Source organism: Dipodomys ordii, unplaced genomic scaffold (assembly GCF_000151885.1).
Source record: "Dipodomys ordii isolate 6190 unplaced genomic scaffold, Dord_2.0 Scaffold32, whole genome shotgun sequence".
Taxonomy (NCBI): Eukaryota; Metazoa; Chordata; class Mammalia; order Rodentia; family Heteromyidae; genus Dipodomys; species Dipodomys ordii.
Window position 1 is genome coordinate 610,397 of NW_012267248.1, and position 72,089 is coordinate 682,485.

At 40.3% G+C, this 72,089-nt stretch overlaps 1 protein-coding gene across 2 annotated transcripts; it reads left to right on the plus strand.

The window, feature by feature from the left end:
• Nucleotides 1–22,780: 22,780 nt before the first annotated feature.
• Nucleotides 22,781–41,152, plus strand: Irf4 (interferon regulatory factor 4). 2 transcript variants are annotated; one of them, XM_013016710.1, is made up of 9 exons: nt 22,781–22,828; nt 24,102–24,376; nt 25,481–25,667; nt 26,468–26,553; nt 27,207–27,351; nt 29,545–29,652; nt 32,776–33,129; nt 37,033–37,145; nt 39,414–41,152. In XM_013016710.1, exons 2-9 carry the CDS (start codon nt 24,161–24,163, stop codon nt 39,555–39,557), a joined length of 1,353 nt encoding a protein of 450 aa, XP_012872164.1. In that variant the 5' UTR covers nt 22,781–22,828; nt 24,102–24,160; the 3' UTR covers nt 39,558–41,152. The 2 variants fall into 2 exon arrangements, with proteins under 2 accessions (XP_012872164.1, XP_012872165.1); XM_013016711.1 differs by lacking the exon at nt 29,545–29,652.
• Nucleotides 41,153–72,089: the final 30,937 nt, after the last annotated feature.

The following is a 72,089-nucleotide window of genomic DNA, read 5'->3' on the forward strand; positions in this document are numbered from 1 at the left end:
ATTGATGCTACTGATGGAAAGCTATAGCTTGAATAGTTAATTTGGGAATTTAAAAGGTGGTAGGTGAGGCTAGATGAATCAGGGAAAATGAGGCATGGGAAATAGGAGCAAGGAATTCAGAGATAAGCACTGTATTAATAAACAGTTTGATAAAAAAGCATGTAGACTTTGGAGGAGAGGTTTAAGCCTTACACTCACTTGATAAGCTATAATATTTAGTAAAAAGAGAAAAAAATAATAAAAAAGGGAAAGAGCAGTTCTGTTTCTCAGACCATGCCAAATTGTCCAAATAATGGTGCACTCTGGGAACTGGGTAAGGATATCTTAAAGAAAGATGGTAGAGCTGGGCACCTGTGGCTCACGTCTGTCTATAATCCTAGCTACTCAGGAGGCTGAGATCTGAGAATCATGGTTCAAAGCCAGCCCAGGCAGGAAAGTCTGTGAGATTCTTATCTCCAATAAACTACCAGAAAACCGTAAGTGGTGCTGTGTCTTAGGTGGTAGAGCACTCGCCTTGAGCTGAAGAGCTGAGGGACAGTGCCCAGGCCCAGAGTTCAAGCCCCATGACAGAATAAAAGGAAGGAGGGAGGGAGGGAGGGAGGGAGGGAAAGAGGGAGGGAAAGAGGGAGGGAAAGAGGGAAAGAGGGAAGAAAATCAATCAATCATTCAATTAATCAATCCTGGCTTGGGAGTAGGGGGCTAGGGATGCAGGGGGGCATGGCAGAGAGAGATCTCTTAGGAAAACTGACTCCTCTGGGCCCAAAAAGTTTGTACAAAGGAAAACCTTTATCTCAATGATGGACACTGACTTGAGGGCAACATTCATCAGAACTCAACTCATCCTTTGTTTAAAGGGATGCTCAGACATCTAATTGGTAATAACACAAATGAATAACCTACCCTTGAAATCTCTTGGCCCAATTGATAAAATGGTATAATGGTAAAAATGATGCAGAGCTTCACCTTAAATACCTGGGATGTGCCAAGCACTGATATCTATTTTTGTTTAACTTTGCTTTACTGATAAACTTTCTTTGACCCTATCATAATGTGTCCTAAAATTCTGTTTTAGAGATAATATCATGAAATTGGTACCCCAAGCCAGGTGAGGCCTCCTCCCTTTTGGAGATCTCCACCCTGGAGCATCACCAGTTCTGGTAACAGGGGGATGATTTCTCATGAGATCCATGCTGCATGTTTAGATTTAGAAAGTAGCTAACAAGGAGCCTAATAGGTAAGTGAAGGTCCAGTTCTGCCATATTCCAACTTTTCTGTGCTTTATAAAATTGTCTTTTATTCCATGTCATTGCTAGTAATTCATTTTGGGGTTATCTTTTTAAAACCAAAAGTGCACTTAAGGGGGACACTGTGGGCTGTGGCAGCCAGAAGGAGAGGCTTCACAGCCCTCTCTAACTTGAGAGCCCCTCCTACCTTTGAGACACACCTGATACCTCGTAGACACCTATGAAGGGGTCACTGTCATTCTCTAGGTTAAGCATACTCTTATGTGAAAATAAGTGTAGGCTAGGCACTAGTGGCTCATACTTGTAATTCTAGCTACTCAGAAAGCTGAGACCTGAGGGTCTTGGTTTGAAGCCAGCTTAGGCAGGAAAGCCTGTGAAACTCTTATCTCCAATTAAGCATCAAAAAAAGCTGGAGGTGGAGATATGGTTCAAGTGGTAGAGCTCTGACCCTGAGCATAAAAGCCCAAAGACAGTGCCCACGCTCTAAATTCAAGCCCCAGGACCACTCCCTCCTCAAAAAAAACCACAAGTGTAAATAGATGTGCTGACAGATTCTTGTGAAACTTTTCTCATGCTCTTCTTGCTAAAATACAAGATCTGAGAGTCAGGAACTGCCATTACTCTACCCTAGAACAATGCTAGGTGATAGGTGTAGCTGCTTAGCACTTGATTATTGATAAATGCCTTTATTTGGCTGAAGGTATTTGGGCTGAATCAATTGAATTTCAATTAACCATAAATTGACATGCTTGCAGGTACCATATGGGGTTATGGCATTGTCTGGCTACAAGTTTAAACTTATCTACAAGCCAGAACCTCCTGTAGGAGGACATCAGGCCAGCTGCCAGACCTGGGGCACGCCGCATCTGATGGAACAACTTTTCTGTAAATTCACAGTAGGTTATGAGGGCCTGGGATCCCATCTTCAGAGATGCAAAGAGATCACTTGAAAAGACCTCTGATGACAGCTTCCCCAGAAAGAGTTGATTCCAGAGATATAAAAGTGACATAATTGACAGAAGCAGCAGGAAGACCAGCAGTAGCACTACTAATGGTTGTGACAAAATAACAGTTATGGCTGGGGAATACTGGGAGCAGTGGGAGCAGTGGCAGTATTAGCATTTGCAGGAGATGCAGTAGGAACAGTGGCAGTCGGTGGCAGTAGGAGCAGTGATGATAGTTAATAATAGGAACAGAGCAATTGTGGCAGAAGGAGCAATAGAAACTGCAAGTAGGTGCAGTAAGAGTGGTGGCAGTGGGAAGAGTAATAATGATGGCAACAGGCACAGTGACGGCTTGACACCTTTTGTAGAACACCTTCTATACATCCTACAGTGCAGTAGGCATGTTGCTTTTAATCCTAAAGTCAGCCCTGCTGAAATCTCTTAAGGACTAAATTCCCCTTACATGCTCCTTCATTTGTCCTAATCCATTGCAGGAGGGCCTGCTAGGCCCCCCTCAGGCACATGGTCTATCAGTGCAGCTTTCTTTCAGTTCCTCAAAGGTGCTGCACCCTCTCCTCTTTGAACTTTCTACCCCAAGGCCATGAGTGTCCCTCCACAACCCCATACCCAGCCACCTTCAAATTCTCTCAAGTGGAGCTTACTTAATACTATATCTCCTCTACCTGTGTGAAGATCCAGTGGGGATGAGTTTTCTCATTGAAAGTCAAAATCTATCAGAAGGGCTCAGAGCTCCAGAAGGAATTCTCAAGGGTAAGAACTACAGCAAACTGAGCAAAAAAGAAAAAAGAAAAGAGAAAAAAGGAAGAAAGAAAGAGAGAGAGAGAGAAGGAAGAAAGGAAGGAAGGAAGAAAAATCTTTCTTAGCATTTGCATGCCTAACTGAGATTTCATCCCTAGCAAAGCCAAGTAACAAAACAATACAAATAATAACATACAAAGCCAGTGAGAGAAAGGAAAGAATTTATTTGTCTTGCTGGCTACTCACTGGTAGTGAGTGAAGGAGCTGCAATAGAATTGTGTTTAACAGGGCTGGGAAGGTGGCTCAGTGGTAGAGTGCTTGCCTTGCATGCATGAGGCCCTGGGTTCGATTCCTCAGCACCACATAAGCAAAAAGAAAAAAAGCCGGAAGTGGCGCTGTGGCTCAAGTGGTAGAGCACTAGCCTTGAACTGAAGAGCTGAGGGACAGTGCCCAAGCCCAGAGTTCAGGCCCCACGACCGCATCCCCCTCCCCCCCCCAAAAAAAAGAATTAGAATTGTGTTTAACAGATGAAGAAAGGAGCCTGAAGGATTAATTGGTTGCCCGAGGAAGTAGACCTGATGGTGGGCAGTGCTGAGGCTGGAGCTCAGTAGTGCTTATCTTTAACCGCTGCCTTTTCACTCCAAACTTCCAAAGGTAAGCCAAAATCTCATTTGCCTTCCTAATTCTTGTGTCCCACAATAGCCATGAGCCAGGACAGATAGTTAACAATTTTGTAAGATTCTGAAACTTCTACTTTTCTTGTAAAGTATAAAGGAATATTGTTTAAAGCTAATTATAACAGAGTGTATAAATCTTTGTGAATCCTAGCAGTGAATCTCCTCTTTTTAACTACTCAATAATGTTAAGTATGGCCATTGCTCAGGCCAATCTACATCATTCAGACTTTAGCTTTGAAGATTTACCAGTGACAAAAATAACTAAACACTTTTTTTTCAAGTACGTTAGATTAGTGGAGAAGCAACTCTAGTGCTTTTCATACTGCCATTCAGAATAAACCCTCTTCCAAATGATCATGTCCTTGACAGCTCTGAAAAGCAGTTCAACACCTAGTCTCAATTGTTTGCATATAAATTTGGCAAATGCATGCCAATGAATTCTTTAAGATTTCTGTCAGAATTGCATTTTAAAAGCCAAACTTAATGATGAAACTTTTACTAAGATGCCTCATAGGATGTCCCATTTGTTTCCTGGCTGCTTGTAAAAACATTTAGCGCTGTGTGCAGTGACTTATGCTCTTCTGAAATCTAGTTCCTCAAGACTTATTTTTAGAAAAATGAGGACAGAGGTTTCATTCCTGGTTTCAAGCTCCCCTGGCTGGCAAAGCTGGAATTGCTGCAAAGCTGCCAATTCTTTGGCTATTTTCTAGAACTCTTCCTGATTAGTGACACAGGACTCAACCACTCTGCTCATTCTACTGAGAGCATCTCTGAGCTCCTACACTGGCCTCATGGTATTTTGGGTACTTTTGGTAGTAGAGCTGTGGCTCAAGGGGTAGAATGCTAGCCTTGAGCAAAAAAGAGTCTTCTTCCATACATAGCATCCAGACTCTGAGATTAGGCCCAGGACCAGCACACAAAAAAATCTTATTTTGAAAATTATCAGGACTTTCTTTTTCATTATGTCTGTCAGGTAGCTAACAGAGCACTATTTAAGTCAGGTGAAAATAAGGAAAAAGAAAATATGATAATACCTGAACATGGAACTTATTAGGGGGAAATAAGATGTGACAAGGTTAACATGCAAACCAAACATTAAGAAGCAGTCTTCTTAATGAGAAAATAAGACCCTAGTACACCATTAGGGTGAACACAAATCAGTCCAGCCATTATAGAAAACAGTGTGGATGGAAACATCAGAAAAAATGAAAAACTACTGTATGATCCAGTCTCTGTCATTGGGCAGACATCCAAGGAAATGAAATACACATGCTAAACAACTATCTCAACTCCCTTGTTCATTTCAGCATTATTCACAATATATAGTCAAGATGTACCCATCAATGGATGAGTTGATGAAGAAAATACCCTTTAAATAGAATAGAATAATACCCACTCGCCCAAAGAAAGAAATACTGCAATTTGTGGTTGGATTTGTGTGTGTTTGTGTGTGTGTGTGTGAGAGAGAGAGAGACAGAGAGACAGAGACAGAGACACAGAGAGACAGACACAGAGAAATAGAGAGACAGAAAGATACAGAGAGACAGACAGTGTACATACTGGTGTCTGAACTCAGGGCCTCACATGTTCCCTCAGCTTTTTCTCTCATGAATAAACACTCTGTCATTTAAACCTCCACTTTATGTTAAAAGAAATTAACCAAGCAGAGAAAAGTAAATGCTGCATGATCTACTTATAAACAGTCAAACTTATGGTGGTTATCCGAGATGAAGGAGCAAGGAGCTGTGAAGATACAGGTTAAAGCATACAAAGTTTCAGTTAGATAGGGGAAATAGGCTGCTGGTCCTATTGCACAGTATAGTAAATACAGTTCGTATTTCACAAATCATCTGTTTAAAGCATGCCCACAAGAGAGTGAAACCTTGTCATCTGCAACCAAATGGGTGATCACTAAGGACACTGTGAGGTGAAAGCAGTCACTCATAGAAAGACAAGTACTACACAATTTCATACATATATGAAATCCAAAAGCATTCAGCTAGAAACTGAGCAGAGATAGGGCTCAAAGTTATTAGGAAGTTTGGATACAAAATTTCAATAAATTCATGAAATCTATTGTATAACACAGTGACTAGTTAATAGCTATGTATTTTATGTTTGACAAATGCTAAAGAAAATGTTCTCCATCTATAAATACATATATATTTGAGGTATTATGTGTGCTAATCAGCTTGATTTTGCCATTCTACACCATACATGCTAATGTTTGGAATGTCCTCAAAAGGCCCAGGTGTCAAAAACTTGGCACTGCTGGGAGTTGATGCGATTTCTTTCAGAGGATGTTAGGTAATAGTGGGTGAATATTTGAAGGAGTTATTAGGACTCTAGTATCTACTTTATGTCTCCTTCCTTTTCTCATAGTGAGCCAGACCGCTTCTGCTGTGTGCTTCTGCTGTACTGTGACTATGGGCTGAAGCTTCTGAAACTATGAGACTAATCTTTTCCTCTTTTTGTTTAGTTTGGTCTTGGTTTGGTGCTGGTATTGGGGCTTGAACTTAGGGCCTGGATTCGCTCTCTTAACTCTTTTGCTCAAGAATAGCACTCTATCACTTGAGCCATACATCCACTTCTGGATTTTTGATAGTTACAGACTTCCCTGGCAGAGCTGGTTTTGAACCATAGTCCTCAGATCTCAGCCTCCTGAGTAGCTAGGATTAGAGGAATGAGTCATCAGTACCTTTTAGATTGGATCAAATATTTGGTCATAACAAAGTTGACTTAATACCATGAACATTGGTAATTTCTTGTGCTCATTTTTTGGGGGGGGTCCAGTCATGGGGCCTGAACTCTGGGCCTGGGCACTGTCCCTCAGCTCTTCAGCTCAAGGCTAGAGCTCTACCACTTGAGCCACAGTGCCACTTCCGGCTTTTTTCTTTTTGCTTATGTGGTACTGAGGAATCAAACCCAGGGCCTCAGGCATGCAAGGCAAGCGCTCTACCACTGAGCCACCTTCCCAGCCCTCACATTGGTAATTTCTTATTTGTTGATTTAAATAAATATACAAGAAAGACTATCTGACTAAAGTAACTAGCATATTATGCTGTTTGTAGATATTATCTTACAGAAAACAATTTCAGGTTAGTTTAAAAGTATATTTTTCAAGCATCCATAGAAACTACATGTACTATAAACTATAACCCTGAGACAGTCTATGAATGATGTATGGGTCAGACAAGACCTATCCAGAAAGAGGAAGCTGTGGTTCTCAGGACTGAGATGGAGACAAGACACCTCTTGCTGCTGAAGAGAACACTAGAGTCTTCAGACAAAAGGATCTGGGGAAGAGACAAAAATGAGGTTTGGGTGTAGAGGTTAAAAGGGCCACTGGGACCAAGGTTACAAGGGCATTGTCATGAAGATAAAGAACAATAAATATTGGTTCTCATCATTGGGGTTGATTCAACTGCATGGGGAAGCCTAGAGATTCTGAGAAGAAGGAAGAGAGTTCAGTTACATGTTCAACGGACTGTGAACACTCTGACTGTGGGTTTAGTGCATCCTCAAAGACCACATTAGAGGGATGTCACGAGGGTCTGGCCACTTCTATCAGCAGAGGTGCTGGGAGGCCCAGAGGTTCAGAAAATGAATGAGGTCATTGGGTTTTTGCCAGGAGAATGTCACTGGTAATTTTGGTAAAAGCAGTTCCTCTAAGGTAAAGACCAGAGAAAATGTATTGAAGACAAAAACCAAGTCCTAACATAGCCTTGTATTCGCCCCCCCCCAAACCTCACCCAAATTGACAGCTTTGAATCTGACAATGGTATTTGTGTTGTCCTGCTGGCAGCTTTGTCAAAGCTAGATTTTAAGTAATTCAGCCAAAGGCATTAATGTGAACATAGAAGTGACCAACATCAAAGACATGCTTAAGGAAGTCATTCTACAACTGAAAGAAAGGGAAGCAGGGGCTGGCATAGATGGAGTAGTTGAGTGTAAGCAAAAGTCAGGAGGGATTCATTGTCCTTGAATTTTATATAAATTAGTATGATTTGTGAATCCTCCTGGGCATTAATTTTTTCTTCTTAAGAAAGTATTTGATGTTGGTATAATTTGGGGAGGGGAAGGGAAAAAAACAAATTGTTTAAATAGGGATACAGGTGGACCCATTGGAACAATGAGATGTACAAGACGATATGTGGAAAAACGAACTTTACAACTTTGGCGCAGGGAGAGGAGTGGGGGCCAAGGGGGTAAGGGGGGGGATGGGAAAGGATGGTAAGGGGAAACAAAGGAGGAGGCAACAATGCTTGATAAGAAATGTCCTCATTACCTTGCTCATGTAATTGTAAACCCCTCTGTATGGTATTTTCACAATAATAAAAAAAAGAAAATACCTTTATAAGTTTGATAACAAGGCATTTTTTATCCCCCATGAGTGCTAACCTCAAGAAAAAATGGAGAGAAGAACCATTTATATATGCTGTGTGACCCCACCACACATGTTGGTAACACAGGGGGATCCCCTAACTCTTGCACCTTTGTCCCAGAGCTAAGATCATATCATGCATGAAAGTTTGCATCTGTGCTGTTCCTTTAGCCTCTGAGCATAGGCATTTTCCACCATTAATGAAAATTCTCATGAATATAATTACCCGACTATGAAGATGTACCCAGCATTTAGGTGTTCCCTCCATGAGTACTTAAATTACCATTTGTGACAAAGGGGATCTAACTAAAGGGCTGCAGTGCTCTACCACTTGAGCCATACCACAGCTCTTTGAGGGTTTTTTTCGAGATAGGTTCTCGTACTTTTATTCTACCCAACCTCAGACAGAGTTCCTTCTACCTCAATTCACCAGATTTTTTCACTACACTCCACCCAGCTTGTTTTTTTAAATATATATTTTTATTATTAAGATACTGTACAAAGGGGTTACAGTTACATGAGTAAGATAATGAGTATATTTCTTATCGAGCATTGTTACTCCCTCCTTTGTTTTTCCCCTACCATCCCTTTCCTCTCCACCTCCCCAACTTTTCCCCTTCCCACCGCTTCCCCCCACCCCCAAAGCTGTAACGTTCATTTTCAACATAGTGTCTTGTACATCTCCTTTTTACAATGGATCAACCTGTATCCTTATGTCAGCATTTTGTTATTTTCTTTCCCCTCCCCAAGTTAGAAAAATGTACATACCAACAATGCTCTATAGGTAATATACTCATTACCTTACTCATATAACTAACTGTAACCCTTCTGTACAGTATTTTTTACAATAAAAACATATTTTAAAAAAGAAAAATGTATATACAAGATGCAGGGCACCAGAATCAAACACAATGAAAACAGGGGTTATACCATGGGGTATACAAAAAATACAAAAAAATCACACAGTACATTATAAGTACATTAAAAACAACAGCAAGAAAGATAAAACCTCTTGTGTCCCTATCTTGGGGTTCATTTCGCTTAACATCATCTTATATGGTCATATGTACATATCTTTTGACCTTTTCTGCTTGTCCTAGACATATACTAGTTATTGCAAATAAGGGAAACCATGGGACCTATGTTTCTTTGAGCCTGGCTTACTTCACTTAATATAATTTTTTCCAAGTCTTTCCATTCCTAACAAATGGAGTGGTGTCATTCTTTCTGATGGAGGCATAGAATTCCATTGTATATATACCACATTTTCTTGATCCATTCATCTACTGAGGGGCATTTGGGTTGATTCCATCCATAACTTAGCTATGGTGAATAATGCTGCAATAAACATAGTTGTGCTGGTAGCTTTAGTATGGCCTTGTTTGTGATTGTTTGGGCAAATGCCCCAAAGTGGGATTGCTGCCACCCAGCTTGTTTTTGTTGTAGAGTTTCTATAACTTTTGCCCCAACTGTCCTCAAAAAGTAATCTTTCTACCTCAGTCTCTCAAGTAGTTGGGATTACAGGCATGCACTACCACCCCAAATATGTACATCTGGGAGTTTCCACTTGTTCTTTGGAAGAGATCTGTTCAGTTCAGCCATGTGATTGCTGTTGCTATTGTTGTTGTTTACCACTGCCAGGGGTTGAACTCAGGACCTTATGCTTTCTCATCTTGCTTGCTTGAGCCATATCTCCAGTTTACCATGTGAATCATGCCTCTAGCTCAGCCTTTTTTGGTTATTTGGGAAATAGAATCTCTCAGACTTTTCTGCTTAAGCTGTCTTCTAACAGTGGTCTTATAGCTAGGATTACAGACATAAATCATGGGTACTTGGTTTATGCTCTCATTTACATGGATATGGATTTGTTTTCTCTTTTAATGACATTTTTCCAAATCATATGTTGACTCTACAGTCAACACTACCATTCTATTGTTGACAATGTTAGAAAAATAATGGAAGTAACTGTTAATGACAACCAGGATATTCCATAATGATCATGTCAGGTTCATTTCTAAGGAGGTTTGTAGTAGCTCCACTGTCTTTCTAAAGTGATTGCCTTCCTAAAGTGACTGGCTTCCTAGGGAAGTCAGTCCCCAGTACCATGTCCTTTTCAAGTGCAAGCCTAGTCCCTGATTGTTTCCCCTATCTTGGTACAGCTTTACTCTTGCTCTTGCTAGACAATCCAGGTCGGTGCAGCATTTCCTTCCTGCAGGCAGGTGCCTGCTTCAGGCTTCTAAAGAAAGTTACCTTGTTCCCACCCAGGATAACTCCAAAGCTAAACTGAATAGACCTACTAGGAGAGAAACGATCAGTGTCTATAGTCAGAAGAGACCTGGTTCCCTCTGATCTTCCCTTGGCCCCAATCTGACAAGTAAGGGAAATAGAGGAGCCTGATGCTCACCACAATATTTACTATTTGGGAGACTTCATGCTGTGTTCCCTTGGCATTAATGCACAGGTGTCTCCATGTCCAGCCTAAATCCACCTACTTATCCTACTTGGGAAGTGAACTTTGCTTTTGATAAAACAATTTGCCCAATATGTATCTGGCCCTGAGCCTATATTGCCCTTCAGACTTCCAACCTCATTCCTAAACCTTACTCCTTGGTTATGGTTTTTGCAGCCTTTGGAGTTGACACCACAATGCCTGGGACTCAGCATTCTTGAAGTGCTGCCAACCCATGCCATGCCCTACATGATCTTTGGGACTGCCTCCCACACTCGGCAGGTTCTGTCTTCCCACATCTTGCATCTCTATTCAGTCTAGAATTTTACAAAGCTCTCTTCCTAAACCTCAGCTTGAGTTGTGTCACTTCTAACTGCAAGGCTTTTGTATGTGTCCTGTGTTCTCTTCAAAGTGTGTGGTCCTCAGATGCCTTGAATCAAACCCATCCCTATGGAAGTACATACTCTAAGGTCTACTGGCTGAATCCTAATCTCTGGGTTGGGACACAATGTCTTGCCCAACAACTACAAGTTCCTTAGTTGATCTAGATACTCTGTACTCTGCATGGTCTTCCCTGAAGAATTTCAGACCTTCTTCCAGCTCCTTATTTAGACTCATCCCCTCCTCCACCACAGACTGCTTGTTCTTCTACTAACATTCCCCCATCATACTTCAAGACTTTGGGCCATGCTAGTCTCAACCTAGAAAGATTATTTTCCTTCTTCTGCTGCAGTGAAGTCCTGTGACTTCAAGGTTCAATCCAAAGGTCATGTTCTTAGTGCTTTCTTTAGTTCTTTCAATTGTCACTTCCCTTTTCCATCTTGTCATTATTTTCATTTTACTTGACACTTCCCTGTTAGATGATACCTCTTGAGGATGAGTTGGGTATGTGTAGCACCAGGTTGGGTAATTGCTAGCACTCTCTTTGTAACATCTTCTAGTCATGGCCATTCCTTCCTATCTCATTCTGTGCTTCTCAAAATGTACAAAGTTATTCAGGAGTCCATAGCTCACGCTTATAATCTCAGCTACTTGGGTGAGAGTCAGAGGATGGTGGTTCAGAGCCTAGTCAAAAAAATTCATGAGATTCTATCTCCAAAATAGCCAGCAAAAAGGATTAGAGTCATGGCTCAAAGGAAAAAGTGCCATCTGAGCAAGCAAACCAACTGAACAAGCACAAGAATATATAGTAATGAGTCTATAGCAGAATGTCATATTGTCCTACTGAAAGAATGTAAGAGCCCTCACAAGTCTAGGAACTACCACATTACAAGGACTTGGGTGAAATACACAGAAATACTCACTGGAATGGAGAAAGGACAGCGCCTGGCTCCATGAAAAGAGGATGAGTAAGCCAGGCACTGATGGTTTAGCTGGTGGCTCATGCCTGTAATCCTTAGCTACTCAGGAAGCTGAGATTTGAGGATAGAGGTTCAGAGCCAGCACAGGCAGGAAAGTCCCAATTACTCAGAAAATGCCACAAGTGGAGCTGTGGCTCCAGTGGTAGAGTGCTAGCCTTGAACACAAAGAAGCTCAGGAACAGTGTCCAGACCCTGAGTTCAAGCCCTGGGACCAGCACCAAACAAACACAAGGAGGAAGAGTATAGTGAATGAGCAAGATGAACTGTGTCCCCAAAAGTGGGTACCTTTATGTCCTTGTTAGGAGGGCTGCTCACAGCTTGAAAAGTTGAGTTTTATTGTGGTGTGCTGGGACTTCTTGTTCCACTAGGTGAATAGAAAGCCAATAGAAATACTCTTAGCCAGAATGAGGCATTTGAGGGCAATTCTGAAGTTACCAGCTACCAAACAGCCTCAGGCTCCTGGGTTCTGAGAATGCAGCTCCAGGGAGACCTCAGCCAGGCTGATTGGCCTCATCCCAAAAGATTGAGGGAATACTCATGCTGAGGACAGTATGTCATCATCACTGATGTCTACTCATAACAATTCAATATTTCAACAGTAGACTTTGTTCTGAAAATTACTCAGTAGGCTTATGCTATAGGACCTGTAAATATCCACTCATTGACTAGATGTTTATAACAAGTATCCTGGAATTTCACTTCATGATAGAATTTAAACTTGGTTTTCAAAAGGATTAAAAAACATTAGAGGACTTGGGAGTTTCTTATAAAGATTGAGGTAACCTTTTATTTAAACAGTATTTTAAAAAACCAGGAGGACCCAGGTATCATAGCTAATACCAGCTACTCCACAGGCAAAGGTCAGGAGATTCAATGTTCTAAGCCAGCCCAGGCAAAAATTAGCAAGGTCACATCTCAGTAAAACAAATCTGGGTGTAGTAGCACACACTGTGATCCCAGTTAAGGAACAAGGTAATGATAGAAGATGCCATAAGTAAGATCAAAGTAAAAGCCAGGAGAATTCAAGCTTGCCAACACATGAGAGCATAAAACATATTAAAAAGTTCATAAATTGGTAAAACAACATTAAAACTTCTTCAAAATTCTATGCAGTTCATTCTTACTAAACAATTCTTACTGAACAATTCATTTATGAAACTGTATCCTCAGAGGCTACAGTGACACTGATTATATAAGATAAAGCAAAGTCTATCTGTCAAAAAAGCTAAATAAAAATGTTCATAACCCCTTTGAGGGGTTCATTTTGAGATGTTACCTTCTGTATAAAGTTGTTTCTTTTATATTTGGTGAGTGCTATGTAATAAAAACAGAATGGATTTGGTGCACTGAAATGAATGACTGAGCCCATGTGTTTGATAGTGATTTTGAAGAATTGAAGGAAAAAGCATAACAGTTGGAAAGGAAAGAGAATTTCTGGAGGAATCTTTATAACAGGAATTTCAGTTTGAGCTGAAGAAGTGACACAGTAATTACTGAGGAATGCCAGTGCCATAGTGCCTCAGCAAACAGAGCTGGAATCAACATTTCCCAGGTCAATAAGGGATTGTCTCACAACACAAAGTGATTTTGCAGGGATTGGGGGAGAAGGACAGAAAACGTACTTAGAAGTTCAACAAGGTAGAGGGGGCCATCCTACTGAAAGACTTATGACATTTTTGAGCTGCACTGGGCTCTAAATACCCTTTGCTGCTGTTATATGAACCTGCCTAATATACCTTATGAAAAATAACTTATAATACTATATGCCTTTGAGCATGCCAAAATGTTATGGTAGTATCCAAACTGTCCCTGGAAATTGACTTCAACATGATAGGTATCCATACCCACAGGTCCATGAGTTCCATTGCTGTCTATACCGTTTCCAGAAATGGCTCCATATATACAAATCTTGCTGGGAAACTCCTTAGTGTCCTCCATGAACCCTCTCTAGGCAGCTGAAGTAGTTATTCCAGAACACAGAGTGGCCCTGAAAACCAGACCCTGGTCACTGGGTCTGCTTGTCATTACCTGGCATTTTCCTCTATACTTCCCTGCCTAGAGAAGTTTAGCTCTCTGATCAAAATTCTGCAAAATGGCATTTCTTGGGTGATATTTTTAACAAAACTCTCATTGGCCTCATGCTTGGTTCTGCCCTTGTCTCACATATGACCTCACATGAGTCTGCCACTCATTTTGTATCTGCCCAGAAAGCACTGACTGAAAAGATCATGGTTTAAAGAGACAAGTGCACAATGTGCATGTGAATTAAAACATCACATGGTACTTTATAATACTGTCATTTTTATGTCTATATGTGTCAGCTAAAAAAGATAAATTTGAAAAAAATTAAATCCTCTAAATATGGGAAATAACTTTCAGTCTGTTCCAATAATACATAAGCAACCACTTCTTTGGAGTGCTAAAAAAAAAAAGTATTTGCCTCTCTGCATCAGCAGGGCCAAAGACAATTCAAGAATACTATTTCCTTCCTGTGCATTCATGAAGATCAGGGATTTCATTTTTTAATATGCCTTTTTTCCTTTCACCAATTTCCTTTTCTGTCCCTTGCTATGCAGGACTCTGCATTAATAAATTGTACTTTCATGCTAGCTAAAGAAGAAGAGAAAAACCAAGCATGCAGTGAAGACACTGGACACAAAAGACATTTCCTATACAAGCCCTGTGCATTTGCTAGAAGGGGCTTCCCAGTTGGCCTTTGGGAAGGAAGGATTTCTTCCCTCTGGTTCTGGGACCACTGGAGTCCCCATGGCCCTTCCAAAGAACTCTCCCTCATGTTCAGAAATGATGCAGAAACTTTACTCCTGTGAGTCACCATGTGTTCACCCAATATTTGCCTCCTCCATCCTCTTGACTCCCTGTGGACCAACAACCAGGTCAATTACAAGAAAACTTTTCTGGGGATGCTGTGCATGCTAAGGAGTAAGGGGCTGTGTCCCAGAGGAACCACAATAGATATAATCCCCGGTGTGGGATAGTTTGACTTACTATTTTTTATAATTCTGGATAGCAGAGTAAACCCAGCTCTAGAAGACCCACAATCATAAGGAGAGACAATTTTACAGTATGTGCTATACTGTTAAGTGAAAGTGTTTTGTGGCTTACATGTATCTTTGTATTTGAATTTGTTTTATTTTCAATTTGTGATGAGTTTATCCAAATGTAATTCCATTAAAGCCAAGGAGACTCTATCCATACCTAGGAAGTACCAACAGGATCCCAGAGAGCCCTACTAAGGCTAGGTGCTGAGGATAATGGCAGGGAGACCAGACTCAGGGGACAGGATCACTATGTGGTCACTCTCTTTTTATACAGCACTACATACCTAGGTGCAGGTCTGTAGATTCTGGAAACAACACGTTTTTATGGCTCTCAGAAATGTGAGAAAGCAATAGTCCCACACTAACAAGGGCAGAAGTGGGACAGACCAGTTTGTGCTGGGGGAAGAGATTGCATGCAGCACATAATTACAATAATCAAAAACAGTGGAATCTGTAACTTAGTGAGCCAGTGGAGAAATGCTGCATGGCTCCAATTAGTGTAATTGCCAGTGACCAGGGAACTGGGGTACTGATAAGTTCTCATCTCTATAAATTTGGGCTCTGGTGGTTAGATATACATATTTCAGGAGATGTAGAGTCCAGGAGACACAGAGAGGCTGCATTGGGCTCAAAGCTGAGGCAAGCATCTGGGATGCTCTTTAGGTGAGAGCTGTCAGGGAGAAGGTGCTATCAAAATCCTGGTCACTAGGAGATGTAAGGCTGTTGTACAATAATACAACGAGACCATGTGACCCACTTGAACACTCTTTGGACTGCCCTTGTCAGAGATGATAGAAAATGATAAGTGGGAGAACAGTCTAGGAGAAGATTGGTGACCAGTTCAAGCCTCTTGTGGATGAAAGTTAAGGTCTTGCCACTGGTCTCAGAGACAGATGCTTCTATACTAGTTCATTTTCCATTGTAACTAAAAAATGCCTGATGCTCTTTCAAAAAAATCAGTGTTATAAAATGCTGAAACAAGGATATAGGCTGACCCATTGTAACAATGAGATATACAAGACATTATGTTAAAAACGAACTCTACAACTTTGGGGTTGGGGAAAGGGAGGAGTTGGGAAGGTGGGGAGGAAAAGGATGGCTGGGGAAAAACAAAGGAAGGGGTAACAATGCTCCAGAGGAAATGTACTTATTACATTACTCATGTAACTGTAACTCCTCTGTACAGTATCTTTACAATAAAAACAAAAACAAAAAAATGCCTGATGATAGCTACTTCATAAAAAAAGAGGTTTATTTAGTATATAGTTTGAAAGATTCAAGGATATGGCAAAAGCTCTAGTGAGGACCTCATGGCAGATGGCTTTGCAATGGCAGGGTACCTAAAAGAGGGATAGATCCCATAACAAGAAAAGAAGACAGAAACCAAATTATGCAGAATGACTCTTGCTTTTTTTTCAATCATCCCAGGGAGAAGACTCTATGAGAATTATCTCCAGTTAACCCCCCAAAAGCCTTAAGTGGAGATGTGGCACAAGTGGTAGAGTGTCAGTATTGAGTGAAAAAGCCAAGTGAGAATGTAAGGCCTTGAGTTCAAGTCCCAATATTGGCACAATAAAACAAAAAAAGAAATAGAGGATTACCCAGCTCTCAGTCCTGGAGGCTGGCACTGACATCTGATGAGGTGCTTCATGATGTTCCACAGCATATCCAGGGCACAACACCATGAGATACAGTGAGAAGCTAGCTCAGGACTACCTTCTTGTTTTGGGAATGCCCCAATGCCATCAAGAGGGTCCTAAACTTATAACTTTATATAATTCTAATTACCACAAATAGGCTCCACCTCCAAATACATTTTAATTGAGACATAAAGTTCAAATCACTTCCTAATAATACAGGCTGAGCTTCCCTAATTCAAGTCTCCAAAACTCTTGGTGCTGATATGATGCAACAAATACTTGCTATCGTGCACAAAATCATTTAAAATATTGCTTTCTGTCTATGTGTATATGATATGAAATGTATATGTATATGATATGAAATAAATGTCCTTGTTTATATTTAGGGTTAAGCACTAGCTGCAAGATAACTCAATATACACATATATAAATATATGTACATATATTGTGTGTAGATACATATATGTAGATATGTCTGTCTGTCTATCTATCTATCTATCTATCTATCTATCTATCTATCTTCTTGGTGATACCATTTCCCAATCTTTGAGCCTCACCACACTTGTCCACACAGCCTAATACATCTTCTCACTCCTTCTCCTGTGTATTTTGCCTATTTGCTCTGTCTAGTAGCTCATTGTCTCTCATGAGTCCCCTGTGAACTCTTGGTCATTGCCCTCCTTCCTGTCATATGTATAACATGGCCAAACAACATTTTCTCTACTATGGTTCCTACCTATAGAGGGAAATTTGAGGCATTGTTATGTGATCCACTGCCCAGCTCAAACTTGAAGAGCTAGCACATAAATCTTCCTGAATCCTTTCTCTGTGCCAAGTAATCAGCAATGCTTTCTACTGATGCTCTTTGGTCAGCCTGGATTCTTAGAGTAGTGATGACTGGTCATGAATATTTTATATGAGCAAGGAGAAACTTCCCCCATCCCACCTTACCTCCCAAATTTCATATAACTTCTCCTGAAAGGTACACTGACCATGCCAAATGTCCCCGTCTCCGGAGTAACACATGTGACAAGTAATGGTACACAGTTTTGTTCTTTTAGCTGAAAGAACAGTTGATGAGGTTAGACTAAGATAGCATTGCTACAAATGAGTGAAATGAAACAATGGTATTTACATTTCACCTATTGCTTTAGTTTTCACAAAATTGTCCAAGTGACTGTAAACCATTTGTCTTTGTGTTGCCTTGGGGAAGGGAGTTGGCAGTATCAAGTGGTTCTTTGTATAAAGCTAAGTCACTACTTACATAGTAAGGGTAACATGTCAAAGAGAAAGGAGTGGTACAAGGAAAGAATGCTGGCAATAAGAGGAGGCAAAAAGGGAAAACTAGTTGTTTATAAACACAGGGAAAGTAGATGATGTTGCCCTAGAGTCTTTGACTTTATGATTTCTTATTACATAAGGGATTAAAAAGACAAGTCCCATTTCCTAGCAGCCTGAACATGGATTTTACTCTGCCTAGGGAAAAGTAGTACACATTAACTCTGTACAAAGGTGATCACATGCTGCTTCTCAATAGCCTGTGTTCTCGAATTTTAATGCTAGAGTTCTGAAAATTCTTTCATCAGAGAAAGAGCATTTTGTAAATTAAATTAGAAAAGTGGATATAGCTTTACATGAATAAAATCCTATTCAAATTACCAAAGATGTATCCCTTCGTAAAAATGTGAGTGAGATAAGCCAAGAGCAAAGAGGCAAATGGCACATGGTATCCCTTATAAGTGGATGTTAAATCCAAAACTTAAGGTGATACAACAAAGTAAACAAGACTTGAGAAACAAAGGACCTCTAGTCATCTGGTCGAATCATTACTAAATGACCCCATGCTGCTCACCACATATATGGTATATATGTGCACATCTGAAGGAAACTAGGAGGAGGACACAGAAACAGAGGGAAACATACAATAGCGGGACCCATCAGCTACACATGGACATTGATTAAAATGAACTAAGCAATTCAATTGCAGTGATGGGAAGGAGGGAATGAGTTGGAAAGAAGAACAGCTGATACTAAGCAAAAGGAAAGAAATGTACATATCACTCCACATGGAAGAAATAATTGTATTGCCAAAGCTCATAGAACTCATAAACTTTATAGACCATGACAGAGACAATTTGCCCCAATGAAGGTTAGAATGTGTTTGTGACTTTAAGTATCACTATCCCACAATACTGTGAAAATTTATGTAATCACTTAATCCCAATAAAAAAAATTGCAAAAAAAATGTTCAATTCTTTTAGACTGTGTGGGTGGTAAAATTTTGTAGTTCATATATAATTTCCTTTCCAGAATGTTCCATTCTAACTTCTCTCTTATAAAAGTAGCAGATGAAGTTAGATATTTTTTATTTGATTGATTATGCAAGGGTAAGAATATTGATTTCCTCCAATTTCCTCAAGGTGAATTTAGGTCTTTGTAGAATGAAATGAAGAACAATGGTCAGGCCAGTGGCTTTGAAAGAAATGCAGCTTTTCTGACTCTAAACTTATCATAAACATAAATGGCCAATGGGACGCTACTAATGGTCATGAGTTAGAGGAGGAAGAAAAAAATTAGGGGTAGGTCACAGGCCTGATGGCTACCTACTGCCAACTTCATTTCACAGGCCAAGAGAAGTTCTGACCCCAGGTTAAACAGTGAATATCAGGATTGAAATGAAAGTACTACCTCCTAAAGGGTAGCCTTCACTCAGGCTGATTTGCAAACATTAACTCTCTGGACAGCCAGGCAGCCAAACAGTACATGGGGGGGGGGAAGAGCTGTGTTCTTGGGCAAAAGACCATTCTGGCTCTCTTTCCTCATCCTTACAACTATAGATTGACTACTGGCTGCCTGCTCACAGGGCAGATATAACTGGAGAATCAGATGAAATAGTGTTGAAGTAGGATATAAATGCTAATAACCTTGAGTAGTTGGACATTTATAATGTGCCAGGCATTGTGCTAAACATCACTTTATTAACACAGCACCACTAGAAGGCAGACATACTATCACTCTAAATGAACATGTAAAGCTGTAGAGTTAGTTCATCAAAGCTCTCATTAGTGTGAAACAGGGCTGGCTGACCCCCTCAAACTCAAGCTTATAATCCCTAATGTCATCATGGTCAATGTTAATAGCATTGCATATACATAATAGCCAAAAGGCAGTAAAGGAGATTTACCCCACAAGAACAGCATCAAAACAAAAGAATTTATTTTTCCTAGTTAATAAATAATTTTAAATGACCACCCTCTACATTTTTCAAGAATAGTTGCACTGTAGAGAATAAAATAGTGATAAACTCAGTAATGTATATATGTTTATCTGAATTAGGGAAGGAAAGGGGAACAAAAAAAGTGGTGAGACAAAGGACAAAGGAGGAACCAATGCAACAATGATACTGACAAAACAATATATTGGAAATGCTCTGTACAACTCAGGGGAGGGGTTGTGTGGGGGGAAGTGGGAGAAAAATGAAGGGAGAGGTTACAAATTCGATAAGATATGTATTCACTACCTTATGTATGTAACTGTAAACCCTTTGAACATCATCTTGACAATAAAATAAATTAGTGATAAAATAATGTTAGGTAAACAAAGTTTTAATATCATTTTCTATTCTTTCTATTTTGCTATTATTTTTTTCTGGTTATTTTGTTTTGTGATGCTGAGATGAGCCATAGGGCCAAACAAGCTCCCACTGAGCTGCACCCTTAGCTGGTTGTTGTATATGTGGATATATCTAAAACATTTTCCTTACATTATTTTTAAAAGATCCCTTCTTAAAATGCGAACTTTAGATATTTTCAGCTTTCATGCACTCTCTTTCTGGTAAATATGAATAAACAGTGGACTCCATTCCCAACAACACAGAACCTGGTATGAATGGTCATGGTAACAGTCTCCTTATGGAATATGATATGCCCTTGTTTGGGGTAGACATTCTAATTAACCTACTTCTTATTTGTTTTATCTGTAAATGAGTTGTGATATTTGAAGATAAATGTCTAGTGTTTTAGTGCAAAACATGATTTTATCAGGTTAGGTTAAAAGTAAGCTCCAACTTGAAAAACTGTCATTTTTTTTGTTTCAATTATGACTAAGATGTAAAAGTCATTGATGAATGACTGGCAGCACTCATTTGGTCATTTATTTCTCATTGCTAGGGATGGCGACATCAAGACTTTTGGTAATCCACAGTAGAATTTTTTTGACCATAAAGAAAACAAAATTATTGTTATTGGCTTTTTTAAAAAAGAAAATGGATGAAACTGCAGATCATCATGTTAAATGAAGTAAGACAGTCTCACAGACAAGTATCACAGATCGTGGCTAATTATGTGAAACTGAAGAGAGGAGCAAGAATATGAAGGTAAAAAGAGGAATATCATGGGCATGGAAGAAAAGGGAAATCAGGGAAGGAAATAACAAAGGGTAAGAGAAGGGGCAATAGGATTAAAGTATATTGCATACACATGTGGAAACATCATAATTAAATCCATGATTATGTGCAATTAACATATTAATCAAATGCATTTTAAAAGGTTTTGTGATTCAAAATTTTATTCTTTGTATTCATCTTGTCCCTTTAAAACATCACATTTAGTGAATCACTGACCAACAAGTAAACCAGAAGATGGCGTTGAAGGTTAGCAATCAATTTTAAAACAAGATAACTGTGAAAAGTCTCTGAAAGTTTCATATGATGACTTTTTGAACTTCAGAAAACAGAGGATGTGAATGAGTGAAGCAAATGCTGAAACTGACTTACAGGGTTCAGAGGACCTGTGGACAAAAGAGCAAAAGCTCTAGCTTGCAACTGTGTGTCTTTAGTCTCCTTTTGTCTAATGTGTGTGCACATTTTGAAAAGAAAGTAATACACTGCTGCCAACAGAAGTCTTTCTTAAGGCAGCAATCTGTGATCTGGTCACATTGTGCCTGAAGTGTTTATAACAGCTCCTGACAAAGTAGCATATGCTCAAAAATATCTATTGAATGAATGAATCTGTGAAAGAAGTAGAAAGGAAGAAAAACAAGTTGTAACAACAATTTTCTTCCAAGGAAACTGTTGTTTTTTTACCATGGAAAATTTACTTGGGTGAAATACAGGGCATCCTGTTAATTTCTGAGAAAGTCCTTTAGTAGTAGGGAAAACATACCTAATCTGTGCTTCACTGCACCTTTTTTTTTTTCTCCAGCCTCAATTTAGTTGTTTCCTCAATTAGGAGACATTGACTCAATATGTAAGATGAAAAGAAAACTGAGAAGTAAGTGAAATCAAAAGTTTTTCAAAAATTGCCTGTTGAGCTGGGGTTGTGAACTGAAATCATATAGAAACTGAAGATCTGATAATTTACCTGAAAAAAACTAAGTAAATAAACAGGACCAGAGCATTCAAGATGATCTGGTCAAAGGTCAGAAGGCACAAGCTTGTGGGAGTTCATTTTGTAGGCTTACAGCCTGGAAAATGAAGTAAAAATTTTAAGTACACTCAAATATGATTTCTGCTTCGGACGCTGATGCCTCACCAGAATGAGGTTAATACTATTATCATTTTCAGATGAACTGATATCCCAAAGTAATCAAGTATATAAACACCCCCCCCGCACTTTTATGTTGCTAGAATTGGAACTGCTATGCATTTTCTGAGTCGTCTCATCAGTTTAATAGATGCAAAAGTATTTACGCATCTTAAACATGTAGACCCAATATTTGAACCATGATTAGAGGTGTTCACTTTTTAATAAGGACGGTCTTCTCTAAATTCTACCCAAGACAGGCTTCTCTTTGTACATTGGCCAGGCAAAGTGTGCTCCCCAACTCTTCACCTATGCTTGTCAATAAGCTTTGCAAAGGAAGTCCTTCAGGCTCCTGCTACTACTAGCCTCCCACTTCCCGCCCTAGCCACATAGCGGTCTCGTAGCTGTTACTCATTTCTACAAGACTTGGGGCAGGTCCTGCCAGAGAGGATCTTCATTTCGCGCCTTGCGCTTCCTAGGAAGCAGCATTGAAGTGACTGGCCCAGGGGTCGCGCACGCTGGGGTCAACGCGCCAAGGGTCAGGCCCCAACCCCGCCACAGTTGGCCGTCTTCACCCAGGCTCTCCGGCTCACCCCTTGGGCCCCTGGTCTGGGCTAGCAACCCCAGCCACCCACCCCGCAGGCGGAGCCGCCCCGCCCCGCCCCGCCGCGCGCCCCGCCCCCACCGCGGCTTTCAACCTCTATAAAGTTCCTCTTTCTCACCTCACTCTTAGTTTCACCACTTGAACTTGGGACACACCGCTGTTCTCAACTCCGAGTGCCGGCTGAGGTAAGGCCAGAAATCAGACCCGGGGAGTAGTGTGAGGATGGCGTGAGAGGAAGGATAGAGTCTGCTTTCCATTTCAGAGCAGCGCCTGGGACCCTAGCTTCAGTGGGAGTCGGGAGCCCCTTTCCTACCCGGCCCGTTTCCTACCCGTCTGTGCCGGGCCGGGGCGCAGGTGCAGGCTCCTGGGCGCGGTTAGAGCATCCCGCCGCTCTACTCTGCTCTCCAGCCTGCGCCGGGGAGGCCCCCCGCGTGGAGGCCTGAGCCAACGGAACCATCAAGACTCCTGGCGTGGCTGAGGCGGGCAGTCAAGGGAATCTACCCGGGAAAGGCTGGGGAGGGGGAGCGTCCAGCGATGTCGCCAGAGGACAGCCCCTAAATCCCTTGGCTCCAATTAGAGGCTCCCTCCTTCGCTCCTTGTTATTAAGGGGCCAAAGTCACCCCAGGCTCTGGTGTGCTACCTGGTTGATGAGGGAGGAGAAGCTCCACATTTGGGCGATTCTGAGCCCGGCGCGGGGCTCTCAACCCCATCCCGGTGATCTCGTTTGTCTCCAGGCCTGGGAACTAAAGTCGCCGTCCGCAGCACCCTCTCTGCCCCCCAGCCCTCCCTCCCTACCCCGCTCCTGACGCTCCACACGCAGAAACTCCAGCTACACTTTACCACTTGTTGCTTCCAGGGCTCGCTTAACCTAGCTAGCTGGAGAGCGCTAAGATTATTCTGAGGATCAAACGAGGTTAAAGAGGAAAGATAAGGGGAGGGCCCGCTAGGTACTTCACATCTGGAAAGCCTGCATTCAGAGCTTGGAGGCAGGCCAGCCTCCACGTGTGAGGTCGCCTCTTTGTGGGAGCCAAGGAGTGCGAAGTGAGGCATGGGTAAGGGAGAGCCCCCGAGAGTGGAAAGGGACTGGGGGTGAGCAAAGAGGAACCCGAACAAGTGAGTGTGCAAACCGAATACCACAAGTAGGACGGCTGGATTGGGCAGTGTGTGGAAAGTGCGTGTATCCCAGAACTCTTGGGTTGTGGGGTGCGTTAAAATAACGCAGAGTGTGAGAAAAGGGGGAAAAGGAGGAAAGCATCCATGGAGGGCTCGGACAGCGGCAGAAGTGTGAGCGTTCAGGGGATTCTCCCATGGTCTGTTTCAGTGCCTTCTCCTGCGGGGGATTCTGGCACTGCCTGCTCAGGCTTCCATACCTCAGACTCCAGACACTGCGGGAAGGGTTTGAGACAGGGTGACCCGAGAGTGGTGCGAGTCCTGAAGGGCAGCTCTCTACCCTTGCAGCCGGAGAGTGTGAAGTCAGATTCTAGGCGTGCGCAAGGGCGGCAGGCGGCACACTGGGCATGAACTTGGAGGGCAGCAGCCGAGGTGGAGAGTTCAGCATGAGCGCGGTGAGCTGCGGTAATGGGAAACTCCGCCAGTGGCTGATCGACCAAATTGACAGCGGCAAGTACCCTGGGCTGGTGTGGGAAAACGAGGAGAAGAGCATCTTCCGCATCCCGTGGAAGCACGCAGGAAAACAGGACTACAACCGTGAAGAGGACGCCGCCCTCTTCAAGGTCACTAGCCCAAGGCGGGAGGGGATGAGATGAGAGGCAAGAAGTCCCGGACAGACCTTAGCCCCACTGCCCCTCCCCCTCATCCCCAGCTAGCCAGTTGTTGTGCCCCCTGACGGGTTGAGCCCTTAGTGACAGTGACCAAGAGCAGTAGGTGGCACTTGGGCAACGCCAAGGAAGAAGGCAAGGAGGATCACCCAAAGGAGAACCCTTCTCAATCCTTAGCAAGTACTTCCAGGAAGTCAGAGGGCTCAGGAAACAGAATATCCCTGGAGTATTGTCCAGGAGGCGGTCAAAGGCCTGAGGGCACGTGGTTGCTGCTCTGTGGGTTCCTGAGTTCCCAGCCAAGTCTTGAGCCCTCTGGATCCCTCTCTGCCTCATTTGGCTCCTGTGTGCTTCTGTCCCTCTTGGCACTAGTCAGAGCTCTTATCTGTCTACTTGGTTTTCTTTCTCACTGTGCCTGTTTTTCTAATTACTCTTTGAGTTTTTCTCTTTGGTTTTTTTTCTGCTTAGATTCAGTTTGCAAAATCTGGTTCCATCTCTGTATATTTCCTCTCTTTCCTTCCCTCTCCTTCCCTATTTCTCTCTCTTTCCCTTTTCCCTCTCTTCCTCTCCTTTTCTTTCCCTTCCTTTCCCCCATCCTCTTCCTGACTACTTCCCCCCCACCCACAGCACTGGAACCTGTGAATTATGAAGCCCAGCACCCTCATGCAGGCAGAGAAAGGCAGGGGGAGGGAATTTCCTCTGGGAATTTGCTCTCAGACTACCTAAGACTATGTGACCATCCAGGTATGTTCTGTGGGGACCTTTTCTGACCACAGCTCTTGGTCACTGTCTAGGCCACACTTAATTCAGGTACTGGATGGGTAGAGTCTATTTCAGGAGTCTCCAAAGCTCAACCTGCATTTTATAAATATAAAGTGATAGGGGCTTAGGTTAGAAATGCTTTACCTAGTGAACCCCTCGTGTCTTTCTGACCCTCATTTTAAGTAAGTAACAGTGTAAATTTGAAGAACCATTCTTTCTTTAAGGAATATGGTCCCCTGATTCTTTTTGTTTTTAAGACTTGAGTTTTGACTTTTCACACTCTTCATCCTTTCCCACTAGGCTTGGGCATTATTTAAAGGAAAATTCCGAGAAGGCATCGATAAGCCAGACCCTCCTACCTGGAAGACACGATTACGGTGTGCTTTGAACAAGAGCAATGACTTTGAGGAACTAGTTGAGAGGAGCCAGCTGGATATTTCTGACCCATACAAGGTGTACCGGATTGTTCCAGAGGGAGCCAAGAAAGGTAGGGCTTTTCTGAATGTGGATCACAGAATAAAGGCAGACTCACACTTATAGTGTCTTAATTTCATTCTCAGGCTATTTTTGCTCTTCTGTAGCCTGTTGCCTCTTGCTCTATGTTCAAGGCCAGCAGCCTCCTTGCCCACATACTCTAGGTCACAAATAGAAAATCCTATGATAGTTGAGCAGCGTAATTTGTGTGTTTCTCTGTAGATATTTGCATTGTATATATTTTCAGTTAGGCTATTCAATTACATATGAGCCAAATTTCCAGTCAAAAACTAGAAGACTCATTAGATTTAACTACCTAATAGCCTTTAATGAATAACCATTTTCTACAAGGGAAAGCATAATGGACACCCATAAGTTGATACATTTATAGTAATAAAGATGCCAACTTCAGAGTAAAAAATATGGTCAGCTGGATGCCTTATTAAAATCTGATCCCTGGGCCCTTCTTTCTGACCAGTGCATCCAAGAGTAGCTGTGATTTTTCATTTTAAATAAATAGTACAGTTGACCTCATCTGGGCAGCATCTGTTTGGTAGAACAGAATATTTGATCATAAAACACATTTAAACATGGTTTTCCTTTTTTACCTATTATACAAAAGTAAGAGCTTGTATAACCAGCTGAATGGCATGAGAAATAAGCACTCAAGGGAGGTGTTAAAAATGCTTTATTTCTCCACACAGCACTATACATTCTAAGAATCCAGCCCTTAGGTATTTTTCCAAGATTTTGTATCTAGTTCAGTTAGCTCCTTTTTTCACTCAGTGTCATTTCCCTTTTCCTCAAACACAGGAGCAAAGCAGCTTACTCTGGAAGACCCACAGATGACCATGGGCCACCCATATACCATGACACCTTACACCTCACTCCCTGCCCAGGTATAGAAGAGGATGCTGGGCTTCAGGATTCTATGGGCTGGGTCTACAATAAGGGGAAAAACCCAAGCAAAACTAGCAGGGCTTAAGTGTATGCTATGACTGGTCCAATAGCTGAATAAAACCAACCCCTGGTCATTGAATACATGTTTCACTTTCCAAGTGACCATCATTCCCTGTTGGTTGAATAGGGGAGTTTGAGTGTGTCCTGCCTGTCGGATATGCTTCTTCTATGGATTCTCAAATTTCCTGGGAAGCATATCTTTTGTAGAAGTCAAAGGTTTTGGAAGTAGTGCTCTATCATGTGAAACCACAGGGCAGCTGATCTCTCCAGGCTTCCTGATGTGAATTACAGCTCTGTTTTATTTGCTTTGGTGGGTAAAAGAAGGCAAATTTCCCTGCAGTATTTTTGGTGCAGGGCTGAACCATATGATGAAACTTTACACAGATTTGTTACTTTACAACAATGTCTCCATTGTGCTTTTTGACCTTCAATAGCTACTTTCTACCTAGTTTTATGAACACTTTTTCCCAGACTTTGGCTTGGATAAAATGATTTGGCTTTAAGCCAAAAAGGAAATTCCTTGAAGAGTTTGGGGATAGGTATGCACCTTCATTCCAATACTTTCATCTCAGCAATTCTTGTGTTTCTTTAGCAGGTTCATAACTACATGGTACCACCCCATGACAGAAGCTGGAGAGATTATGTCCCTGAACAGCCACACCCAGAAATCCCATATCAATGTCCTGTGACATTTGGTGCTCGTGGCCACCATTGGCAAGGCCCAACTTGTGAAAATGGTAAGGAGTGTGCCAGTCATGAGGCAGAAGAACAAACTTTGGCTAGGGAAATCCCAAGCAGTCCTCCTAAACAGCACCACTTGGCTTTCCCCTTCCCAGAGGCTTCCAGAAAGATCTTTATAGCTAATGGGGGTGGTGAATATTTTGTCCTTTTGGCTACTAAAGTCCTCAGAGACGAATAGGATCTCAGAAACCATATTGGACCCCTCCCCATGTAAGACTTTAATTAAAACCCCAGAGATCATTCTAAACAGGTGAAATGTAAAAATTTTAAATAGAGATCACGGAAGTTCACAGAATGTAAGTTATGTGCCCAGCACATACAGTAAGACAGAAAAGAGAATCAATTCTAGATTTTTAAAGACAAAACCCACCTTCCACATAAGACCAGGGATGTCAGCTGACAATCTGTCAACCTAGCTATAACTCTATCTCTATATGCATCTATATCTCTAATAATAATATATACAGTATTACATACATTTACATATGTATCTATATCCTTAGACAGATACATGTATAGATATATAGATACATATATAGATATATAGATACATATATAGATATATGTAATACTGTATAAGTTATTATATTAAAATATATATTTATTATATTTTAATAAATTTATATATATATTTTATATACATATGTATACATATATATGCTTATATATACACATACTATATGTAATATATGTTATATATATGCCTACATATATATGTGTGTGTGTGTATATATATATATATATATATATATATATATATATAAAACAATCTGGTTAATAGGTTAATATTTTTTCATCCTCCCTGAATGATTTTAAGCTCTAATTGTGATCCTAGGGAAAAGGGAAGAGATTGGGACAGTCCTTTCTCTTGGTTTGTCCCTTAATACTGACAAAGGGTCATATAATCTCACTAATCTATTTCTTTCTTCCCATTTGGAAAATGTGTGTACATCGGCTGTATGGGAATATAGGAAGATTATTGAGTCAGTATACATCTCTTTTGCAGTGATATGTGCATTGTAATTGTTTTTTTAGCATTAAAAGCAGTAACTATTAAAGGTGAAGGGAATAGACAACCACCATGAAAAATAAAAATACAAAATATCTCTACAGGAGCTTAGCTAGTATTGGGTACCCAAGGACTTACTCTGGATTATATCTGGTCTCATGCCCACAAGAGTCCTACAAACATAAAACTGAGACCGTGTAGCAGAAATAGTTTTCTAGGAACAAAAGACTTTTCTCAATGTGTGTCCAATGGATAATAACAAGCCTTTTAGGACTTTAGAGTTAGTTATGCAAATAGGAGTCCAGAGATGGGTCCACACTGATACTTCCATGTGTTCTTGGAATGTTTGGTCCTCCACAATTCCTTGTTGTCACTTCCTTTTCCTTTCATTCCCCATCATTCTTGACTTCTGGCATTGAACAAGTATATCATTATTTAATGTTTATATTTAGTACCATGTCTAATTGAAATTAAATTTTATTCAGGTTTAAAGAGTGATTTGAAGCAAAGGGTGTTTTTCTAGTTTGCAGTAGAAGAATCAACTCACATTAAACTAGTATTTGAAATTTTAGGCTTTGGCCAAATGCACAAAACTGTATTAAAATAATAACAATAGGAAAGGAGCAATCAAATTTTAGATTGCATGTAAATAGAATGGATGGATGTGTTTCAATGCATGGATAACATTAAATGAAGTGCCAGCAAAATTAGCTTCATGTTCAGTGCCAGGGATCAGACCCAGGGCCTCACATATGCTAGAGAAGTTCTGTACCACTAACTTATATTCCAGCCATGTCTGTTTATATCTAATGTAGTGTATGCATACTAGGATGCAGGAACAATGTTTCTATTTTCTCCTGAGTCCAGAAGTAGTAAACAAAATTAAGTTGTGGACTAAACAACTTGTTACTTTTTAATCAACCTTTTTGATTAGAGAAAGGGAGAGAGTTCTGAGTTTCCTTTCGAAGCTGAACAATGATTCCTTCCTCTTACATACTTGGTTTTTCCTACTAGATATGACCTGCTTTTGCTTCACAACCAGGTGCCCTCTGTTTTTAGGTGCTTAGAGCTGGGCTTTCGTTGGAAGGCAGTGGGGCCCAGGTCCTCCTTCCCAAGCCCAGTGCAGTCAAACAACTCAGACACTGCTTAGACATCATCTGATTTTTATTTGCAAATGCAGGTTGCCAGGTGACAGGAACCTTTTATGCTTGTGCCCCACCTGAATCTCAGGCTCCTGGAATCCCAATAGAGCCAAGCATAAGGTCTGCTGAAGCCCTGGCGCTCTCAGGTGAGTGCTGCACTTGCTTCTGGAGTCACCCATGGGAGACCAGCCTCTGCTTGGCCATACTCACCTGGGGTAGTTGTGGCATGGATTTAAATACTCACGTTGCACCCTTGGGGTCAGGAGTGGATACAGATATATCCTGGCACCCAGGGTGTGTAATCACCACGGTCAATAAAGAGCATGCTGGAAAATCTAGAAGTTAAAAAAAAATCTAGAAGTAAAGCCAGCTAGCCTGTGATTCTGATAATAGTTCCAAACACTGATAGAGTCGTTCTAATTTCTCTATTGACACTTCTCTGAATTTCTAGGAATGTGCAAACACTCATTTAAAAAAATTCCTTTAGTCAACATTCGCATAATAGGATAGCTTTTTAGAAAAGCATGAAGTCTTCTCATTGCAGAAAGCTGTCCATCTGTCCAAGGTTAAGCCTCAAACAGGACATGGATCTTGGGCACTAGTTCTCCATGACATTTGTGTGTGTGTGTGTGTGTGTATGTGTGTGTGTGTGTGTATGCTGGCCCTGCAGCTTGGCCTGGACACTGTTCCTGGGCCTTTTTTGCTCAAAGCTAGTACACTATCACTTAAGCCACTGCTCCACTTCTGTCTTTTTGGTGGTTAACTAGAGATAAGAGTCTCACAGACTTTCCTGCCTAGGCTGCCTTCACATCACAATCCTCCTGTGTAACTAGGATTTCAGATGTAGGCCACCATTGTGCCCCAAAAGAGTATACATTTTAATTATCCATACAAGTATGGATCTGTTTTTAATTGTAAATTTCCATTTTTAGAAGAATCCATGTACCAGGAAAAGCTTATCTATTTTAAGAAAGGCTATCACAGATTGCACAGCATGTATTTCTATCACTCTATCTATGCTTTTGAGGATAATTTTAATTGTTTTAAGAAGAATGTGAATTTATATTAAAAATGAATAACTTCAGAAATCACATCTTGCCACTGGCTCTGTGATAAGAATACTAAGTTCTAAAGGTTTCAAGGAGAAGAGAGTTGGAACTTTCCTGGTTCCCAGAGCAGTCTACCTTTCAATTCCTTCCATATACGCCTAAATCTGAAGTTCTGAGAGGCTTAGCCTTTTTCTGAGGTGCTTAGAATAGAATAACTGTGGGTATCCTCTAGGGGAAGGCATTTCTGAGGAGCAAGTCTTGCCTTAATCATGTAAGAATTGTGTGGGTATTTGAAGAATAGGAAACCAACAGCTATTTATATGTCTTCAATTTCATGATTTCTGATGACATTAAATGAAATGAAACCTACCCTGAAAGTCACATCTGATGGTCAACACCCACTATCATCAGTGAACCACCTGACTAGCTGTTTACGGTGGCAGAAATTGAAAAGACAGTGATATGGGTTACATCTCAAAACCTGTCATTGAGGAATAAGAGACTTTTGTGGTTTTCTTTTCTGGTATGCATAAGAGAAATTAGTTATGAACCTGAGTGCATCTCTTACAGAACTGTGCTTCCCAGTGACCCTTCAATCCAGGAACTCAGTTAAGGGGTCCTTTGCAAATCTAGCTTGGGACGTTCTGTCTATGGTTGATACTTTAATGAGATTTATGAACTCAGCAAAACTATTGTAAATAAATTTAATTTGTCTTAAAGTTTTAGAAAACCCATTTTTAGAGATATATTCAAAATTAAAACACAAAACTTAGTGAGATTTCAGCCTTAACCATTGACTCTTAGAGCATTTTTCTCACTGATTTCTCCCCATAAGAATCATATTTGTCTATATATCCATTAGATACGTACATACACATGCACATATATGTACATACATATATGTATATAGTAGAAAATTAGTTTAAAATTGGGAAAAACAAAAGTGGAAAATAAAAATACCATTTACCATCACCCTATCACTACTCTTAAAGCCTAGGTCCTATCCTTAAACTTACGTGTATAATTTTTACCTGACCACATCATATTAATATTATAGGAAGTTGGAGGTATGTTGACATATTATCTATTCATATATTATATATGTAGATATATGATGTATATGCATATATGTATATATATATATAGTGTGTGTGTGTGTGTGTGTGTGTGTATGAATGTGAATGTGCCAATGCTAGGGCTTGAACTCAGAGCCTCAAGCTTGCTTGGCTTTTACTCAGAGCTGACACTGACACTTAAGCCATGCTTCAGCCTGGGTTCTTACTGATTAATTGGAGATGGAATCTCTCAGTTTTTCTGATTTTCTGTGTTAAACGCATGATCCTCCAACTCTCAGCCTCCTGTAGGCAGCTAGGATGAAAGGTGTGAGCCACTGGTGCTTTCATAATTATTTTTGCTAGTAGAAATTAAAATCTACCTGCAAACTCAATTCATTTAAATAATTCTCACCCAGTGACACATGACAGAATTTCATATACAAATATTATTACTCTTTTCATCATCATCATTCAAAAGCAATGTTATTAACCAAGGTTCTTCCTGCTTTGCATAAAATTGGTGAAAGATATGCTCCCCTCACAAGAAAATAGAATACATGGTCACATACATGTGGAAACTGCTGAGTTAGACAAGTAAGTTTCTTTTCTTTTTTTTTTTTAGACAAGTAAGTTTCTGTGTGGGCTTCTTTAAGTATTGAATGCACTAACCTCCTGGAATCCTCAATGGTGAAAATAAGGCATACAGCATCTCTAAGACTTCTTTCTTTCTTTATTTATTTTGCCGGTCATGAGGCCTGAACTCTGGGTCTGGGCGCTGTCCCTCAGCTCTTCAGCTCAAGGCTAGCACTCTACCACTGGAGCCACAGCACCACTTCCGGCTTTTTCTGTTTATGTGGTGCTGAGGAATCGAACCCAGGGCCTCATGCTTGCAAGGCATGCACTCTACCGCTGAGCCACCTTTCCAGCCGACTTCTTTTTTTAATTTTTAAAAACTATCTGTAAGTAGTTATACAATGGGATTTCAATTCAGCATAATTTTTATGAGTATAATGTTCTCCCAGACTTCTTTGACACTGAAACTTTTTGCTTGATCCTGATGCATCTTGAGATTTAATATTCTGTCCTTCACTCTGGTTGAGTCTTTGGGCATGGTGGTGGTTGGCCCAGACCCAACAGCATTGACTCCAGAGCTCTGTGTTTTCAGACTGTCGGCTGCACATCTGCCTGTACTACCGAGAAATCTTGGTGAAAGAACTAACCACTTCCAGCCCCGAAGGTTGCCGAATTTCCCATGGACATACCTATGATGCTAGCAACCTGGACCAGGTCCTATTCCCTTACCCAGAAGACAGTGGGCAGAGGAAGAACATTGAAAAGCTGCTGAGTCACCTTGAGAGGGGTGTGGTCCTGTGGATGGCCCCAGATGGGCTTTATGCCAAAAGATTGTGCCAGAGCAGGATCTACTGGGATGGACCTCTGGCGCTGTGCAGTGATCGACCTAACAAGTTGGAGAGAGACCAGACCTGCAAGCTCTTTGACACACAGCAGTTTCTGTCAGGTAACACATACACATCTTTTGGATTAGAGAGTAATTATCAATTTTGGCTGTTTTTATCAGAGAAGTAGGATTCCTATTGATCCTTCAATCGAAAGATGTCACTGTAGGTATACTTTCTTGCCTGATTGCCCTCTTGCATTCCATAGCACCAACCATGGGAGTCCAAACATGACAGGGTCCCTCTTTTCCCAAATAGTGCTCTAACTCCTATTAAGTGCCCAGTGGACTTCATACCAAAATAGACTTCCTTTTGGGTTCCTATCTTACCTCTGTCTGCCTGCCATTTGCTCCCCATATCAGCAAAGAGGCACAAAGAAGAGTCTGGATGAAATAGCCATGGTAGTTGTGATACTAAGCTGATACCTTTCAATTTTGGTTTTCAGAGGTAGTTTTCTTCATAAGGTTCAGGTTTTATTTGTAGTGTGCTCTCCACAAGCTTATCTCCTGAGGGTTCAGCTCTTTTCTGGTTTCAAAAAAAAATCATGAAGGTTAGAAGCACATTCTTGGTTATGAGATGTGTTGTCTATGCAGATATTACCAACAGATGGACCAAGTCTAAGCATGTACTGAACTGATTGAGCTAGAGAGAAATGATGACAAGTCTTTATGTTCTCTATCATATACAATTGTGTCTCATCATACTTTCCAACACTTTTTATTGCCCTAGTTTTCATATTGTAAAGTTGAATTAGCCCTGGACTGGCTTTTGTGAAATCTTTGACCAGATCTGGTTTAACTTCATCCAGAGGGAACACTTAGCCATATAGATGTGGGAAGCTTGGGTGGAAAAAGCTGTCCTACCTACCTAATATGGCTAGTTTGGGCCCTTTTATTCTAAACCTATTGTTTCACACATTCCCTTCTTGAAATACCCCATGGCTTTGGTTTTTCATGCACCTTCCCTTTTCTAAGCACGTACCTCCCCTCACCTGTGTACAGCATATTGTTCTGAAATATGTACATAGCATAGAATGGCCAAATTGGGCTAAGCTAGTTAACAAACACATTACCTCATACACACACACACACACACACACACACACACACACACACACATATCTTTTATAAGGGAGGTAATAAAAACACTAGTTGAGGTTTGAAGTCTGCTATTAGCAATTTTCAAATATACAATGCATTGTTAATGTCTCAAGGATGTATACAGATCTCTTGAACTTATTCTCCTGTATAACTGAAATTATTTGATCTATAGCCACTCTCATCTCCCTCCCCCACCTCTGATAACCACCATTCCACCCTGCTTTCATGATTTCAACTATTTTAGATTCTACATGTGAAATCTAGCCCTAGTTGTCTTTCTATGTGAGCCTAATTCATTTAGCATAATTCCCTTCATGTTTAGCTATGCTGTTACAAATTACAGGTTTACCTTCTCTTTACAGATATACACACGTCTTAGTGATACACACATACCATATCACATTCTCTGTATCCATTTATCTCTTTCTAGGCCCTTGGGTACATTCCTTATCTTGGCTTCTTTGAATGAGGTTATTATGAACAGTGCTTCAGTATGTGCAGATAGCCCTTTAACATGCTTACTTTATCTCCATCCTTTGGATATAAACCCAAGAGTAGGAAGCTAGTTCTTGAAGGTGCTTCTATATTCTATTCATTTTCAATAAAAATATGAAGCACCTATTAGCTCAGTGCCAGTGTCTGACCCAAATTTCCTTGTTTATTTAAATTCTTTTAGTGCCCCCAAATAAATGTGTCTCTAGATAAAAGCTCTTGACAAAGCTCTTGACACAGAGGTGGGACACTAGAAGGTAGAAGGTGAATTAGCTCTGACTCCCCCAAGGCAGCTGCATGGTTAAGGTACTTTAGGCCAAGGTCTTACTCCTAAGCAACAGATCACTTCCAAGTCTTGGTCATACTGCATTTTATGTATTGGTGTCAGGACAAGTGTTTATGCCAAGGAACATCTGAAATGTTTATAACTCTGTCCTGGAAGGTAGTACTACTTCTCCAGTTTGAGTTTCCTCAGAGGATTCAAACACACACCATGGGTGGGGAGAGGGCTTTAAGATTAAGGAATCCAAGGAATATATCACTGTTTCTCTGAGTTTCTCTTACCAAGCATGTTTAAAGGAAGTAGAATCCTACATTGTGATTGATCTGTAAGTTACGCTTTGAGTCACAGATTCACAAGTAATGTGGGTGCAGGAGAGAAGCAGGTGTGACAGAAGGACATCATCCTCAGGCTGCAGATTGATTCGTATAGAGTTTAATAGTTATCTACAAGAAAGAGTTGTTCCTCTTTTCTTTTTCTCCCTATGTAACCAGGGCCTGTGTTTTTTTGTTTGTTTGTTTGTTTTGCCTAGAATCTCTGAGGTTTACTTATGTTCAAGCAGGACATTGAGACACAACAGATGGGCAGGCCAGCCTCCACATAGTTAAAAGTTTCCATCGAGCATTTTTGTGTTAGCAAGCATTTGAAGCAGGGCTTTTTAGAGAATTGGACCAACTTACCACTCTTATTAGCTTCTATAGGTATGCTTTCAGGCCACAACAGTGTTAATGTGTTTTACATATTCTAAGTCTGTTGTGTTTAATTTGAATTCTGGAAGAAGAAGGAAAAGAGAAAGCAGGAAGTCAAATGGTGTTGTAAGTTAGCTAGAAATACTTCAGCTGCAGAGAGCAGTGGAATCTTTGATATCTACCAATTGAGGACTTGCATCCTGCCAGGGACAGTCCCCAAAAGCATAGCTGAGGGTGCACATCTGATGACGACCAACCACAGTTGCACTTCTACTCTGTATAAGTATCAACCGTATAAATTCTATTCTTTTGCACATAAAACCATAGCATCCAGATCCAGGCCTAAAAACTCTCTTGAATCTGTTAACAGGGCTAAACACCAGAAGTTGGACACATGCATTTTTTCTTTTCCTTTCTTTTATATTATTACTATTACTATTATTATTATTGTTATTATTTTGCAAGGCTGCAGCTTGAACTCAGATGTATTCATCTATTTCTAGTTTTTGCCATTTAATTGGAGATAAGAGTCTCAGTATTTGTCTGTAATCAGCTGGATTGTTACTGAGATCCTCACATCTCAGGCTCCTGATTAGTTAAGATTAGAAGCATGAATCATCAGTGTTTAGCACATGTATTTCTTCTTCTCCTCCTCCTTTATTGGCATGCTAAGTAGGGAACCCAAGGCACTGAGGATGTGAAGCCAGTGCTTTACCACTGAGCTACATATACCCCTAGGCCTTGGGTATATATTTTTCTAACAATGTCCCTGTTGTTTTGTATATTTAGATAAGAACAGTGGCTTTAGCATATCCATATCCACCAGAACAAGGGCCAGTGAGGCTTTATCATTACCTCTTCTGATTATTTTTCTGTTCCTGTCTACTCAGTTCTACAGTTTGGGGTCTAGATGTTAGTACTGAGATGCAGCAATTGTTAGCTGGTGCGTGAGATCTAGATGCTCTGGGAGCAGTTACTGGATAGTGTGGCCTCCGCAGTTATGCAAGGGTGTTTTTAAATAACTCTAGGAGGTAAAAAAAACTCTCAATTTTAAAAAACAAAAGTGTATTCCCTCTTTTTCCTGACTTTTCTTTTTCTTTCCCGCCTCCTTCACACCTTTTGGCAACCTTTTGCTTCCTTGTGGGTCCAATGCTGCAGAGCAGTGTTCATAATTTCAGGCCATATTCTCTGATAGAACTATCATTATATGTTTCTTTATCAGGAAATGCATACATGTACATGTGATTTTTGTACTTGGGGTCTGCTCTTTCCTTCAGGGACCTATTTAGAGGAACAGTACCACCCAATGCTTCTCACAGTGAAGAATCACAGGCAGCTCTTGCTTCCTGTTTAGCTACTTTACTGGGTTTCTAAGTAGGGTTTTTTTTTCTTGTGGGTTCACAGAGCTGCAGCCCTTTGCTCACCATGGCCGGCCCCTGCCAAGATTCCAGGTGACTCTGTGCTTTGGGGAGGAGTTTCCAGACCCCCAGAGGCAGAGGAAGCTCATCACAGCCCACGTGAGTATTGCATTACATTTTCATTGAATTACACACCAGTGAGTTTTCCTATTCTTTACCAAGAATAAAGTCCAATTTAGAGAAGTCTCAAGTGAAAAGCAAATGTCAAGTGACCTGGGAAAATAAATCTAACCTCAAAATAGAACAGGAGGAAGTGAGGTCCAGTGATCAGCACAACACAGGTTCCACATGCTATTCACCTAAGACCCGGTCATCACAATACTAGGGCTTTCATCCCATCTTTCTTTATTTTTCAAATTGTTACATTTTAGTACTACAGGGATTAAAAGGATGAATACTAGAAGTTGTTCTTTAACATTCTCTTGTGTCTAGCTGTTTGTGGGACATGGATAAGCACAAGGCCCTGAGCTCAAACTTTAGTACTACACCCTCTCCTAAAGGAGAGATAGAGATTGGAAAGATTATGATTCATGGCCAGCCCAGATAAAAGAAATTAGCCAGAGTCTACTTCCCTAAGTTTAGTGTGGTGATATATGCTTGTCCCCAAATTTTAAGTGTGGATTGCCTTTAGAAGCTGACCCCTAGGCAAAATCAGAAAACCCTATCTGAAAAATAACGTAAGAAAAACAAAGATGTGGGGATATGGCTCAAGCATAGAGTACTTGCTTACCAAGTAGAAGGTCACTTCAAACCTCAGTACCACTGAGAACGAATGCTGTCTTGTGAACATTGTTTTCCTTTAAAAAGCAAGTATTTTTCTAACTGGGAAGCTGCCTGTTTATGCATGCCCCAAATTTTTAGGTATTATTTAGTTCTTGGACATGTTGTTTGAGGAAGCTGAATCTTTCAAGAAATCCAAATGATTAGTCCTTCCTCTAACACTGTTTAAGATGCTGCAGCTATGATGAGTAAACAACATTTTTATAAAAAGGAAAACAGGCTCTCATCCCATTCCCATTATTAGAAACCAAACACTCTTAAACCTGATCTTGACCATACAACCCCACTTCTTGATTATAAAAACAAAAACAAAAACAAAAAACAAACCAACAGAAACATAATCCTGGAATTTAGCCTTTTCTCATGAATTATATCCAGTGATTGATATAATAATTCATATAACTATTGGCAACAAAGATTGTTTTAAAAACTTGAATTAATAAATAACACTTAAGAAGTAGATGATAAAGTGAAGCCTTGTTGTGATTTTACAGGGATGCAATAGCTTTCCTTAAGGGTAGCCAAATAAGGTACCCCTCAAAAAGAAATTAAACATGCCCTACACATGAGTTGAATTTTTTTAAATGGCTTTGTAAAAGTACTAGTGGTTCAAACTTATAATCTGAGTACTCCAGAGAATAAGATCAGAGGGTCACAGGTTGAAGCCAGCCAAGGCAGAAAATTCTGTGAGACTCTTATCTCTAATTAACTTGCAAAATGCAGGAAGTAGAGGTATGACTAAAGTAGTTGAGCACCATCTTTTAGTAAAAAACCCATGCAAGAATATGAAGCCTGAGTTCAAGCTCCAGGACTGGCATAATGAAAAGCAATTAATTAAATTTAAAAATTTAATTTTAAAATGGGTTTAATTAATTCCAGGTACTTACAAAGGATTTATGCTGGTCATCATGTATCAAAAACAAAAAGACTCAGTTTAATAGCATGATTGCCTTATCAAGAATATTCAGCTTGTCTCTGATGCCATAAGAAAAAGCTCATATAAATAGCTTTTAACATTCATTTATCATAAGAACAGTCTTAAATAACAGTCTTAAAAACCAAATGTTGATTTTTGTTTTGATGAATGTGATCCACACTCATAACTAACAACTTGTGTCTACATTGAATTTTGTTGCTTTTTATTTTACCTTTGATTTAAAATTATGAACCTTACCTATGATCATAAGTTATTTTGGGTGAGCCCTGCAGCCTGTCAAACTGCGGTCACAATTAGACTTACTCTGAAATTTACTTGGTCTTTAATTTGCCCATTCATCTGATAATGTTCAATCTTAATTAAAAGTAAAATGAAAGATAGAGTTGGTTAAGCGTATCATCTTTAATTGTAGTCTCAATTGAAACTCAGAACTAAATAGATTCTATTTACAGGTTGTTTTGTATAAGGGCTAACCAAAACTGGCTTTTCCAATGGTTCCAAATATGAAATGTTTTAATGTGTTACAAAATGCAACTTTATATTTCACTTAAACTTTAACCTTTAGAATTTGAGGGTTATTTCATAATGAGCCAACTTCAGGATGTTAAAAGAATATCTCAGTAACATCTTTCTTAAATGTCTTATTAAAGGTGGAACCTCTGCTAGCCAGACAGCTATATTATTTTGCTCAACAAAACAGTGGACATTTCCTGAGAGGCTATGATTTACCTGAGCACATTAGCAGTCCTGAGGACTACCACAGATCAATCCGCCATTCCTCCATTCAGGAATGAACATTGTCAAATAATTTGTTTCAGTGTAAATATTTGGCTCTGCTGACAGTTCTCAGTTTCTTCTGAGGAATTTAGAAGCAGAGGGGTCTCACTTCCACAGTGGAGGAAAATGCAGCAAGAAGATGTGCAGCAGCATCTACATCTGACTGAAAATCAAGCTTCTTCCAGAATAAATGATAATTTCCCAGCATGACAAGTAGATTATTCCAATGTCTTAGTGAGTGCCATCACAAATAACTGTGAAAATTGACCTACTAATGTGTTTACATTGACTTAAGTGCTTTTTTCAATCTTGTGAAGATTAGTTCTTTCTTAAAACAGAGAAACCTTGCTTTTCAGTATTGATCTTTGAATCTGATCATGAGAACAGTTAAATGTTCCATTTCTCAGGGAAGTAAGGTCTGAATAGGAGACTACTCTGTTCCCTGCCCCCCAAATATACTCATAGATATAAGGGCCATAGTTTTTGTCAGAAAGTTCATTGAGTGAAAGGACCCCAGACTGAGGTCCTTAGCCTGAGGCTGGACTATAGTGCCAGGAGTGAGCCTGGGTATATTCAGGGTAGTCTCTGCCCCTAATACCACTGCTTCCTCCGTGGGTTTTTCTGGAAGACTGTAGATGGAGTGTTACTATTTTCTTGAGCCAAAAATTATTAGGGCTACTCTTGCATGGCCTATTTTATCTGTCATACAATCTAATAATAACTAGTTAAGAGGATTTCTTCTGTTACTTTGTGGGTTTTTTTGTCTCTGTCACATTCTTTTGAATTATTGGTAAGACTTTTTCTTAAAGAACAACAACCTAACTACTAATGGATATATTTTTAAAGATCTGTGACATTTCCCCTCTTTTTGTTTGTTTTGTTGGGCTATTGGTAGTACCATGGCAACACTAAAGGGGAGGAGTCAGCAACTCAGGTTGATGAGCTTTGTTAGGACACCCTGGCAGGCCTCAGCTGACTATGCAGCTGCCACTCAGAGGGAGATTTCTGCTTATTTTGTATATTAGATGCTTCCTCATGCCAATAATAGTTTGATCAGGCCTTAAAATTACTGTGCTTTTTCCAAATACATTCTCTTATAGCATCCCAAAGATAGCCAATTGTTTCTGTAAATTTGACCTCTTGTTTTCTTATCTGTTTTGTTTAGATTGTTGGCTCTAAGTTCAAGTACTTTTCTCCAACTACAAAACAATCACTATTACTTCCAGTCACAGCAAGAGGCAATAGTTCTCAAATACATGCCACTCTTGTTCTATCTTCATTCTTTAGTTCATCCCACAAGCACATACTGAATGCCTGCTATATCCCTCGTATTATATAGGGCAAAACATTTATCAAGTTCCTTAAGTATGAAGCATTCAAATGTTGTTGTGTTTTTTTACTCTTAAGAAAGGTTTTTTTTCTTAAGACTAAAATAACACATTTCAGAAAAATGTAAGGAATCTAGAAGAGGAAAAATAAATGAAAAGCATCTCTTCTATTTTTCCTATCTTTAAATCTTCTTCCCTAAAAGTCTCTACAAGAATAACTCAGCTTATTCCTTCAACACATTTGTTTTCTATAAATACATATAAACTTTTAAAAAAAACTTTGAGTTCATCCATTTTTATTGTAAAAATACTGTACAGAGGAGTTACAGTTACATGAGTAAGGTAATGAGTACATTTCCTATCAAGCATTGTGACATTCTCCTTTGTTTTTTGCCTACCATCCCTTCCCTCCCCACCTCCCCAACTCCTCCCTTCTCCCTACCAAGTTGTAAAGTTTGTTTTCAACAGTGTCTTGTACATCTCAATGATACAATGGGTCAACCTGTATCCTTATTTCAGCATTTTGTTATTTACCTTCCCCTCCCCAAATTACAAAAAATGTATATACAAAATACAGGGCATTGACATTAAATATAGTGAAAACAGGGGTTATACCATGGGGGAAGGAGTTCATACATTTTTATGCCATGTTCTATGTACCTAACAGTAAATACTTACCTCCTTCTTGTAGAGGCATTGAATTCTGCTGCAATGTGCCCAGTAGGGTTTAAGGTTTGTCGTTAACTTAACACTCTGCATGGAAATGTTTGTCAGCATATTGTGTCTCATGAGCTGCAGTAATTTATACATCTTATAGATGTAAGGTATTTGGGGGTATATTATCCCTATCCTAAAACAAGATGAAGATAAAACTAGAGCTTGTTACTTTCTGGGGCCTCCAACATGGTTCCAAACTCACTAGAGAATATTTCATTCCACTCTAGCAGTTCACCTAAGTTCTCTTCAGGATTTCCGCAGAACCCATAGATCCTCATTCTTGAAGCAGATGTCTGTTGTACATGTATTTTCTAGTTTTCTTTAATATTGTGCTGCTTTAACAATGGAGCTGTATTTTCAGGAAAATGTCTATTGGCTTGAGCCGTGCCTCCTGTCTCTCTCTATAGCTATGTATACTAACTTTCAATCTTGAGGGATCTATGGGGAGTGATCTATGATATGGTTAGGTGAGGAACCTGACAGCTGTCTCAGGCCTCTGGAAAGGAATGGCTCTCTCATTCCTTGTGATATATTGAGATGCATACAGTCAAATTTAATTTGTCCTCACTAGAAGATGATGTTGAAAGAGTTTAAGTACTCATGCTAAAGAGCCTTGGATCACAGAGAAAATGGAGCCATCTCATATAGTTTTTGGCTTATTTCTTTTTGAGATTTCATGTTTAGCAAAACTGGGTAGCAATTAATGTCTGGAACACCGTAGAAAACCAGATGATCAATTCTAGACTGAAACGTAGATACTCCCCACCCCTACCCCAACATACATATGTATACACACACCTTGGGAGAGAGGGAGATGAGTAGAACAGGGTATCTTGAACAATGATTTGAACTAGAAAGACTGCTTCATTTTGAGACTGCCTCAACCTGCTGAGGACTGAGTGGCACTGATGGTATGGCTGAGACCCAGCAAGGAAGCCTATAGCCTGATTGGAAAGAATCACTTGGCATCTGAAGCCTGCTTGGGCATCTGGGAGACTTCCTGGCCCTGTTTTACTATTGCCTTCCTTCTCTGGAAGACATAGGAAGTTGTAAGCACTCACGCACCCTATGTTGGCTGATCTGTTGCACCAGGAAGGCTTATTATTATTTTATTTTTTCCCTGCTGATGACTTTTAAAGTGAAAATATACACACAAACCAAATCCCTTTTAGTCCTCTCTAATAACAGCCTGCTTTTCTCCATTAGTGAATGTTTCTCACAAAGCTTAAGGTCTCTATTTTTATTACCTATCTCCTAAATCATTTGTAACTGTCTACATCCATGTACAGGTACCATAATGGCTACCTTACCACCTTCATCATTTTACATACCTCATCTGTGAGACTGAGCAGTGTGGATGTATACAGACCTTATTTATCCTTTGTTAGTGTCACATGAATGTGGTGAAGGTTCATTTTACTGGGATTTGTTTTCACTGCTTTGAGGAATATGAAATGAGGCTGAAGTGGAGGAGAAAAGAGAAAAAGACCAATGGGCCAACCCTACTAAATGTTCCTATATAATCTAGATTCTGAGGTAGAAGAGACCTTATAAGTAATGAGGTCACCTTTCCCCTCTTTTCTCTATCCTATGCTGGTAGATAAGACCAGGAGATCCCTGGCTTTAACCTATTACTGCTGGTTCTGCTGTGTTTTAAGTCTGACAGGCAAGAAAATCTCCAGAAACAGGCAGAATATCCTGTGAATAGTTAGTATATGTTACAAATTTTTATGTAAATTTGCCTTTGTAGCAGACTGATATGTATAATAATGTTTTAGGTAATTGATAAGTACAGATGTTTGAGAACATTGGGGGAGGGAAATGAGAAGGTACTAGGAGGATGAAGAAGACTGACTTAAGTTACATACTTGTACATGAAGATAGTATAATAAAACCCATCAAATACTCCTTGAAAAGGAGGGAGGAGAGAGAGGGTTAAGAGAACACAATAGAGGGAGTGAAAGTGTTTAAGAAGTATACTGCACACACCTGTGGAATTCTCCTAATGAAACCCCTGTGTTATTATGTGTTTGTTAATAAAATGAAAAGAAAATATGTCATGAAGCATGTGTGTTATTAAGGTCTCGTCTTCATATCACTTTAGTTACTTCCTCCTTCTGTTGGGTTCTAGTGAGGCTGCTTCCTTCCTTGTTGCCTGTGTGTCCCTGAACTCAAATCTTATAGTGCTCAGCTTGTTCAAGAAAATGAAGAGAAAGAAAGAAAACTTTAAATGTCCCAACACTGGGTATTACTCTGATCAGATGTGGTTAAGGGATATCATTAGATAATATTTAATCTTTACCCACACACACCTTGGTACCTGTGTCTTGAAAGACTTAGAAGACCTGAGAAAGTTTCTAATATTTCCTTCTATATGTAAAGCTCCTCTAATTTTGTTGTTGTCACAGAGAATGAGGTGTCACCAACCATCATTCTAATATAAAACTGTGGGGAAAGGGCACTGAGTGCAGAGTCCTTATGTCCACTGTTGACTTCAGCTCCCAGTTTTTCCTCTCTCAGAGCCTCCTGAGAAGGCAGTTTTCATTCTTAGCTTCATTGTTTCTATTCATTAGGTGGCTCAGCCTCACAGGTACTCACTTTGTTCCAGTCTAACAGGAAGTCTGTCAGGGCACAGGGCTCCATCCTACTGTGTTAAACATTGAAGATTACATGAGTCTGTGAGAAAAGTTTGCAGATTGGATCTAGGATTCCCCAGGATATTAAGATAAGTTCGAATTTGCTAGATGGTAACTACACAGAAATAATGAAAACAAAAAATTTATACTGTTTTGGAGATTTTATTTGCTCCACCAATAGTAGTGGGTTCACTCAAGTCAATATACTTAGGCAAAATTTTCTTTTCAAATAATGTCAATTGGTAGTATTTAAAAAGTGTATCTAAAAAGGAGTTTGTGCCCATATATATATAAATATATATATATATAAATATATATATGTAGATATATGTAGATATATAGAGATATAGAATGAGTATATATATAAATATATAGATACATAAACTCATTCTGTTAGATATATATTTATATATCTATATATTATCTATTATCTATCTCTCTCTCCATATATATTTTTATATCTAACAGAATATATATATATATATAAAACAGAATGAGTTTGGCTGTTGTTTTAGTCAAAGCAGTTATCATCATTAAACACTTTTGTGTCCAATACAAGGGTAATGTTCATCTAGTCCAGAAAAACATATACTCGCCTTATATCTCTGGAAAAGAACTCCAGCATCTAGCTCATTTTTTCTAGGACAGGCTATGCCTAAATTAATAATTTCAAATCACTGCACAGGTATGAATTACAAGGTATATTTGTTTCAGCAGCCTTGTTCCAGCAGGCTATACATGAGAAAATGATAGTATCAAAATGTCTCCCCTGGAGACATCTTCTTGCCTGGCAAGCCCTTTTCTCCAGGAGATCTGGGCCTGGTTATCCTCTCTACTTGAAAGCATCTTTCAGTTCCTCATGTGTATCTTCGGGTTCTGTGAAGGATGACAATTTCTTCCCTCTGTCATTCTTTTGCTTCTTCCTCATACTTTGAGGTGTTCCAGGAATCAGGCTAAGACTTTAACAATGATAACCTCCATCTAACTGATATTCTACCAGACCAGAGAAAAATGTTTGGAGCTGGGAATAGTAGGAAGCATGAGAAGAAATATGTGCGAATACACTAGCAGTTCCCTTGAATGGAAAATTTGCTTCTGTCTTCTGGAAGAGTCTTGAGAGGACCCTGAATCTGAGATCTGCTAGAATCTCAGTGAATGGAAGCGCTGGTGAGTCCACGTGTCAGAAGAGACCAGGTATATGGGACCAGGGCGGGAGGAGACTTCATAATTGCTGATGTGGGCCGATGCCTATTAGAGTGATTGGCATTCCAAAGTGGGTTTGAACAGCTCAGAATTGATAGCCAAACCTCTCAAGCTCACTCATATCTATGCATGTACACATATACTAACATTATAGTAGCTGTACCTAACTTAGTCCCAATTCAACTCAAAAGTAGAGGGATTCAAAGTGTAATGAACGCAAGTTTCTATTTTCCTAGTAGAATAAAAGCTTAAAGTAAAAAAACCACATATATTGTTAAATAGAAAATACCAATTCTACTTTTTGAAATTTTGAGCTGTCATGTTTTTTCTTTGAGAATTTTCTGAAAGATTCAACTTATAAGTAGGAAAGACTTTCTTAGGCTCATGACTTATTCTATAAATAAGACATTTGTGACTGTGATGAGATAGTACATTATGGAGGAGCAAATGGTGGAAGAGCTATTCATCTTATAGTAGGAAGCAGAGAGAGAGGGAGAGAGAGAGAAAGAGAGAGAGAGGGAGGGAGAGGGAGAGGGAGGGAGGAGTGGGGATGGAGGAGGGGCTAGGAGGGGCTGAGGTCTAATGTCCCTTACAGACCATGGCTCAATACCTAACTTCCTTCCATTAGGCTCCACTTTCTAAAGGTTCCACTATCTCATCCACAGGTTGGGAACAAAGCTTTCAATATATGGGCCTTTGGAGGATATTTACCCACTCACAGAAATTATGGACTTAGCATAACACCATCTATTCTTTATGGTACTTGCCAGTTCATTGATTTGTCTTCCCATCTTCCCTGTTAACAAATCCTTGAAGACAGGAAATGTGTTTGTCCTTATTCACTCAATACCTCCAGCAGTGCCTGACTATCAGGCACCAAGGAATAAATGGGAAATGATGGAATTGATGGCTTTACAGGGACGTTATATCTAGCAGTTTCCAACAAATAAAGTACTAGTTCAAATGATGGTCTATGTCGAAAAACAAAGTTTACAATTTAGGCGGGGGGGGGGGGGGGGGAGGAGGAGTATAGATGGGAGGGCAGGGATGGGAAGGGAAAAACAAAGGAGGAGGCAACAATGCTTGATAAGAAATATACTCATTACCTTGCTCATGTAATGGTACCCCTCTGTACAGTATTTTCACAATAAAAAAGTATTTAAAAAAAGATGATGTTAAGCGAAATGAACCCCAAGATAAGGACACACACACAAAAAAATGATGGTCTATCTATGGAATGAAATGTGTAACCAATTAAAACTTGTAGAAAGTATTTCATGACATAAGGAAATGATTATTACTTTGTGAAAAGAAAAAATTCAACATAATCATGTGTTTTAAAATATTTATAGAATTTCTCTGTGGGATGGTGTGTGTGTGTGTGTGTGTGTGTGTGTGTGTGTGTGTGTGTGTGTGTGTGTCATTCCTAGGGCTTGAACTTAGGGTCTGGGTGCTATCCTTGAGCTTTTATTGCTAGCACTATACCACTTGAGCCACATCTCTATTCCCAGCTTTTTGGTGATTAATTGGAGATAAGAGTCTCATGGACTTTCCTGCCCTAAGTGACTTTGAACCTCAATCCTTAGATCTCAACCTCCTGAGCAGCTAGTATTAAAGGCTCAAGCCACCGGCATACAGCTGTGCCTAAATTTTTTAAATAAAGGAGAGTCAACCTTATAAATAACATTCCTGAGAGATGATACTATAGAGGGATATTTTTAACCTTCCTGTGTGCTTTTCCTACAGTTTAAAATTTTTCTCTAGTGATTACAGATTGGTTACTTAGCAAAGGGGGAAAGTGCAATTGTAATCTTTCTGAAATGGCATCTTTATTTTCATTTCTTTGCTGTTGTTCCAGTTTCTGAAGTTGCTTTGTGGGTTCTCCTTCAAACAACAAGGGGCCTCTGACAACTCTCTGACTTCCTCTGCTTTGTCTTCCACGTTCACTTTTTTTATGCCATCTCCCCATGAATACTCATTTCCTCTAGTTTTTCTTTCTCTAGGATGGAGTACGTCCTCTGAGCTATTACAATGCAGATAAATCAACTCCAGTCTTTCTAAGTATGGGTTACTCACTTGGTATAATTCTGAGCCCTTCAGCTTTTTCCAAAACTCCCTTAAGCACTCCCTCTGAAATCATTATTCTTTCCTTATGTAAAGATAATAATAAAAATATTAAAAGTATTTTACTTCTCCATTTTTTTCAAGTGAAGAAACCAAGGTTCAGAAACATAAAATGCCAGTCTAATGTTGAACAAGATTCAAATCCAGGTCTTTCTGGTTTCAAAGCTTTAACTATTTATTGAGGCAATATGTCTTCTTCTGTCACTGAGCAACTGAATCTCAGAGAGGGGATAGTCTGTCCAAATCCACATGGGTGGTAAGCAGCCTTTAAGGACTTTCTAAGATGCCTGGCCTCTTTGAAAAGAGGTTAAACCAAAGATGTGTACAAACAGGAGATAGATGGAGGAAGAGACTAGAAGTAGTTAAAACAGAGAGATAGCTGGGTGGCAATAGCTCATGCCTGTGATCCTAGCTATACAGGAGGCTGAGACCTGAAGATCACAGTTCAAAGTCAGCCTGGGCAGAAAAGGCCCCATGAGTCTTTTTTTTTCTTGATTTAAGTATGCTCTTTATAATTAATAATAAATATATTCTCTTAGTAGAACTGGTTAAGGAAATTAAGGTTAAGTGTTGTTATACTTGTATTTTATTTTAAATTTTGAATAACTTTGTATTATCTTCTAAAGTAGTTGTACAAAGGGGTTTCAATTCAACATGTCAGTTACAATGCATCTTGATCAATGTTTCCCTTTTCATCACTCATCCCTTGCATTTACTTTGTTGCTGTTGTTTATTTTTTATTTTATTTTTAAAATTATTGAAATTTTATTGTACAGAGGGGTTACAGTTACATATGCCAGGTAATGAGTACACATCCTTGGGAACAGTGTTACCTACTCCCTCATTCTCTCCCAGTTTTTCCCCTCCTGATGTCCCTTCAAGTTGTATAACTCATTTTTTCTGTTTGTGGTTCTTATTTTTTTCTTTCCTTTTTTCTTTGGTTTACTGTATTCCATTCGGACACTCACTGTTTTTGATTTCTGTACCCTTTGTCTTGTATGTAAGTTTATCTGATTTGGGGAAGGGAAAGGGAAGCACAAAAATGGTGGGACAAAGGGTGAATCTATACAGCAGTGAAACCCACTAGACACTATGTTATAGACTCTTACTGCCAATTAACCCTGAGAACTAGAAGTAGAGCTATGACTCAAAATGGTAGAGCTCTAGCCTCGATCAAAAAAAGCTCAGGCCCTGAGTTCAAGCCCCATGACCAAAAAAAAAAAAAACCCAAACAAATAACAACAATAACAACAAAAAGAACAGAGAGAGGAAATGATACAATGATTTGCGAAGACCTGAAGGCCTGGTTAATTCTCAGTGAGATTCACTTCCGATAAATATATAATAGGTGCCAAATGCGTTGATATATGACAAGTCTCTTGACCAGAAGAGTGTCAGGAATGTGGAGAATCTTCCGTAGATGTTTATTGCATAAATACATTTAAAAAATCATTGTTCTGCCGGCACCAGTGACTCACCCCTGTAAACCTAGCTACTCAGGAGTCTGAGATCTGAGGATCACAGTTTGAATGAGACTTTTATCTCCAATAAACTACTCAGAAAGAGCTGGAAGTGGTGCTTTGGCTCAAGTGACAGAATACTAGCCTTGAGCACAAAGAGTCTCAGGGACAGTGGGACCAGAGTCCTGAGTTCAAGCCCTAGGACTGGCAATAAATAAATAAACAAATGTTTTTATGTACTCCTTGTAGCAACCCTGGAGACAGCGTTTCTTTTTCCATCTTATAAATGAGGGAACTGTGGGTAGAAAAGTCAGTACTTCATAAGGATCTTCAAAATGAATGTCAGGAAAGACATGTGAACTCAGCTGGCTCTGCCATGGTGTTCCATCTTCCTGATGTACAACTGTTTCTCATATACAATGGAGAATTATTGTATATGAGAAACCATTCATATATTTTTCAGGATTAGTGGGGGAAGTGAGAAGAGACACATGAAGATATAGTTAAGTGGTACTGATTCTGGCTATTATTATTTTCAACATGACATTTGTTAGATATAACTCTGAAAGTAAGAATGATGTATTATCTCAGAGTTTTCTGAAATTTAGTCATATATACCCTGCTTTAAAATTTTTGTTTATGCTTGTTTAAATAGTATGCAATTAAAATATATTATAAAAATATTTGTTCAAAAATTTAAATATACTGATTATTAAGTATTATCTATTTAAGATACTACTTCAAATACTGTAAAATGAATTTTTCTTTGAAATGTTTAAGTTGGCTTGATGTTTAAATTTAAATATCTACTTTAGAAAAATTTTAAGTAATAAAAATAAAAGCCATAGTTTGATGTGATTACAACATATGTATTTCCCAGTAAAATTTAGAATAAATGTGCGTTCAGATAGACTTGGCCATGCTCTGGATGCAGAGCAGGGAGCCCTTCATGTACTCCACTCCTGATTCCAGACTTTTTGCAACCCTAAAATTGACACATGGTTCAAGTTGTAGCTTCCTTTCAGGATGAAGGCAGATAACCCTCAGAAAGGCCCTTGGAGATGCTTAACGAAAACTTAGCTACAAAATGGAGTATGGAACAGAATGAAAATTACTAGAGAATTTAAATTGAACCAGGGAGGGGTCATGCACATTGCAGACAGTAGTGTTAGTATGAAGAATACCTCTTAATGTCTGGGTTTGGTGTGGGATGAAGGGTCCTAGAACAGTATACAATGTGAGCTAGATGGCAAGCTCTGACCTCATAATTTTACATTCTAAGTTTCATGAGATTCCCAACATTTGCAATTGGCTCAGAGTTAAAGATACTTGGAGCTGTGTCTGTTGTTAAGACCTAAACAGGCTCCATGCCATATCTGTCTCCTCCTTATCATCTTGCCAGCACCTCTGAGTTGTCCACAGGAGTGTCCATACTTCCATAAGGGCATAGCACTGCAGGCAGAGAATGATGTATAGTTTTGCTTACTTATCCTGAACACTGGACAGGAAGGTTTCTAGGGTTCTGCCTTGCAGCAGGCCTGGTCTAGTATAGGAGACACAGCCACCATGTTCCTAGTAATCCCAGAAAAAGTCCCTACCGGGCCAGAAAAATGAAAAACAGCTTTGTAAACTGAACCCAACACCAGCAGATAGTCAGGAAAAATGATGCTCTATTTATCTGAAGACTGAAGTTATGGGACTCTTCACTATGGCAGTGTCTACACCAGCCAGGCTTTGTGTCTTTTGGCCACTCTGCAAGATGCTGGCTAACTCTGCGCTGGAGCCAGTCTTACCCTGCCTGGGCTGAATTCTACTGGATAGAACTCTGGGTTTCCTAACTTGCTGTGTCTTCTCTGTCTGTGTGGAAAGGGTATTTGAGGAAACTGCAAGTCTCTCCAGCAGTGTGGACTTCGGAATGGCTCCCTGTGAGCCATGTCAGGAAATGCTTGCACATGAAAGCCTGGCAGCCCCCTTGTACCTGGGGGCTTTGGACGAAGGGTTTCCAGCCCAGCCTGCTGGGTTGCAGGTGTGAAGGGGGAAAAAGGCCCATGGAGAAGGCAGTGGTGGTTCCAAGGAGCAATTGCATGCTGACATGCTGAGTGGACTAGGGGTTAGTGCTAAGAGTGCAGAGCAGGAGTCCTGGACAGAGATGCCTGTGAGCATCCAAGGAAGGAAGGAAACCTAGAAGCCAAGATGTAGAAGGTCTTTGTGAGTAGAGAGCAAAAAACTAAACTGACGGATCTGCCTCTTTAGGACAGGGCTTCTTCTGCCTCTTCTACACAGGGCTCCCAATGTGCCTGAGAACTGCTGGCCTCAGGAGGAAACTATGGAGCCCCTACCACTCCGCTTGTGCTATGAGCTATGTGTGGCTGAGAGGGCTCTGGGTAGAACCTGCCACAAGCCTTGCCTTCTGCTACTACAATGCTCCCATGCTGGGATCATTCTGCTTCCTGCTGATGGTTGGTTGCAGCCCTGGTGGTAGTGGCTGCTTTTCAGTTGCTATTCAACAGAACCATTGTAAATTGAATATATAAACTTAAATTGTGTTAGAAACAAAGTAAAAAGCATTCAAAATAAACATTACTTGCTGTGTTGGTGCCTGCTATTATTTCTGCTTTTTATTTTAATGTTTAAATGGCAATACAATTTGTAGTTGTTTATGAGGTTCTACATGATGGCTCAGCACATGTGTAATATAATATCTAAACAAAGGTAAGCACATTTGTCTCCTCTAACATTTATCTTTTTCTCTTTCTGTTAGTTCTTTTCTTTTCTTTTCATGCCTAATACTGGAACTCAAGTCTTGAATACTGTCCATTAGCTATTGTGCTAAGGCTGGCACCCTTCTACTCAAGTTACAACCTCACTTGCAGCTTTTGCTGGCTAAAAGAGTCCGTAGACTTTCCTGACCACGTTAGTTTTGGAACTTGAGCCTCAGATCTCAGCCTCCTGATTAGGTAGGATAATAGGTATTAACTACCAACACCTGACTATCATTTATTCATTGTAAAAAAATGTTCCAAATCTTTATTTCTACTGTTTTTGAAATATAGTCATTATCCACATAACAATAGGAAACTAAGAAAGTTATTTCTCCTCCCTGACTGTAACTTAGTACTCTCTGACCTTCCTCTTTTCCTCCCCTTTTCTACTCTCCCAGCCTTCACCAGCACCCTCTCAACTTCTGTAAGATCAGCTTTTTAAAAATCCCATCGATGCATGAAATCATGTGACACTTGCTGTTTTGCTGTGCCTAACTTAGTTCACTTTACATAATGACCTCCAGTTTGATGCATGTTTTGTGCCAGAATCTGATCCCATTTTTCAGGCTGTTTGTATACATCACATCTGTGTGTTTTTCCAGCCCTATTTTCAGTGGCATTATGTTGGCTGCTTGAGGCTGACTGGGGTAGAAGTATTTACAACACAGGAATTAGTAGAAACCACAAATTAGGCTTCCCCTTGTCCTCCTCCTGCCATTTGTCATCACACCATCAAATGGCACTTAGTTGGCCATTTTCCTCCCATTTTTCCTTCTAGTTTTACTGCATTTGGAATGCCAGAGTAAGAGGAGTGGTGGGAGAAGACTGAGGACTCTCATTCTCCAGTACAGCATAGAGTGGCCTTTCCTTATTGAATGCTATATAATGGTGCCCAAATGTTGGCTCCTAAATATTCCAAGTGAAGGGAAGAAAGTCAGGATCTTGGTTGTGGAGATGGGAGGAGAGTTCTGGAAGCTCTTACCCCATAAGGCCTGGGTTGCATCAATCAAATCCCATGACCGATTGTTCCACCTTTTATAAAACAGAGTTCCCTCTACCTGCTTGTATTTCACCAGCCATTTTCCATCCTTCTTCACCCCCTCCTTTTGGAAATCCACACATGCTCCACCTCGTAAGCACTCTACTTGCCCAGACACGGCTTCACCTACATAAGAAACTCCACTGCCAGAAGGGAATGGTCCAACCCAACAGAGTCATCACATTTCTCTCCTCACAGCAGGCCTTCAGCTACTCACCCATGTTTTTCTGTTTCAGCTGAATCTTTTCTTTTCCAGCCTAAGATTACAGAGGTTCATAAGTGGTGGGGCAAAGAATAAATGAAAAAAATCTACCCAAAAGGTCATCTAGGTAGTATGCTATACTCACCTTGTGCTGCCATCACTCCAGGGCTTTATTAATGCAGCTGCCTCCCCTATCCTTCCCTCCTTGATCATTCATATCTTCATGCTCTTTCTCATGTAGGCCACATAGACTTGACAGGAATGAAATAAAACAGCAACTGAATGACACAGACTTGTAGGGGTAACAGTGGCTTCAAACTTTATCCTTTATCCCAAGATTTCAGCAGCCCCCATTAAGGGAAGCATGTTGACTGCAGAAAGGAAACAAGCTTCACTCTAAATCCTATTCAGAAACCATCCATATCAATGTTATTCCCCGGTATTGACAGGGGACCTATTGCCATGCTTTTTCTAGTACTACCTACCAAGGTACATAAAATAATGTACAAAGGACTATGTCAACAAAGAATACCTGTTTTGGAAAGTTTATGACTATAGAAGAATGGAAAATGTTGCAATGGATAGAAATTTGTTGCTCTACATTTTTATTTCAATGATGTTATTCTTTTACACATTCTAAATTCAACAGTTATGTCATTATTAGTAATTCCAATTTCTTGTTTAATTTCCATGCAAGACAGGGCTTGCCTGTAAAATGCATTGATAGAGGTAACTTTCTATATTTAGTGAAAGAGATGTTATCAGTAACTTACGGAGAAATGGTTACATTAAGGTCTACTGTTGATGAAATAAACCACAACAAAGAAATGAGGCGTAAGAGGATATAACATCTTATATGCCACAAAGAACCAAGACCAGTTGACTTTGGTGTTGATGGATCTTTGGTCCCCAAGCACTCTCCAAGTGAATGAGCCTAGTGGCCTTAGTGCCCTTTTGGGTTAAAGGTAGAGTAATAGTATCAAACAATTCCATTTGTATCCAGAGAAAACCTTTATCTTCTCACCATAAACCACCAGGAAAATGGTATTTTAAAAAGGACAGTTGGATATGAAGTTCCTCTGACTTGCCCAAACTGCCTCATACAAACAGAAAGGGACTTCCTGAAACTTACCAGGCTATCCTTTCATATTTCCAGCAAAGAAAACTGAGGCACAGGATGGAAAGATGGCCTAATGGGATCATGTGTGTGACCAAGCTGAGAATGCCCAAGTTGATTGCAGCCCTGTTCTTCCTCTATAATATGGAATTCTCTCTGAGCTTCTGCCAGCACTTAATGTGTCCCAGACAAATATTAGCCACCTCTTACAAATATTAGCCACCTCTGTGAACTAAACTCCCAAATAGCCACCTTTAAAGATAGCAGAAATGCATGGCTGGAATTAACTTTAATAATACATTGTCTATCATCCAAAATTATCACTCAACATGTATCCAATTACGAATAATTCTTAATATGATAGGTTCCATTTTTCTTCTCTTGATTAGACTATGCATTTTACACTTACTGAAAAACCTCCATTAAATGTTGTTGGCAAAGATTTCTTTGGTAGTTTTTGTTTTTGCTTTTTAGTGGTTTTGTTTGTTTCTTTGGCTTATTTTCTTATATATTAGTTTATCTGTCTTTGGGAGTGTAAGGCACAGGAATGGAGGGACAAAGGGTGAATAAATACAGCAGTGGTACTCATTAGACACTATCCTGAAAATGAACTATACAACTTATGCGCAGTGAATGGGAGGGAAAAACTTGGAAAGAGTGAAGGAAGAGGTATATTGCCCCAAAAGAAATATACCCATTCCCAACTTATGAAGTGATAGGCCCACTGCACATAATTTTTATAATAACAATTAAAATATATACAATAATCTTTATGAAGACAGACCACAGTTTACATGCTCAGTTGTCACACCTGGCCAGGAGCTATTGTTCTGGATATGAAACTCTGAGTTTTGTTTCTTACTGATGAGACCTGAGACGATTTTTTACCTTTGAGCCCAGGTTTTTTTTAGGTTTAAAATGAAGAGATGCACAGGTGTTTCTATGAGTGTGAGAATTGCAAATCTTGCAAGTCCAGGAAGTTCAGGAAGCATCTGGCTATGTGTGGGGCCTGTGGCAGCAGTCCCAGTACCTTGCTGCATTCACTAAGGTCTTCAGGACCCAGAGGAACACAGCTACAACCTTTATAGTTTCCCTTGATTGGCTTTCAGGGCCACTTGGTAGTAGAGATTTCTAATGATAAATACCTTCATTCCGTTAAGGAAACCCTCTTTTTTTTTTGGGTCCGGTCGTGGGGCCCTAACTCTGGGCCTGGGCACTGTCCCTCAGCTCTTCAGCTCAAGGCTAGCGCTCTACCACTTGAGCCACAGCACCACTTCCGGCTTTTTTCTTTTTGCTTATGTGGTGCTGAGGAATCGAACTCAGGGCCTCAGGCATGCAAGGCAAGCGCTCTACCACTGAGCCACCTTCCCAGCCCGAAACCCTCTTTTTTCAATAAGTTTTTTATTGTGAAAATACTGTACAAAGGGGTTACAATCACATGCGCAAGGTAATGACTACATTTCTTATCAAGCATTGTTGCCTCCTCCTTTGTTTTCCCCCTACCATCCCTTCCTTCCCATCTCTACAACTACATCCCCCCAGCCCCACCCCCACCTCCGCCTAAATTGTAAAGTTCATTTTTCGACATAGCGTTTTGTACATCTCATTGTTGCAATGGGTTAACATGTATCCCTATTTAAACAATTTGTTTTTTTCCTTCTGCACCCCAAATTATACCAACATCAAATACAGCAAAAACAGAGGTTATACCATGGGGGAGGGACATACAAAGCAATAAAAATATCACATGGTTCCTTATAAATACATTAGAAACAATAGCAAGAAAGAAAAAAAAACCACTTGTGTCCTTATCTTGGGGTTCATTTCGCTTAGCATCATCTTATCTGACCTTTTCTGCCTGTCTCAGACATATACTAGTTATTGCAAATAAGGGAAACCATGGGACATATGTTTCTTTGGGCCTGGCTTACTTAATATGATTTTTTTCAAGTCTTTCCATTTCCTAACTAATGGGGCAATGTCATTTTTTCTGATGGAGGCATAGAATTTCATTGTGTATATATACCACATTTGTTTGATCTATTCATCTACTGAGGGGCATCTGGGTTGGTACCATATCTTTTATGGTAAATAATGCTGCAATAAACATAGTTGTGCTGGTAGCTTTAGTATGGTCTTGTTTGTGATCATTCGGGTAAATGTCCAAAAGTGGGATTGCTGGGTCATAGGGGAGCTCTATGTGGAGTCTTTTGAGGAATCTCCATATTACTTTTCAAGGTGGTTGAACAAGTTTACACTCCTACCAACAATGCAGTAGGGTTCCCTTCTGGCCACATCCCCTCCAGCACCTGTTGTTATTAGAGTTCTTGATTATAGCCATTCTAACTGGGGTGAGGTGGTATCTCAATGTTGTTTTGATTTGCATTTCTTTTATGATTAGAGAGGTTGAGCATTTCTTCATGTGTCTATTGGCCATTCTTCTTTCCTCTTCAGAGTAGTTTCTCTTTAAGTCTTTAGCCCACTTATTTATTGTGCAGTTGTTTCTTTGAGGATTTGTTGTGTGGGGATTTAATTTTTTGAGTTCCAGGTATATTTTAGATATGAGACCCTTGTCTGTTGTATGGCTAGTGAAGATCTTCTCCCAATCCATGATTTTGGTGGCTATGTCATTTGTCATGCAGAAGCTCTGCAATTTCATGCAGTCCCATTTGTCCAACCCTTCTTTGATTTGTTGTGTTTCTGGGTCTCTATTAAGAAAATTTCAGCCTGTGCCAAGGAGACCTAGGTTTTCTCCTATTCCATCCTGTAATGTTTTCAGGGTGTCTGCTTTGACTCCGAGGTCTTTGATCCATTTGGAGTTGATTCTGGTACAGGGTGATATATAAGGATCTAGCTTTAGTTTTCTACAAGTGATTAACAAGTTTTGCCAGCACCATTTAGTGAAGAGGCTGTCTTTCTTCCATTCTAATTTTTTTAGCTCCTTTATTGAAGATTAGGTTGCTATAGTTCTGTGTGTTCATTTCTGAGTTTTCAATTCTATTCCACTGGTCCTGATGTCTCTTCTTGTGCCACTACCAAGCTGTTTTGATTACTATGGCTTTGTAGTAGAGTTTGAAATTTGGTATTGATATTCCTCCAGCGCTGATCTTTCTGTTAAGGATTGTTTTTGCTATGTGGGGTCTTTTATTGTTCCATATGAATTTTTGGATTGCCTCTTCTATTTCCTTGAAGAATGAGGTTGGAATATTGATCGGTATCGCATTGAATTTGCAGATAGCCTTGAGAAGTATTGCCATTTTCATGATGTTGATCCTTCCAGTCCAGGAACATGGGAGGTTTTTCCACTTCCTAAGTTGTGCTTTAATTTCCTTTTTCAGGTTTTTAAAGTTTTCATCATAGAGGTCCTTCACTTCCTTGGTTAATTCCTAGGTATTATATTGTTTGTGGGGCTATTATGAATGGAGTTGCTTTCCTGATTTCAGCCATGCTCTTCTCATAGTTGGCATACAGAAAAGCCATTGATTTTTGAGGGTTAATTTTATACCCTGCTACTTTGCCAAAGTTTCGAATTATCTCGAGTAATTTGGGAGTGGAGTCTATGGGATTCTTTAAATACAAGATCAAGTCATCTACAAAGAGGGAGAGTTTTACTTCATCTTTCCCTATTTGGATCCCTTTTATGTTTGCATCTTGTCTTATTGCTGTAGCTAGGCATTCTAATACTAAATTGAAGAGAAATGGAGAGACTAGACATCCTTGCCTTGTTTCTGAGTTTAGCAGAAATGGCTTTAGTTTCTCAAACCCTCTTATACTGTAGACACTAGGTTGGTTATTGCATCTCAAGTTCAAACAGACAAGGGTCCTGAATGCATGGTTATAAGAGTGAATATTAGAACTCTGTAATTTCTACATCTTTTTTTAATAAAATTTCTCTAAGATATAAAGTATATTCATTGACTTAAAGTCATGGTCTTTCCTTTAGTTAATTATAATGAAGACTTTCATATAAATGAAATACAGACACCTCTTTTATTGCTTACAACTAGGGTAAATATGCAGTTATATATGTATATTACATTCATAAACATACATAACATGACTACAATGTAAACAGTGACTGTAAAGTTGTACAGTGCAGAGCAGTGCACAGTGGCCCTGAGTTGTCATTAGTCCACTGGAGGAAGCAGAGTGAAACAAGTACAAGGCAGGGAAAATAAAAAACAAATAAAAACATGAAAAGGCAAAGGACAAGGAAGGAAATGAGCTTGAGAAGACAAATACATGGAATAGGTAGACAAAGAAGTAAGGCTCTAGGTGAATGGAGTGATGTATAGTCCTATATGTCTTTCACTAGATTTGCCTGTCCTGCTACCTGGCTCCTGTATATTCTGCTATTGAAATGTGTGGGTTTTGCCTGTCACTGAACATTGGGGATGCCATAGAAGCTGTAGGGTCTTGTTAAGAGACCAATTGAGCCTTCCTAATCTCCTGAAGAGAAACTTAGGCCAGGAGATGAGCCTTTTCTTCTTCTCTAGTGGTGTCACCATTGTCAACAGCTTTGAAACACATGTGGCTCATATGTGGACATAGTGCCATTGACCAGAAGCTCAGAATGACTAGGATGGGTTCCTGTGCATATGACTTTTTGCCCCAATGTCCATGGATACATACTTTAAAGATGGCTGCATCCTAATTGGTGCCCGCAGATTCAATTATGGCAGTGACCTTTTTAGTCCTGCTCAAGTGGGCTTACCAAAGCTCAAGTGGGCTGACCAAAGCTCAGGCCATCTCCATGTGACCATTCCTACTGAGTTATAAGAACTTGTGACCAATGTGACTCTAGCAAAAGAAACTACACTCGTGTCCTGACTGCAGGGTAGCATAGTGGGAGAAAGGAGTTCCAGAGAAGTAGTAGACTTTAGCTTTGTAGAGTCAGTCCTATTGCTGCCTTAAATCCCACCCTCAAAGAAACAGCTCTGGCTTTGCAACAAACCAAGAGAGTGTGTGACGACATTCATCAAAGGTAGCACTTGCAGCCTAGCCAACTCTGCAAACTAAAAGAGTACAGGAAAATGGTTATGTCTTCACATAACAATGCAGGTGCAGCCTTGTCAACTTCATAGACACTCTTATATGTGAGTCTGCAGAACCAGTGAGTGGCCATCCCTACTGCCATTTTATATTTCCCCTAAGCATTCTATTTCCATCTTTGTTTTCCAGCTCCAGCATTTGTGGACAACAGTAAATGGATAAAGCATCTCAGAGAGTGGCTAAATATTTTCTTCAGATATTACTTTTGAGTGAATAGATGAGCACCTATTGTATTTTGAAATATTTCATTAGGAACTAAATCCCCTACCAAAGAAGGTATATGGATGACTAATTGGCACATGGGAAACTATATTATTCATTAGAGAAATCCAAATTACAATGAGTTCTCTACTTCTATTAGAATGATTAAATAATGAAAGAAAAAATTAACAATATCAAGTGTTAACAAGAATAAGGAACAACTCAAACTATCAAAAGCAACTGAGAGAAAAAAAACTGCTTGAAAAAGAGTTTTGCAGTTTCTTAAAGTTGGTCATACACTTACCACCTGATTAAAATCTCTTACTACTAACCAGAAAAGTAAAGTCTTCACATAAAAATATTAACCTCAGCTGTATTTTAAGTGAAAAAATCCAAAAAGCTTCCAATTACATGAGTCCATGGATATGACAAAAACAGTAAGAGTAAAGAAAAGATCAGGGGAGGGGAGGGCTGGAAGGGGAGGGGTTTGTCTAAATTAACCTTTGGAGCAAATTGAGGAAAGGGAGCCAAGCACTAGAGTGATGGTGCTTCCCACTCCTATTCCCCAAATTGTCAAAAAAAATGTACACCAGAAGGAGTAAATCTTCTTTCCTATATATATTTAAAATCTCCACTAAAATAAAATTTTCTAATGCCTTCAGACCTAAGAACAAGTTTTTTAAATCTTCCTGAAGAATAATATAGCTTTTTCTTTTTCTTTTTCTATTGTGAAAATACCGTATAGAAGGATTACAATTACATGGGCAAGATAATGACTACGTTTCTCATCAAGCATTGTTGCCTCCTCCTTTGTTTCCCCTTCTCATCTCCCACTTCCCCACCCCCCACCCCCTGGCCAAAGTTGTAGAGTTCGTTTTTCAACATAATGACTTGTACATCTCATTGTTGCAATGGGTCCACCTGTATCCCTATTTAAATGATTTGTTTTTTTCCCTTCTCCTTACAAATTATACCCCAGCTTTTTATTTTTATTATAATGTTTCTATAGGAGCAAAACTTAAATACAAGAAAAAAAACAAAAGAAAGAAATATAGTGACTGTCAGAGTCTGAACATTTCAAGGCCAAGAGAAGTAAGAACAGAGTAAGCTTGCATCAGGCAGGTATGGCACACATGCTGAACAGAAAAATCTCAGTAGAAATCACCTCCCAAATCAAATGCTAAAAATCACAGTTTATGGGCAATCCTGACCTGGACATAAGCTCTGTGGAGTAGGGCCATGACTCTGTCCAGGGTAAGATAGATAGATGCTTGTCCATATGGCATCTCAGCCACCTAATCTTCCTTTCTGGGTTGGTCAACATATTTATTTTCCTTAAGTTCCCATATATTCCTTTATCTGTGGATTGAGAATTCCTACTATGCTAGAACAAGGATTCCAAAATGATGACACCCAACCAGGTGGTAGGTTGGCCTAGGTGAGTGGCCCTGGGAAGGAGCAGGAAGTGTAGGAGCAGGCTTCTGTAGGATAGGAGATAAACACTCTTCCTGTTCAAGTTTTCTCTGCCCTACTCACCACATTCTCCTGTCTCTGGCTGTTCTCTCTTGCTGAACAAGTTTTCAAATATCAAGACCCAAAAGGTCTTAAACAGCTCCAGCCAGGTACCCTCAGCACAGGCCAGGGAAAGCACCCCAGTCACACCTTTGCCTGATCTTTCCTGATCCATGTACACTGTCATGAGGGTCTGCATGCCTAAAAGCCCAGGTGTGAGGATCACTGGAGCCTAAGAGCATTAGGTATCTTCCTTCATTACAGAACTAACAACTGCCAGAAGCAAGGGCTGTGTCTTACTCATACTATATCTCCAGGAACCGACAAGGGGTCAGGGTAGATACCATTGATGATTCATAAAGATATGCTTAAAATAATTAAGAATAGGGCTGGGAAGGTGGCTCAGTGGTAGAGTGCTTGCCTTGCATGCATGAGGCCCTGGGTTCGATTCCTCAGCACCACATAAGTAGAAAAAAAAAGCCAGAAGTGGCACTGTGGCTCAAGTGGTAGAGTGCTAGCCTTGAGCTGAAGAGCTGAGGGACACCGCCCAGGCCCAGAGTTCAGGCCCCACGACCGGACCCAAGAAAAATAATAATAATTAAGAATAGTTAGTCTTACATTGTCCCCAGTCACATTTCTCAAAGTAAAAGGGAAGGAACTCTAGAGACACAAAAATGGGGGAGACTTGGATGAATTATTTGCATAGCATCCAGATGCCGTACTCTGAATAAGCACTTCCTAGTCACAGCAAGAATTGCCTTAATTGATAGGACTGCCAGAGTGATTTTTCAAAGAAGTAAATTCAGCTTACTTCAGCCTATCAAGACTGCTCAAGGGCCTTTTGGTATCTTCTTTGTCCAAGAGTAAGGCAACGACATGTTGCCACAGCCTGTGATGCCTCCATAGTGTTCTGGGTGATGAGAGAGACATGTGAAGAAGCCACGATTCCAGGATAAGACAGAAGCAGAGAGACTGGGAAGATAGGCAGAGCTGTGACTCATATCTCCACTAATGCTCACTTTTTATTCTTTGCAGGCTTGATCAAATGTCAGCTTTTAAGTGGGCAACGCCCAGGTCAAACTCAGTTCTTCAGTTATTAGAATCGCTGTGTGGTTTTCTTCAGTCCTTGGCCTCAGCCATTGGCATGAACTGAAACACAAGAGGCACTTTGCCCATGAACTGGTCTCATTTGTTTTTGATTAAGATGATTTAGAAAGGGAAAGACAGTCTCCATCAGATCACTGTATTAATGGATATAGGCTCCCAGCACAGGAGATAGAAGGTTTCTAGCCACAAGGGCTTAGACAGGCCATGGTCAGGGCAGTGTATCAACAGTGATTCAAGCTCTGTGACCTCTGTGGAAACAGAGCTTTGGGTCCTCATTAATGTCACTCTTTAGGGCAGTCATCAAGAGAGATAGGTTTATAGGGAGAGTTCCAGAGCCTGATTCAGGCAAGACACAACTGGCTGCAGGTATTTGAGATGGTCCAGGGGCAGGTCTCTATTTCTAGATTTCTTAGACAAACAGGCCCCTGGGAACCAATTGCCAATTGTTGACTCATCCCTGAGTGATGTTTAGCTGGTTTCACTGGCAAGTGCAATAAATATTCACAGAAATATATTGCATGTGCTCTGGAAAGTGCCCTTCCACGAATGCTGGTTTCTGAGCTGGGTTCATGGAGTAGAATAAGGAAACACAGGTTCCAATTTCTTTATTATGCATAAAACAAAACTGATTATCTTGATCATTTGTAAGTAAACAGTTCAAAGGGTACATGGCTATGAACCATCACCTCCACCATTTCCAGAAGACTATCATCTCTGTAGTCTGAGACTCTGTACCTATTAACTCTTTGTGTACCTACCCTAGTGCCTGGAAGCCCCTATTCTATTTTTTGTTTCCATGAATTTGACTTCTCTAGGTTTAAGTGGTATCACACAGTATTTGTCCTTTTTTTGCTACTGCCCTGTTCTATTTAGCCAACAAAGTCTTCAAAGTTCATCTGTGCTCTACCACATGGTAACATTTCCTTCTTTTCATAGATGAATAGTTTTGCACTGTATGGATAGATTTCATATTGTTTGAACATGGATGGATTCTTGTGAATAGTGCCACCATGATTGTGGGTGGCCGAATGTCTCAAGTCTTGATTTCAGCTTGTTGGCTATACCCACAGAGTGGGAGAGGATCATTTACTATTTTCCACAGTATCTGTCCCATTTTAAATTTCCACCACAGAATCTGGTGTCTGTTTGCTGCTTCAAACAGTGAGACAGGTATAGAATATGATTTTAAGCAAACAGATCTTTGTCAAACAGAAGTAGATTTGGCCTCAGAAGCCAAGGCAGGGAAACTGGCTTTTGTGCATTTTCAAGACAGTCTCTAAAGGGTGCCTTTTCAGCCCAAAATTGTAGGAGGGAGTTTGGCATGATGCAGTGGTGAGATGACACACTTTTCCATAGCTCACAGGGCTATGCTTGATAAGGAGCCCTGTATTCATACCCCAAAACTAATGCCATCCAAGATCTCTATATCCTGGATGGCAATAGCCAAGAAAACAACATGTTGCAAAAGCTGTGGCAGTGCAAGCCTGCTAAGAGCTGGAAGACTCAGTGACCTTTTAGGGCAGATCCCACTGGTTTGTTTTGTCTTGTTTTGTATTGACAAGGACAGATTTGGTAAAAATCAGGTAAAGAGACACTGAGATGTGTCATCCTGAGGCAAAGGAATTCACTGTTGTGAATCTAGGGCAGTAGCAACAGTTACTGGTATTAATTTTCTGGTTCGTTAAGACTTCTATGAGAGAGGAATATACAATCATCCCATTTTATAGATATGGTACAGAGAGATCAAATAAGCCTAGCTTCCAGTAGTCTGGACTCACTTTTTTTTTACCCATTCTGAAGAGGGAAGAATGTTGAATAAGCAGTGCTTGATCTTCAGGGTGCATGCAGCATAATTGGAATACAGATAATAAGGAAAACACAACCCTATGCATATGATGTAAAACAAAAGGAGTCCTCAGGGGCACAATAAAAGTCTTCTTAGAGATACTCAAGTTTAGCCAGACACTGGTGGTATGATTTTAACGCTAGTTATTCAAGAGGCTAAGATCTGAGGATCATGGTTTGAACCCAGGCAGAAAAGTGCTTGAGACTCTTATCTCCATCTACCCACACAAAACCCAGATGTGGAGTTGTGGCTCAAGTGGTAGAATGCTAACCTTAAGATAAAAAGCTCAGGGATAGAACCCTGGCCCTGAGTTCAAGCCTCAAGACCGGCATACAAAAAGAAAAAAGACACTAAAGTTTCCATGATCCATGCACCTGAGTAGCAGGTGAGGTTGACACATACCTTTTGTTTATCACCATCTGATATCATATCAGGGGCACACACACACAGCAGATTTGGGTCAAATCCAGCCTGCCAGATTCAATTATTTTTCAAAAACTATACAAGTGATTCTGACCTCACTGTGTACTTGTCTGCGAACAGTGGCAGAATTGTTCAGATTCTATCTATCTCACTGGCTTTGCACGTCTTTGCTCAAGCATTCGCCATAACTTTTCAACTATTGATCATGTTTCAGTACAATGATCCAATAATTCTCTACTCACAGCCAGAGTGTTTGCAACTGTGATCTGCCTGCTGACCCTCCTTTATGATTATTTGGAAGTAAAACCTACACATTGTGCCAAGAAAGAAATTGTCTTAAAATCACATATGTATTTTCAAAAACTTTAATATATCATGAATATATCATGAAAACTAATTAAGGATTATGTGAAATACCTCTTACTTTGCATTGTTTGGGTCATCTGAATTTATCACTAAAACCCCTCAATATTTCCTGGTATAAATACACCAAATACATTTTACGAATCTAGTTGCACTGAGGATCAGATTTTTTTGTGCATATTCATCATCTCAAAAAAATGGCCCAAAAGAGTATCATACAATATTAGAAAACATAAGAAATTTTAATTTCCCAAGAGAGGTCTATTGATCTGCAGATAGGGGTGTAACAAAATCATTCCCTGCCAGGAGGAGCTGGGAAAACTGAAGAAGTGAGTGTGTATCACTGTTCTGAAAGAACAAAATGTGTTGAAAAGACAGTCGAACAAGGACTTGATGCAGACCCACACAATGCAGATGTAAACAGAGCCTTTCTTCCCTTCCCTTTCCCCCCTTCCCTTCCATTCCCTCCACTTTCCTTATCATTTTTCCCTTCTCTTCTTTTTCTCTCCCTTCCCTTTCTTTTTCCCTTTCCCTTCTTTCCCCTCCCATTTCATGCCTGCCAGAGGAAGCTAGGTAGCTACTGGGACATAGATACCCTGTTATCTACATCACTGAGACACTGTCCTTACTGTTTGGAAAGTCCTTCCTGTGCACTTAGAGGGGCCAACTCCTGTGTGTGGGGCAGAGCTCCTTTAGCTTCCAGCAGCACAGAGGCCCTGGTCACTTCCATTATTTCATGTAGACACACAGTAGGAACAGATGTCTTCCATACAGATCAATCATCACAGATGAATTCAGTACTGGTTAATGAACACATCGTTTTGGACCACATTTACACAATTAGTCTTTAGAACTAAGAGCTGCTGGAAATAAAGCTCACAAATCACTTTCTGGATTGTGTAAGTGTGTGTGTGTGTGTATGTGCACGCGCTCACGCAGGGCTTACACTCAGGCCCTGAGTGCTGTCCCTTAGTTTTTTTTTCATTCAAGGCTAGCACGCCACCACTTGAGCCACAGCTCCAATTTCAGCTTGTTGGTGGTTAATTGAAGATAAAAATCTCTTGGACTTTCCCACCCAAACTTTGACTCACAGTCCTCAATCTCATCCTCCTGAGTACTTAGGATTACAGGTGTGAGCCACAAGTATCCCAAATGACTGCCTGTTTTAGGGAACAGGCCTTCCTAACTTTGCTGCTCCCAGCCTGTATCTGAACACCATCGCTAAAGCTTCCAAGAAGAGACACATCTCAGGCTTCAAGTTTCCTCATTAGAGGAGTGATTGTGAAGAAATTGGGGCCTCGCTATGAGCCTGTGTCTTATAACACAGTCATAGCTACAAAATTACTGTGTGCTAAACCTGCAGTTCCAAGAGGACCAGACGGCTTCTCTTGGGCTCCCACAGTACCTGAGACAACACAAGACACAAGAAGTTGGCTGAAGGATGGAATGAGGAATGAGTGGAGAGTTGGTAAACATCTCCCACTGTATGCTTTACAGACACTTCCTAACACAATACACATTTAATCAGTGTATTGTCTTTACTCCTTTCCACTGCTTTTCCATATCATGTCTTTTTACAGGATAGCAATCATAGCATAGGTGGGATCTTATTATCTACTTGTATTAGTCAGTTTTGCATCCCTACAATTGAGATTCCTGAATCATTTAAATTTATAAAGAAAAGTTTATTTAGTTCAGTTTTAAAATCAGAGGGCATGGTGCCTGCATTGGATCAATTTTTTTTTCTGGTTCTACTTGAACTCAGGGCCTTGAACTCAGATAGCTTAATGCTGGTGCTCTACCACTTTAACCATGATTCCAGGCTTGCTTTTGTTAGTGATGGAATCTTGGAAATGTTTCTGTACATGCTGGTTTTGAACCATGATCCTCCTAGCTCTCATGCTAGGATTTGGCTCAATTCTGTCAATGATTCTCCTACTAAAAGTACATGACAGCAGAGGCACTTGAGCCAATTGTGGAGGGATAAAAGCTTCCATTATTGGACAGAAACATCAGGGAGATACAGGAGTTACACATTTCCTTCAATGGTCATTGCCTCAATGACCTCTCATGAGACTCCCTCCTCCAAAGATTCTATACCTCCTAACCTTGGGTGCCAGATCTTTAATAAAAAGGACCCTGAGGGCATTCAGACTACACCTAAAGCATAGTACAAGAGCATCAACAATTATTTCCAGAGATTCATTTTCACAAGTAGAGTATGTGGGTAGGTCACAAATGTGATCTTGAATAATTTTGTGTAACTACTATAGGTTTTCTACTTGCTGCTGCAACAAGGACCCTCACAATATATGCCCACCCTGTGTTGGCTGTCTTGATTCTTTACCCATTTCAAAGGCTCCAATGTATCTTCAGTCATTTTTATTTTCAGATGGTCAGATATGCTCTCCCTTTTCTAAGAATAATAACAATGTGACACCACCACCATTATGACTACTATTTGCAACACAAATTATCAAATACCTAAATATCTCCTGTGCCTTACCCGGAGACAGAAGTTTCAAGAAGAAACACCAAGGTCAAGAAACCAACACAAGAATCCATTCCTCTGACACTCAGATTATTGTTTTTGAAAAGAAATTATCATCAGAAGTCAGTGGTTCATGACTATAATCCTAACTACTCAGAAGGTTGAGATCTGAGGATCCTAGGTCAAACCCAGCTCAAGTAGAAATGTCTGTAAGACTCTTAATAAACCAACAAAATCCTGAAAGCAGAGGTATCGTTCAGATGGTATCAGCCTTGAGTGGAAAAGCTAAGGGACACTGTTGTAAACTGTTAAAGCTTACAATGGAGAGGGACAATCCCCTTAAAGTCAGGACATGGCTTCCCTCACGTGGCCACTGCTCCCTGGGTTGTGAATTTCAAATATAGACTACTGACTTCTGCAGTGAGAACCTGCTGTTCTTCCTCCCCTTCTCTTTTTGTTACACTGCTATTTCCAGCTCTCTTGCTGACTGTCCCTTTTCTCTTTTCCTGGTGGCATCTTCTCTTCTCTTCCCCAGGTCCTCTTGCCCTTCTGTCAACAGTAGGGTTATTTGCAGGGAGAGAAGTTCCAGCATGTTTATGACTTGTGATCAAACTGCGTTAGACACCAGTGCTCTCAGTGAATCTTTTGTGCTTTGTGGTTTGTGCAGCTGGGACACCAAAAGTTTACATCCCTGTGCTCCCTGCCCCCCTTCCCTGCAGGTGTTGGCTTGATATTTCCTGTCTTATACAACTTTCTGTTTTCCTCCAAGTTTCTACCTCAGAAAAGGTGTGGAAAATAGATAAAGAAGAGAAAAGATCTTCCAAATGCTGGTTTCTGTTTCATCTTCCCAAGGGTCATTAGAGATGCCTGGTAACTTTCTAGGAGGAGACATGTCCAATGCTTCAGGCAGGCCTGGGCTCACTCTACATTCACCTCCAACCCATCATGAGCCAAACCTTAGTATGTCTCAGGTACCTCATCTCTGGCCAGAAAACCACACAGACTCAGGAAGAAAGTCTTTCTGTGGTGCTGTGGGTGTTGGGAAAAGGTATCTATCTCAGAAAAGCACTTGCTAATGAAAAAAGTGTTTCTTGGATTTCTAGCTAACAGTAAAAATAACCATGATTATAGGGGAGTCAAGGCTATTAGGCAGGTGATGGGCAGAGATGTCCTAGATACAGGAGACTGAGAGACACAAGTGAATACTGCCCAAGACCTGGGAAACATTTTCTTCCTTTCTGTAAGATGCATTAGAGGGTATGTTAGTGACTTGGGAGTATAGCATGGGGATTAGATTATTTTTAGGATTAAATCAAAGTCTATTCTTAATGTGGATAATTATACTATGTGGCAAAATGTCTCTGTATTTGATTTTAGGAAATACAATGCATAATATAGTAATTACAAATCTTTACAACATGCTCTCTGATGATTCAGAAAAACATATAGATGTGAAGAATGCTAAATCATGGGGAAGCTAAATCATTTGGAAAACATGGATGGAGAAAAATTTTTGCATATGTTTATAAACTGTTTTGTAAATCTAAGGTACTTCAAAATTAAATGTTAGAAAATAATAACAGCCAGACATTCTAATACTTTCTTCTAATTTCAGCATTCATGAGGTTAAGGATCAGGAGTTTAAAGCAAGTCTGGGCTACATAAGCAGTTTTTTGTTTGTTTTTGTTTTTTGTCAGTGGTGGGCCTTGAACTCTGGGCCTGGGCACTGTCCCTGAGCTCTTTAGCTCAAGGCAAGATAAGAGATTAGAGTCCCACAAACTTTCCTGCCCAGGCTGGCTTTGAACCATGATCCTCAGATCTCAGACTCCTGAGTAGCTAGGATTACAGGCGTGAGCCACCAACTACCAGCACCCGGCAACATAAACAGTTTGAGGCTAGCTTAGGCTATATAGAAGTTTGGCATCAGCCTGAGCCATATATGGGTACTCTGAGTCAAAATAACAAATTACTCTAATAGAGTGTGTGCCTGGCATGCTCATGGCTGTGGGTTTGACCTCTAGCACTGCAAAAATAGAACAGTATAATGAATTGGCCTCCTGACCACATAAACTACTTCTGGAGGTATATAAAATTTTCATAAGCACATAGTAGTTGGATCAACAGTATTCCATGCACATATATTATCCCACTGCTTTTCAAGTGTACAAAATTCTGTTGAGATAAAGAAAATACAAATCTATTCGCAAATGGTAGTGAATTAGTTTACAGCTCCTTATTTCAAAAAAAAGAGTAAGGATGAATCTGGAATGGCAGCGTTGGACAGTTATACATTGTACTATTTCTAGCTATTTTACTATGTGTTTAAAATTAAAGAGTTTGGATGAACTTGAATTGGTGAAAAGGAAAGAAACATACTATGATGAAAAGAGTTAGATAACACAGAATGTTGTTCTGGTGTCTCTTTTGTAAGACCTGTGGCTAAGAGTGAGGCCAAACCAGCACTGGGCTTCTCCAGCTCATCTTTGCAGTGGGGGTGTCCAGGGGCGCAGCTAGGACCCTTTGTGGCAGGGAAGGACTTATGGGTGGAGACAACAGGACGGGGAAAGAGGAGGGGAGCTTTGCTTAGGGAAAGCCAGAAAGGTTTCTTTGGAAATGGATAGGCTGACGTGAAATATGAACATGAGAAATGGAAGCAAGATCAGGCATTGGCAACAAGAGGGAATGGAACATCAGGCAGGAGACCTGGAAGGAGGGAAACTAGTTGTACTTTGTTTTCCAATGTCCAACTGGAGAAGGAAATGCAATTAAAAATAATAAAAAAACAAATAAAAATTAAAGGTAAAGTCAGAGCAGAAGACAGAAGCAAGTAGGCTATGAAAAAGGAGGTAGTTATTGCATGTGATGGCACATATATAATGTTACAGCTACTTGGAAGACTGAGGCAGGAGGACTGAGCAACATAGTAAGCCCCTGTCTGAGAGAAAAAATAAGAAGGAAGGAAAGAGAAAGGAATGGCGAAAAATAGGGAGGGAGGGAGGGAGAGAAAGAGGAAGGAAGGAAGGGAGGCAAAGGCCTCCAGAGTCCTAGTCATGCCTAGGCCCCTCCCATTCATTCCCATAGAGGGGACAAAGGGTCTTCCTGGAAATGAGACAAAGCTAGGCCTGGAAGACAAAAAAGCAGACCACTGACATAACTAGGTAACCTTGTGTACAGAGGCAGAGCAGCCACTCTGGGCATCTCCACCTGCTCTGGACCTCCACCTTTAACCCAGCCTCCCCAGGAAGAGAGTACCACCTACATCACATGAGTCCATCCTTCCACAGGACAACTGTATCAAACAGAAGCTCCTCTTCTTGAACTGAAATATTCCTCTTTTCTACCCTTTCAGCTCAGGAGACCTGGAAACTTGAGTCAATTCCTAAATGCTCCCTGATATTACATGGCACTTTGCAGGAACCAAAAACCAAATACCACTTTTGGTGCTTGAACCCTACCACTGTCTATGGCTTAGATTCAACTTTTGCTATGTGTGCCCTAGTCTACTTAACGTTGTGATGAAGTCCTACTGTCTAGTCCAGGTGTTGCCACTGACTAGACCTTGGGAGTCCTTACCATCTGTTATGTGGGCATGGTGGGGGCCCACAGTTTTGCTAAGAATCAATATAGGGGACTATGCAGTAACTACTATGTAACAAATGCTTGCTAAAGGTGGGCACTGGGGCAACAGCTCTATCTTGGACCTTTTACCCTTTGACCCATTGAACAAAGGCTTCTCCAGAGCCTAACATGCTGCTCCTGTCCTTGAGAAGCCCAGCCTTGGGAAGAAGGCAGGTGGTAGTCTGCAAGGGGGCAGCAGCCATGGTAAGGCTTCTGGGAGACCAAGTAAAAGCAGAGCAAGGAAGACTGCTAGGAAATATTTGGTAAGTCAATTTATTTGGTGATTAATTTTTTTTTTTGCTGAATGGATATTGAATGTGTTTGAAATCAAAGACCAAACCACAATACCCAAGAGGAAATGAGAAATGGCTGTAGAGAGGGTGCAGGTTAAGGCGTGGCAGACATTGAAAAGGCAGCTCCCTGATGGGGTGTAGAACCCGAGACTATGAGAAAGCACGTGTCTTGATTTTCCTTTTTGGGTGATGATGATGGTGTGTGTGTGTGTGTGTGTGTGTGTGTGTGTGTGTGTCTGCACGTGCATGTGTGTGTGCAGGTTCTTCCTCTGGTTTTTCAGAATTTGAAGCAGTAAGTTGGGGATTTATCAGAATCATTGTAAGTAAACAAAGTAGAATGTGTTTCCATGACCTGCTGCATGATAAACTGATTTCTATGGTTTTTAAGCTTTAGTGGAATGAAATGGAGTCTCTGAAACAAAAGCAAATTAATGGATTGATGAGACCCTGGTGTGGGTCTTTCCAGAAACACCTCCAGCACTGTCCTAGAAACTGTTAAAGGAAAATGAGGGCTGGGTGCTGATGGCTCACGCCTGTAATAGCTACTCAGGAGGCTGAGATCTGAGGATTTCAGTTCAAAGCCAGCCTGGGCAGGAAAGTCTGTGAGACTCTTATCTCCAATAAACCACTCAGAAAACTGGAAGTGGTGCTATGGCTTAAGTGGTAGGGCACTTACCTTAAGCTGAAGAGCTGAGGGACAGTGCCCAGGCCCAAAGTTCAAGTCCCACAACTGACTAAAAAAGAAAAAGGAAAATGAGGCACCCACAGGATCCTGACAAAACAATTATGCTTGATGAAACACAGCCTGTCAGTGGAGAACAGCAGGGCCAGGTGGTGATCCAGGGAAGGTATACAGGGAAGTATGACTTAGAGCCCAAATCTGCCTGAGGTGAGTGGCTATTGGCATGGTCTTCAGTTCAGACACTGGAACTGAAACCCTGAAGGAAGCCTAGAGACACAGGCAGTTTCTAGGATTCAGACAAAAGCTGGAAATGGTCATCAGTGTGTCCACACTTCACAAAGAATGGTCTCATGGAAATTCTGAGGTCACCATG

Bases quoted from the DNA above. Each gene is read 5' to 3' on its own strand.
- Irf4 (XM_013016710.1), top strand. From the start codon at position 24,161: ATGAACTTGGAGGGCAGCAGCCGAGGTGGAGAGTTCAGCATGAGCGCG. The intron at 25,668-26,467 runs GTAGGGCTTTTC...CCTCAAACACAG, and splicing joins TCCAGAGGGAGCCAAGAAAG to GAGCAAAGCAGCTTACTCTG. The intron at 29,653-32,775 runs GTGAGTGCTGCA...CTGTGTTTTCAG, and splicing joins TGAAGCCCTGGCGCTCTCAG to ACTGTCGGCTGCACATCTGC.